At 36.2% G+C, this 53640-nt stretch overlaps 1 protein-coding gene and 1 pseudogene across 1 annotated transcript; both read right to left on the bottom strand.

Annotated features, from left to right (window-relative positions):
- Window positions 1–2499: 2499 nt before the first annotated feature.
- Window positions 2500–2964, bottom strand: LOC120181181. The gene has a single exon (XM_039186366.1). It carries the CDS (start codon window positions 2898–2900, stop codon window positions 2757–2759), a length of 144 nt encoding a protein of 47 aa, XP_039042297.1. The 5' UTR covers window positions 2901–2964; the 3' UTR covers window positions 2500–2756.
- A 16110-nt stretch (window positions 2965–19074) lies between these two features.
- Window positions 19075–35328, bottom strand: LOC120181161 (annotated as a pseudogene).
- Between the last annotated feature and the right edge of the window lie 18312 nt (window positions 35329–53640).

Genomic DNA, 53640 nt, shown 5'->3' with positions numbered 1-53640 from the left:
TGTTCTCATAATGAATCTTTATAATATCTAATTTAAATTAATCGATAAATAAATCAAATATCAATAATTAAATAGAAAAGAAAAACTTATTATAGAATATCAAATTTTTTACCATTCAATCCCCGTGCGATGTAATTAAAAAGAATTATTAGTTTAAAAATCCCTAAATATTCATTAATTAGGAAAATAACTGCCATCAACCATTATTTAGAAAATCATCCCTTAAATTGTCCACGTAGGACTATCTAACGTTCTATAAAATACGATTAAAGGACTTCACTTTCTGCTAAACATCAGATCCAATATTGAACATGGGAAAAATACTCACATTATACAAAACGCGAGGTTAACAAGAAATTAAATTTAGCGTCTATATCAAAACAAACTCGCTTTCTGCAAAAAGTGAGTTTCATTGATAGCCCAACACATCTAAAAAATGCACTTTAATAAAATTTGACAAACATAATACTCTAGGGGACTAAAGATATAATTTAATATATTTTAGCTCCATGATTTGAAAAGCATAATAGTGGTAATTTATATAGGCATAGTGGAGTATTTAGGCTATGTTTGTTAGCAATGTAAGATAAACGCTAACATGAATTCTTTTACCTTTTTCTCATGTATTTTTTAGTTTTTTAAATTTTTTACTTAGCCCCATATAAATGGTTGACCCTTGTTCCCATATGTAATGGGGTAAGGAGGAGGTAAGATAGTAGGCTGCCCTCAACACCAGGTTGAGAGTAACTTCCGTAGGAGACCTCCGAATTATGAAATGCCCTCCGTGGGACTCGATCCCACGACCTCAAGGTTAAGAACCTTGTGCTCTACCAACTGAGCCCCATATATGAACTAAAATTAAATATATACTTAACTTATTACACCCTAAATTTTCGGACTAATTTTAGTAATTTTAAATGGTCTTTTTCAACAGATCATATTGTTAGTTTTTGAAAATTTTGAAGTTGTTTTGGAAGCTGCTAAAGAATTGGAGGACTTTTACCATAATTTTTCCATCTCTCTCTTTGTTAGAAAAAAAATAAATAAATTTGTGCAGTTTGTGGGTTTTCAACCCGTGCCTCCATAACTTTCCCCAAAGCCTTAACCGGTTAGGTTGTATCGAAGGGGTTACAATTAATTGGTATCAGAGGTTTTGATTTTAAAACCTTGAACTGTAGATGAGCTCGAAACAAAAACCTAATTTTGAAATGTTTTATAAAAACAAGTTTTGAAGGTCATGTCACCAATTTTTTACAAGTTTTATGGTGTACGAGACTCCAAGTGTCGATTCTAATCCTAGGTTTCATTAGAGTTGTTCAAACGGTTAAAACGACCACCGACCGAATCGAATTAGCATTAACTGAATTAACTAAATTTTGTTTCTTTAACTGTTAACCAAACCGAACTTTTTTTTGAAAATATTAATTGAACCTAATAAAGTTTGGTTATTTCAGTCAGTTAACCGAATTAACCAATTTTTTTTTTTAATTTTTCTAATTAAATTAATTTGAATATATTAGAAGTATTTTTTTAAAATTTGGGTAAAAAATTAATTAGGTATTAATAATTTAATGAGTCTAGTGTGGTTTAAAAAATTGGATTTTAATTCTTAATAGAGTTGAGCTTAAAATATGTATTTAACATATTTAATATTTAATATTTAATAATTTTGGTTAATTAACCGATTTTGAACCGAATTAATCGTTAACCAAATATAAAAAAGAACATTAACCGTTCTCCAACCGAACTAATTCGGTGGCCGACCGAATTAACCGAACTAATTTAGTTTTGTCGCTTAATTCGGTTAAAACCGAAAAATGAACACCCGTAGGTTTCATCTTATGTAGTGAACCTGTAGACCCTTCGAGATGAACACTAGACAAGGTCGTCACCTGGCCGTGGGCGAGATTGAATGACTAGGTTTGTTGACCCGTTAGATTAGATGATACGAGTGTAGATCCCACCAAGTTTAATATTAGATTTCATGTTTTGCAGAAAATGAGATCCTTTAATCATATTTTACATAACGTGAGGTAATCTTACGTTAATAATTTGAGGGGTATCTTTCTAAATAATGGCTGATGCGTTATTTTCCTAACTAATGAATATATGGGGTATTTTAAACTAATAAAGCCTAATTAAGTGTAGGTTTATTTGGCAATAAAGTTACAGCAATAATCTTGCTTAGGTTCTCTCCTTAGGCTTTGATAAAAGAAAAAAAAGTAGTTTTCTTAGCCCCGTGGACATTTCCATTTGTAATCAACTTGTAATCTATGTTTCTAGTTGCATTCCAGTTTTGAAATACTGGGGAGCTTATGAATCTCTCCACTTCTACTTCACTTAATCCAAACCAAAAATGATGAAGTTAAATATCAGTTGCTTTGACCCCATCAAAACTGTGATTCAAAGAGAAATTGTTGAAATATACAAGCACTCATGGTGTTGATTAGGGTAAGCCTGTGAGCATATGAAGTAATTCATCACAGAAACCAGCAGATGTAAAAAAGAAAGGAAAAAAAACGCCCCTTCTGCTAAATAATAAAGTAATATTAAGGACTTCGATTCAAGCTATCTAATTATATCTAGGCCAAAAGGCCAATGCATACAAAAATTGTTCCCTTTTTTTTCACTCTTCGATAACATCCGCCGACCGCCGCCAGTATTTACACCCCCACCGAAACAAGACGCAGAAGAAGAAGGAAGAAAAAAAAGGCCCCACAGATCCTACATGGCTAGTAGGTAGAAGGAGTGGGGGTTCAATCATGCCAGCAAAGGAGCATGACAACGCATCTTCGTATAATATAAAGCTTAGCCCTTTGCTCTCGGAGAACACCTCCAACGCCTCTGCTTGATGATAGCCTTCTCTTAGAGGATCTCATGGTCGCACTGCTCATCTTCATCTTTGTTCCTTTTGATGATTAAATATGAAATGGAGATGGAAAATGAACAAGTGAAGTGGAGCAGATTTAGTGTGTGTGTGTGGGGGGGGGGGGGGTTCTTATAGGGAGGAAAGATGGGGCGGTGGGCGTGGTCCTGCCTTTAACATTGGTCTAGTAAAGTCCCAGCGATGGGCACGAAAGGACAACGTGCACTGCCCTCTAACCCACCCGACAATTCCTCTCCGACCCCACCGGTCCCCCCTCTCACTTTGGGAATCCATCCCATTCTCCATTTTATATTCTCAGTTATGTAGGTTTGTTAGAACATTAACGATGGACACAAAATTTTATGTAATAGATAAATTTAAATTTTTAAAATTTAAAAGAGATAAATTTAAATTTTTAAATTTAAAAGAGATAAATTTAAATTTATAAAATTTATATGATAAAAATAGATTTTTAATAAAAAAATACATAAAAAATTTAAATGATAAAGCATATCGTAAAATTTTATGCCGGATATAAATTTATAAAACTTAAACTCATTAAATGGTTTTAATTATTAAAGAAAGTATTGTTTTCAAGACAATTGTTCCCATCAATCAGCTTGATCTATCGACAATTTATATTAAAAACTTCAAATAAATAATTATTTAAAGAAATAGGGTCTTCTAGAAATTATTTAGAAGAATAACCCCAAAATCGTCCATTTAGGATATCCTCGCAACCTGCAAACATGTTAAATCCTCGTACCTTCTAACACGTGTGATACATATGACGTAAGCGAACTTTCCAGGTAAGCCAATAAAAGAATTAGATAAAATGATATAGCGCATTACGAAGCACGAGGTAGCCTGAGAACTAAAATATCGCGAGATTTATGATGAAACTCGCGACCTGCAGTATGCGAGTATCTTTCAAATTGAAATTAATAACAAATAAATATAATAAATAAATATAATAATAATTAATACTATTAATTATTAAATATAATAAATAATTAAAATATTTCTTATAATTCTTACACTGCATAGGCTAATTCATTTGAATATATTTTTATCAAATCATAACTAATAATATATAAATACGTTTAGGATTGTTTTGTAATTATTGTAGGATTGGGCTAGCAGTTCTCTTTAATTTTCAAACATTTGATCTTGTTTAAAAAATCTATTCTATTCAAAATATTAAATTTATAGAAAATTAATCTTATTAAATTGAATTAAATCGAAACTCATCAAATACATATTTTTTACCATCTCTAATTGTAATGATTATCATAGTTGTAATTATATAATATTATTGATTATCATTTGTTTACATTTTATTGATTAATTGTAATTTCTTTCAAAACAATAACTTTAAAAAAAACTTTTCATTAAGTTTTTCTCCAAGCACTTTTCATTAAGTTAAATAAAATTATTGATCAAATATAAATCTTTTTATTTAATTCCCTAAAATATGAACAACAAATAAACAAATTTCATATAACATGGTTTAATCTATTTTGTTAAGCTTGTATATTCATAAAATAATAATTTATCATTCAAAACAAATATGATTTTACGCAGCAATAAGGGAGTTCATTGTTGTTTCATAACTATATAAAACTGCATAAATACTATTTAATTTAAAAACCATTTAAAACATAATATTTATATTATTTATTCATAAATACGATTATAACTAAAAATAGCTAAAATTAAAATAGTCTTAGTTTACTATTACAGACCCATAAAAAATAAATCCGATAAAGTAAACCAACAAATATAATGTACATGTCATTAATAAGTAAATAATAGGATGTCTTACTGGTACAGTCGGTAGGTTAGATTTCCAAAAGATGCTCGAAAAGCTCCTCACCTCACGTCCTTTTCTTTATTCGAACATACACATGAAAATCATCATGCGCTAAGTAAAACTTAGTTAGGCAGTAATACAATTAAGGTAAAGTAAAACACGTCCTTCAGAAAATCCTAATCTCTAATATCATCATTTAAGCATGATTTCCATGTAATTTTTATACCAAATGATCGAGAATTTCAAGAGGATTAATTCTCTATTGTAGACACCCGTTTTTGTCCGGGTCTACAAAAACATTTTATCATATATTTATTTATTATTGTTATTATTATTATTGTTAATAATATTTTTATTTTTTAATTTTGTAGGCCACATGTTCAACCCTCATTTCCAACAAACTACCCACTACCCAAAAATGAGGGAACCTCTATTGCTTTCCCCTTCCATCCACTACTCCCACAACGTCCATAACCACAACTCCACTAACTAGGTAATACACTTGCTCCAGACCGTGCCAATAAAAAGGAGAAGGAAGTTCCACTTCAAAGGGGGTTCATACCAGGTTCATAGAAAGCAAAAAAGAATTGAAGAGAGGACAGAGGGAAACCGATGCTCCAAGGCTTTTGTTGTGTAAAACCCTCTCCAAACTCCATAACCAAATGCATATCGGATCACCCGTATCTTTCTCTACTGCATCACAAAAACCCTAGTGGCTACTTTCATACCCAGAAACTCAAGAAATCAACAAAACACAAGAGGAACCACGGTCGTTTTATAAGCTTTTATTCTGTTTTGTAAAAGCAAACATTAATCACGGTCGATAAACAGTGCCTGCTGGTTGTTGTCTCTAACGCTGCTTTTCTTTGCGAGCGATGCGGGTTTCTTGTTACACAAAGCGGATATATTAGTCTACAACGACGTGCACGTCGGGACGAATATCAACATCCATTGCGAATCAAAGAACGACGACCTCGGCGTCCGTGTCCTACCGTACCACTACCGCTTTGAGTTCAAATTCCACCCACATCTCTGAGGAGTCACCTTGTTTTTCTGCAAAATACAGTGGAATGGAGAATCACACTGGTTCGACATTTATGAGCAAAACAGGGATTCCAGGCTGTGTAATCGTTGCTTGTGGATTATAAAGCACAAAGGTCCCTGCATGCTTAATTATAAAACTCTCAAGTTGTTGATACCTTCTTGAAGCCACTGATAAGTTCATCACCAACCACAACAACTCCAACACCAAACTCTTCTTTGCCGACATCGAGTTCCGCGAATCCCAATCCTCTTTCCACCTCTTCGACATCAGCTCCCTCCTCCACATCCGCCTCGTCGGCCCCAATGCCAAATCTTTGAAGGATGACTCCGAACAGATAAACCAGGGCGATTTCTCTCGATTATCTGAGTCTATGGCCGAGTTCGCCGAGTCAAGAACTGAACTCACCATTTGGCTTTCCGGTACCTTTTTTTTATTTGTTTTTTCAGTGTTTCAGATCGGGGATGCAGCTCGGAGCGAAAGGATTCAACGTGGGTTTTCTATATTCAATCGTGGGATTGTTGCTTGCTTTCGTCACGCATTTGTTTGTTTATATTAAGAACACGAAAGCCAAGCGTGTGGTGATGCTTTTTGCGTTCAGATACAACAAGAAGCTGCCAAGTTTGGTGCATTATCAAAGATAAGAATACATGCATATATGGTGGGGTTCAAAGGTACCTCAAGTATGTGGTGATTGTTATTACTACTGTGAAGGCAAATATTGGTGGTAAAACCACGTTAAATATATTTTAAATGGGACCTATAAGCTAATTGACGTGTGTTTGTGTGTAAATTGGTGTGTTTTGGACTTTCTAAGGGTTAATCTATGCTTTAGTCATGCCATCTTTAAATATCATTCATTTTGGTCATTTTCTTTATTTATTTTTTATCTATTTTTTTTTATTATTTTCTTTTTTACTATCTTTTATTTTTCTTTGTTATCTATTTTATTATTATTATTATTATTATTATTATATTAATATTTTTTTCTTTTTTTTATATTTGTTTTTATTTTATAATATAATCTAACTTTAGGGATATTTTTCAACCAATCAAAGGTAAGTAATCTGAATCGAACGTTTTAAATTTAAATTTCAATTTTCGCAATTAAAGACAACCGACAAATTAATTGGTACCGAAAGGGCGGTTCAAGGGTGCTAATCCTTCCTTGACCGTAACCGACTCCCGAACCCGACACATTTATGGTAAAAATGCAGATCAGGAAAGATGGTATCCGGCCCACCTAAATTCGTTTTAAAGTGGTCGGTGGCGACTCCAATCCATTTCCCTAAGTCGAAGCCCAATCCCGGGGCCCAACCAAGAGACGGTTACGACAGCTTGGCGACTCCGCTGGGGACCGGTAAGTGAGTCAGGCCGAAATTAATTTTTCGGTTGTCTTTTTATGTGAAAAATTGTAAATTTAAATTTTAACTTATTTATTCGATTCCATTTATTTACCTTTGATTATCCTTCAAGTAAATAGTTGTACTAACGTTTGTTCAATGATTTCAGATTTTTTAAATTTTTTCATCTTTGGCTCTATACCCGAGCTCCAAACCCTTTTAAGTGGGGGTGAAAGCGATGCATTCGTGTGAATTTATTCACCGCATATGCCTAGCAAGTAGCCTTCGGGATTCATATATCTTATGTCTTCGTGTGAATTTATTCACCGTGCGGGCATAAGGGAATGTTTCCTCTCGAGTTTAACTTAGTCCACATAAGCTTGTAATGGGCTTAGGACTAAGGGTCTGGCAAGCCCAAGGGGACACCAGCAAGGAGAATTCGAGTACCTTTTTAGAACCTAAACCGGGAGAGTGCAGGGAATTAGAGCCCACCCCAAAACCTCATTCCAAACCTTAGGCTATTTTATTTCCTACTTTATTTTCTGCTCAAAAGCATGCGAACTAGACAAATATGCGGTTAGGATTTGTTTGAAATTAGCATGCGGGATAGAGATCATGTCCGGGTAAGAATTAAAGCATGTGGGGTAGATATCATGTGGGGCAGGACTTTTCATTTTCATTTTTTTTATTATCCTTATCTCACTAATTTTTTTTCTCCTTTCATTTTCTGTTCTTTTGCATTTTTTTTTGATCATTCGCATCATTAAAACGAGGTGTTGATCCACCAAAAATGTGTTTGTTAAAACGTAAATAATCTACATTAATGGACAAAGGGGTTATAATACAACGAGATAAAAAGCTCAGAAGTCCAACCGGGATTAAAGAATACTTAGAGGCAAATGTTGCAGGGGCAAGACGAGGAAATGGTTATTGACCCGGAGAATCCTTTCGAAAATTACGAGAATAAGATGGTGAAACCCTAGCTAAGCTAGAGACCATTATTGATGAATTCCAAAAACAAGTCGACAAACTTCGGATGGAATGATCCAAAGACACTTTCGTTTGGAACGAGCTCGGCATAGAGTGAAGGCCGGAGATGCAGTCATTCGAGACCTTTTTTTGGGGCAAGCAACTCGTCACCCGCACAAGTTTAGCCAAAGGAGCTGGAACGGTTCGACAGGATATTCAACCGGTTAAGAAGCGGAAGACGAATCAACTTGCCAGAGGCTGTGCGGGATCTATACCATCAAAAAGTTTTTTGTCTCTTCAGACGTAACATTTTTGTCCCCAATAAGGATTATTCAGAATAATAGGCACATTTTTCGGATCAATGCCTCGGACATTTCATGCTTCATGCATTTAAACATTTTGCATTTTGTTCATTTCTTTACATTCACATTAACTATCTTCACATGATTCATCAAAAAATGAGAACACTTCGACCTTATGACATATAAGGAGCTTTACCAACAGTTGTTCGACGCACATGTGGTGTCACCATATCCAGAGAAATCCATGAAGCCCCATACCCCAGGTAGTATGATGAGAACGCTCATTGCAGCGGAGTCCCAGGGCGCACTATCGAGAATTACTCCACAATCAAGAGAATCATACAGAAAATACGTAACAAGAATCGGATCGACTTCAACAACTTGGGGGCATCCAAGTGAGGAAGACCATTTCATCATTTGAGACATTTTGTTTGAATTTGTTTTTTTCAATTTTTTTCTCAAGTTTTTATAAGGACTTTTAAATAAATTTATGTTACTTTAAAGATGTTAAGCAATGGATCACATTTGCAAACTTGCAATTCTTTGAATATCATTTGAATTAAGAAACTCTGTGAATGGTTCAAAGTTACGGATCTTTGACAAAGTAACATGTTTTAAAACAAGGACCTTGACCTTACCCAGAATATACACTCAAACACCGTACCATGCTCTTACAATTAACCAATGTAACCTTTTCCTTTCATAAGGTGCGAACAACATGGGGCATCATTTGCATATGACCATTACTATGCTTTTTATTTAGGACGTTCAATGACGATGATGATCTTTACAAATGAAAGAGTCGAGTAGGTGAATCCAGTTTAGGTCAGTTGTTTGAAAATTGAACTCTAAAGATGAGATTCCTTGACTTTCAAAAACACCTAGACTATGACAGGTTCTTCTTGACAATCTTAAGAAATTAAATCCGTAAAAACTGAGCTATTCCGCTAAGGCAATTGGTTATAGAGGAAACTTGAAAGCCCTGGCCTTATGAGTAGATTACGTTCAAACCATGACATTGCTCGGACACTTGGCAATTCGGTGTTTGCTCCACTGCTCTTGTCAGGCCGAAGACTCTGTGATGAGATGAACCCTTCAGTTAACTTGATAAGAGTAATTATAATATTAAGTTGTCCCTCTAAAGCAATTGGTTAAACGCCCCGGCTTTATGGATTCAGCTAGTCAGATAACGACAAATTAAATCAAATTTATCTAAGCAAGAAATTTTCGGTAAAATGGACTAAGGGAGTTAAGGAACACCTGTTATAGTCAACTACACACGAGCACTCAAGAATTTCATTTTTAGACCGATGTTTTTGCACTGCCTTTGTTAGAGGAGCCTACAAAGCTTGAACAAATAGAAAATTTCAGAGGACTGAAATAAAAGGTCTAGTAAGTGATCATGCTAGTTGCGTCATTTTGTCTGCACCCAATTGAAGTGCCAAAGCATGTCAAGATATTTAAAAAAATGACATTTTTTTTCCAAAACCTTAGAAAGGAGGTCAAGCTAAAGCCAACCCATCCATTTGAACATTTGTCAAAGAGCTGTAACTCTGAAAACGTTAAAAGAGCTATTGATTCTTTTTATATTCTTTGAACTCACGTTTATAACTTGATTCAATTGCGAATAATATTTTACAGCATTTTTATCATTTTCTCTCCTGAAACAAGAAAAATGAGAAAAACATTTTCAAACAGAACAATCTCAGATATGAAATGTCTGTAAAGCCCAAGCTCGAGAAGCAAATGGGGCACGATCGATTCCATGGACCAGATTGGCAGACAAAGCACGAAGAGATAACATATAATTCATTCATGTTGCATGCATCTTAGACATACTTAGGTGCATCACATTCCTCATTTTAGCATACATGATTTTTGCAGCTTTTAGAGTCAAGGATACTTGATTCGTAAGCGTCTTTAAAGAACGATGGTGGTTGCTTAGCTCGGCAGCAAGAAGCTATACTTCGACCAACTCGACAGATTGAAAATTTTCTCTCAAACTCACAATTTGCTCGAGAGTAAATTTCAACTTCTCAACGAAGGATATTGGACTCCAGACAACGCAAGTTCAACTTCACGACGAAGGGACCGCTGGTTGTCAACAACAACTTTCCAATTTCAGAGCCAATTTCAACTTCAGAGCGAAGGATATTGGACTCCAGACAACGTAAGTTCAACTTCACGACAAAGGGACCGCTGGTTGTCAACAAACAACTTCTCAATTTCAGAGCCAATTTCAACTTCACAACGGAGGATATTGGACTCCAGACAACGCAAGTTCAACTTCACGACGAAGGGACCGCTGGTTGTCAATAAACATTTCCCAATTTCAGAGCCAATTTCAACTTCACAACGAAGGATATTGGACTCCAGACAACGCAAGTTCAACTTCACGACGAAGGGACCGCTGGTTGTCAACAACTTCCCAATTTCAGAGCCAATTTCAACTTCACAACGAAGGATATTGGACTCCAGACAACGCAAGTTCAACTTCACGACGAAGGGACCGCTGGTTGTCAATAAACATTTCCCAATTTCAGAGCCAATTTCAACTTCACAGCGAAGGATATTGGACTCCAGACAACGTAAGTTCAACTTCACGACGAAGGGACCGCTGGTTGTCAACAAACTTCCCAATTTCAGAGCCAATTTCAACTTCACAGCGAAGGATATTGGACTCCAGACAACGTAAGTTCAACTTCACGACGAAGGGACCGCTGGTTGTCAACAAACTTCCCAATTTCAGAGCCAATTTCAACTTCACAGCGAAGGATATTGGACTCCAGACAACGTATGTTCAACTTCACGATGAAGGGACCGCTGGTTGTCAATAAACAACTTCTCAAATTCAGAGCCAATTTCAACTTCACAACGAAGGATATTGGACTCCAGACAACGCAAGTTCAACTTCACGACGAAGGGACCGCTGGTTGTCAACAACAACTTTCCAATTTCAGAGCCAATTTCAACTTCAGAGCGAAAGATATTGGACTCCAGACAACGCAAGTTCAACTTCACGACGAAGGGACCGCTGGTTGTCAACAACAACTTCCCAATTTCAGAGCCAATTTCAACTTCACAACGAAGGATATTGGACTCTTGACAACGCATGTTTAACTTCACGACGAAGGGACCGCTGGTTGTCAACAAACAACTTCTCAATTTCAGAGCCAATTTCAACTTCACAACGAAGGATATTGGACTCCAGACAACGCAAGTTCAACTTCACGACGAAGGGACCGCTGGTTGTCAATAAACAATTTTCCAATTCTAGAGTCAATTTCAACTTCATGACGAAGGGAATCGTGCTCACCATTGTCTCCCTTGAGACAGTTTCTTTTTGAACCAAATTTTGTCTCTCTTGAGACAGTTTCACTTGAAACGAAGTTTTGTCTCTCTTGAGACAGTTTCTCTTAAAACACCAATCTTTAAATATTTTTCTCTTGAAACAAAATTTTGCCTCTCTGGAGACAGTTTCTCTTGAAACACAAAAATCCTTTGAAGTCGTTTCTCTTGAAACACAAAAAACCTTTGAAATCGTTTCTCTTGAAAAAAACCTTTGAAAATATTTCTCTTGAAACACAAAGACCTTCGAGTTCGACTACGCTCAGCTCCAAGGCACATCATTCATAGCATAACTCAAGGCTAGAAGGGATATCTGCCAACAAAAACCTTCGAGTTCGACCACGCTCAGCTCCAAGGCACATCATTTACAACATAACTCAAGGCTAGAAGGGTTATCTGTCAACTAAAGACCTGACGAGTTCGATTTCATTCAGCTCGATGACAATGATGAACTACTTTCTGGAAGAATTTTCAAGCCGAAATCTTTAAACCGAGAAGAAAACAAAGGCCCAATTCCAGGAAGCTCAATCACATTTGAGAACACCAGACAAAAACCAATTGTCTTTTTTCGTCTTTGCCCAATTCTTGTTAACACAAAAATGTGCAAAGAGGGGCAGCTGTAGACACCCGTTTTTGTCCGGGTCTACAAAAACATTTTATCATATATTTATTTATTATTGTTATTATTATTATTGTTAATAATATTTTTATTTTTTAATTTTGTAGGCCACATGTTCAACCCTCATTTCCAACAAACTACCCACTACCCAAAAATGAGGGAACCTCTATTGCTTTCCCCTTCCATCCACTACTCCCACAACGTCCATAACCACAACTCCACTAACTAGGTAATACACTTGCTCCAGACTGTGCCAATAAAAAGGAGAAGGAAGTTCCACTTCAAAGGGGGTTCATACCAGGTTCATGGAAAGCAAAAAAGAATTGAAGAGAGGACAGAGGGAAACCGATGCTCCAAGGCTTTTGTTGTGTAAAACCCTCTCCAAACTCCATAACCAAATGCATATCGGATCACCCGTATCTTTCTCTACTGCATCACAAAAACCCTAGTGGCTACTTTCATACCCAGAAACTCAAGAAATCAACAAAACACAAGAGGAACCACGGTCGTTTTATAAGCTTTTATTCTGTTTTGTAAAAGCAAACATTAATCACGGTCGATAAACAGTGCCTGCTGGTTGTTGTCTCTAACGCTGCTTTTCTTTGCGAGCGATGCGGGTTTCTTGTTACACAAAGCGGATATATTAGTCTACAACGACGTGCACGTCGGGACGAATATCAACATCCATTGCGAATCAAAGAACGACGACCTCGGCGTCCGTGTCCTACCGTACCACTACCGCTTTGAGTTCAAATTCCACCCACATCTCTGGGGAGTCACCTTGTTTTTCTGCAAAATACAGTGGAATGGAGAATCACACTGGTTCGACATTTATGAGCAAAACAGGGATTCCAGGCTGTGTAATCGTTGCTTGTGGATTATAAAGCACAAAGGTCCCTGCATGCTTAATTATAAAACTCTCAAGTTGTTGATACCTTCTTGAAGCCACTGATAAGTTCATCACCAACCACAACAACTCCAACACCAAACTCTTCTTTGCCGACATCGAGTTCCGCGAATCCCAATCCTCTTTCCACCTCTTCGACATCAGCTCCCTCCTCCACATCCGCCTCGTCGGCCCCAATGCCAAATCTTTGAAGGATGACTCCGAACAGATAAACCAGGGCGATTTCTCTCGATTATCTGAGTCTATGGCCGAGTTCGCCGAGTCAAGAACTGAACTCACCATTTGGCTTTCCGGTACCTTTTTTTTATTTGTTTTTTCAGTGTTTCAGATCGGGGATGCAGCTCGGAGCGAAAGGATTCAACGTGGGTTTTCTATATTCAATCGTGGGATTGTTGCTTGCTTTCGTCACGCATTTGTTTGTTTATATTAAGAACACGAAAGCCAAGCGTGTGGTGATGCTTTTTGCGTTCAGATACAACAAGAAGCTGCCAAGTTTGGTGCATTATCAAAGATAAGAATACATGCATATATGGTGGGGTTCAAAGGTACCTCAAGTATGTGGTGATTGTTATTACTACTGTGAAGGCAAATATTGGTGGTAAAACCACGTTAAATATATTTTAAATGGGACCTATAAGCTAATTGACGTGTGTTTGTGTGTAAATTGGTGTGTTTTGGACTTTCTAAGGGTTAATCTATGCTTTAGTCATGCCATCTTTAAATATCATTCATTTTGGTCATTTTCTTTTATATTTTGTAAATTTTGAAATAATAAAAAATTATATGTATAATATGTTAACTATAATAAATAATTAATAATATTATAATTATAATATATTTTGAAATTTATAAGGTAAAAGCAGATATTAAAGCAATCTCGCGCCTTGCAAACCGTGAGGTACTGGAAACAGAATAAATTCCTCGTGTTTTCAACGTAAATCACATCTTGCGAGATGCGAGATATGTAAAACCTCGTTTCACTGGGTATGAGAATGCCTATAAATATGACCCTAACCATCACCCATTGGTTTCTTATAATCTAAATTGTCCTATTATGGCGACGAGTTTATTAAGACATGATCGAAGTCACGTATTCGATTATTTGAGGCGAAATGGTGAGGTAAATTAATTAATATTATTTTGTATTTTTAGTATTCATTTATTTATTTGTTTAGTTTATTTGTTTTGGTATTTAAATAATTTTTTAAAATTTATTTTGTAGGGATATAAATGTGTATTAGAGTGTCATATAAATCGTGTGACAATGCCTGATGCAGATATTATTGACTATTTACATTTAGCAAGTTTTGGATATATCAATAGTATAACTGGTGACGGTGTGAAGTTGTATCCTCCACTTATAAATGCGTTAGTGGAAAGATGTAGACCGGAGACGCACACGTTTTATTTTCCGTGTGGGGAGACAACTATTACCCTACAAGATATTGCATTTTATATGGGACTGCCTATTGATGGAATAACTATTACTGGTGTTGCTGGCACCCCTAGAAACGTATGTGAGGCATTGCTCGGAATTGTTCCGTTTGATAATGCACGCGATAGTGAAAAAAAAATTGGATGATAATTTCACGCACATACCCTATGATGCGAAACATGTAGTGAATGAGGTAAATATAAATGTTTTTATTTATGAATATTTATTAATGTTGCAATTTATTTATTTATTATTTTGGAAATTAAGTAATTATATTATTTTATTAATTTTTTGTAGCGATTTGCTCATGCGCATATACTACAAGTTAGTGGGGGATTTTAATACCAGACAAATCCCGAAATAAGCTGCATTTTATGTGGTTGAATCATTTGCAAAATTTGAGTGATTCAAGAAATATAAGTTGGGGATCGACAATTTTGACATTTTTTTCCAGGTGCTTTGTAAAGTTGTAAATTCGACGAAAAATGTCATTGGAGGATGTTTATTGTTATTGCAGTCGTGGGCCTGGATCCGAATGCCATTTTTATGTCCGATTGTTAAAACATATGTCCCATATGAATTTTCGTTACTTAAGAGGTAAAAAAATTAATTTTTATCTATTTTTTATAATATTACTAATAAATAATAGTATTATATTGTATTAATGATAGGTAGAATGATGAAACCTCTCACACCCACCTACCAACCACATCAACGAGACTTCAAAATGTTGATAGAAAAGTTTAGACATCAAGTAATAAAATATTTTTTTTGACTTTAATTTAATTTATTTGAGGTTTTTAGCAACAAAGTTATGTAATTTTAATTTTATAGTTCTTGTAAACCCCTTATTGTGATGTTGATATTGTCGACTGTATACCGCATGAGATTCAGGTGACTAATGCGCTCATGTACGTCATGTCAGTCTCGCTGATCTTGTATGAGATAGTCGAGTGACATCCTACCGAGCGCGCCCTTCGACAATTTAACCGTGTCCAATAGGTTCCGCCACATTGGAAATGAATAGGATCTAGATGGAGCTGATGATAAACCTACAATACGGCCAGATTATGCACTACAACGAAAAAAATCAGGTCATCCACGATCAACCCAAATTTTCTGTGACGAGGATTTGTTTGAACATCAAGAAAGAACCAGACAACCGAAAATATGCTCTATATGTATAAATCCCAGACACACAAAGAACAAATGTCCCAATTGCTCATGCCCATGTATCAATTAAATGAGTTTTTTGTAATATTTCTTTTTTATGTAACAACAAATATTACTTAGTTTTCAATTTCTTTTTATTTTTTCACGCACCAAATCATGCATTCCAACATTTTCCAAATCGATTTTTACCCAATTAAAATATCTCGTTTGTGACCAAATTAGCCTCAACATAAATATAAGTTGCAATATTGTACTTCTAAGCATATGAATTCTGAAATCACTCATATTTACAAGCCAGAAATAACACTCGAATATGTCTATCAAACTATTTTTTTATTCCTTCACAAAACCATGATTTCTAACCATTTTTCAACGTCATTTTTACCCCGCTTAAAATGTCTCATATATGATGTTATTATACTAATCTTAAAGATAAATTGCAACACTACGTGTTTATAATTAAAAATTAAAAAATTCAAAATATATTTTTTTCGTTAGTACCTCGCGGTTTGCAAGGAACGAGATTGTTGTTTAAAAAAAATAATATCTACTTTTATCTTATAAATTTTAAAATATATTATAATTATAATATTATTTATTATATTTAATATATTATACATATAATTTTTCATTATTTCAAAATTTACAAAATATATTATAATTATTATTTATAAAATTTTTATTTTAATTACTATATTTAAATTATTTATTATATTTAATAATTGATATTATTAATTAATATTATTATATTTATTTATTATATTTATTTGTTATTAATTTCAATTTGAAAGATCCTAACACGTTGCAAGCTGCGAGGTCTCTCATAAATCTCACGATATTTTGGTTCTCAGGCTACCTCACTCTTCGCAATGCACGATGTTATTTTATCCAATTCTTTTATTGGTTTACCGGAAAAGTCCGCCCACATCGGACGTATCTCGCGTGTTGGAAGTTTCGAGGATTTAACATACTATTTGCAGGTCGCGAAGTGGTCCTATATGGACGATTGGTAGTTATTGTTCCAAATAATTCCTAGAAGACCCAATTTCTTTAAATAATTATTTATCTTTTTAATATAAAATTGACTGATCTATCCCTACTTGTCTCTCTCGTTTTCATTGCCATGTCATAGTCTATATCCATGGTGTTGTACGTATGAGCCAGCAGCACAATGGGTCGGCCATAATTTTGAACAAGCTAGCAAATTTGTCCTTGTTCATAATAATTTAGGGTATTGTGCTCTCCCCTCCCAATTTGTGGAGATTATCGATGGCTGATGAGGAGACCATATTACTCTCTCTTCCTCATCTCCTGTTGGGACCAACTACTCTTTTTTTTAAAAAGGTAGTTGAATCCTACATGATAATTCATATTAATTAACGTCCACTCACTTGTTTAATACATGCATTAATATTAAAGACTTGACGTTTGATAGTGAGCAAACCTTATCTTTTTTATTCTAATTTAAGATCATCTGTATAATGTAGGGACAAGATTAATGACATTATTAGTTGATTAACAGTACATTTAGAATTAATATCGTTTCCAATGATAAAAGATATAAAAATTAGAACATAATTTTTTAGGTAAATATATATAAATGGATTAGATTGTGTTTTGTATGTTAAGAGAAAGTAGATTCAGTGTATGCAAATATGTTGGCAGCAGACCAAATAAGAATAAGGATCCCACTGCACCGACATTAACGTAATTGTTTATAGATTTGTGAGGAGAAAAGTGGAATTCAATTCTTGAGGTTGAAATCCTGGTGAAGTGTTTGGCAGCTGGGAAAATCAATCAGAAACCAGAAGTTTGACGATCAAAATTCAACAAAAATCTCCTATAATTACCTGCAACCACACCCCACATGGAAAAGGAAAAACTCAAGACTCCAGGTTATATATGACCGACCATAGATTCGCCTGTGATACTAAAATATTAAGCAAGGTAAGAGCTCAAAACCCAATTGAGAGATTAAAAAAACCCTTTTTTTACTTGACATCTAAAAGCAAAGCTCTGATTAAATTTAGGGGACCACTTGCTTGGTCTCGTGTTCCTCCCATTTCAGTTCAAGACGTCAACTTTCATTAACCCTTGCTAGTTAACAAATCAGTTTAAGATTTTTAAGCTGTCATTATCGGTTTAAGAGCTCTCTCCCTTCTTTTTATGAGCCACGTTTTAAGATGCCATTTCTACTTCTGCAAGCTGTCTTTTAAATATTATAATAATCCCCGTTTTATGATCTATGAATATTATTTTTTCAAAATTCGTAGTTTTCTCTTTTAATAATATTATTTTTAAGCTTTTGATCTATCTGATCAAATTCTTTATATGAACTGTATTGCCTTTGTAGGCGTGCATGGCCAAATTTCATATACAATTCGTTGGTGTTTAAAGCAAAAGGGTTATTTTCTCTATGGTCAAACTCAAGAGGTTGTGTCCCAGAAGATGATCAAAATGGTTATTATAAATTAATATGGAGTGTTTAGACACCCAAAGCTTAGTTTGGGGGATTAAACTGAGATTAGGGACGGGGTTTACATAAACTAATGTGTCTAACAGGGTTCGGATCGATAAAGTGGTGGCATTGCTAACAGCAGTGACAGCATTAATTCACAATTATAAAATGGCTTTGGTTGCGTTGTACTGAACAAGGAGGTCAGAGTTGCACGTGAAGTTATCGTGATCTGCAAATGGCACCTCTACTAGCTTCAACGTTATCGATTTACTTATTTTCCCTCTCACCCCTTACTATATCATATCTTGTGTATATATTATCATATTACACTAATTAAAACGAAAATTCGGATCACGAAACTCTAATGTATAAGGTTTTGAATGATGAACGAGGAATCCATCAAATGGCTAATGGTTTCCAATGCCCCATCAGCTACAGCTGGAGTTGCCTATTTGCTTACACATGATAAGTTAATAAATTAAGACCGACTTTGCTTAATTAGGAAGAAGCTTGCATGAGAGTTCTTGTAATTTACTAATCATGTACGGATGGGGTTTCTTTTATCTGATCAACGTGCATATTAAGCAATCAAATCTTCAGAATATTATGCGTAGGGCACAGCTAGCTTCATAGCGGTTTCAGTTAATTCAGAACTATACATATATCCTTCCAACTAAATTTATCATTCACAAATGCCCTTACACGTGCATGCAAAAGATTCCTATAGTATTACAGCTAAATTCCTGATCATCAAACATATACAAACTGGGATATATTTGTGTGTGTAGATGTAAAAACTCTATTCCTCTTTGGGGATCCACTTGCTCCACCATAAGCTTTTGCTGCGTCTGCTAAGGTCGTCCATGCTCTCGTTCCATGTTCGAACAATCTTCCTCTGGAGTCTAAGAGTTGAAGCAAGAGCATTTCTCTGTGGACTTGCCACCTTCTTAGGCTGTATATCCTACACAACGAAGAGAACTCCGATGAAGGTTATCCAGTTAATGATGGTTACAAAAAAATGCACTTTTAATTGACTAAGTTTGATACGGACTCTGACATGCTAAAACTGTGCTTCTGTGAAACCACCCTCTTTCTATGTTTCAGATTTCGCCATTAAGTTGATTATCCACTTGGCAGCTTCCCCATATTCTTGTCGTGTAGCCCTGAAGACTTGCAGCTTCAGATTCTGTATGGATAACAAAGCCGTTGGATGATAAACTTGATCTATTATGGGAGTCTAAACCCAAACCCAAACTAAATTGATGTCATCGCTTACATCAATTAGATAAAGATGTCATTGCTTACATCAACTTGATAAAGATGTCATTGCTTACATCAACTTAGTTAGGTGAGAGTTAGATATTTGTAGACTTTAATGGTTTAAATTATTTTATTTGTGTGGTGTAGGATTGTTCTTGAGTAGTATAAATACCCCTTCCCATTTTAGTTTAAGCATCAAGAAAAATTAAGAGCTTCTAAGTGAGTGAAGAATCAAAGTCTTATAAGAGTGAGTTGTAGTTCTTGTTTTTAAGTGAGAGTGCTCTTGTAATATTTGTTTGAGTTTCAATAAAAGTTGTTTGTGTGAGTGTTTTATTTCCAACAAAGTGGTATTAGAGCGAGTTGGAAAGATCGAAGGTCTCGACGAGAGGAATCCGATGCCGTCATAATTTTCTCAATATGAGTTCTGACGCACCACCGGAAGACTGCTGCCAGAAAATTGAGTTGACTCACCGAGTTGAGCCGAGTCAGTCGAGTTGGAGCCCCTTGACCGAGTTGTACAAATCCCTCCCAAGGTTTTTCAGCGTTTCAGATTCATCCGTGCAATTGGATTTTGCAAATTCTCATTATATTGAGAGATATGGAAAATGGTATGGCACTATTCCAAGTTCCGACACTCAACAACAACAACTACGACAATTGGAGTATCAAAATGAAGACACTTCTTGGATCACAAGATGTGTGGGATATCATAGAGAAAGGCTATAACGAGCATATTGATGATGATGCTTTGCCTACTCTTACACCAGATCAAAAGACAACTTTGAAGGATTCAAGAAAGAGAGACAAGAAGACTCTCTACCTCATCTATCAAACACTAGATGATGATCGTTTTGAAAAGATTTCGAGTGCAAGCTCTAGCAAGGAAGCGTGGGAGAAGCTGCAAACGTCTTACAAAGGATCCGAGCAAGTGAAGAAGGTTTGTCTCCAAACATTAAGAGGTGAGTTCGAATCTTTACACATGAAAGCCTTCGAGTCTATTTTAGATTATTTATCAAGAGTAATAGTTGTTTCTAATCAATTGAAAAAAATTGTGAAAAGTTAGAAGATGTGATGATAATAGAGAAGATACTCCGTTTGTTGGATCCCAAATTTGAGCACATAGTCGTGACGATTGAAGAAACTAAAGACTTGGAAGAAATGACGATCGAGCAACTCCAAGGATCATTGCAAGCATACGAAGAGAAGCATAAGAAGAAGCATGAGTTTACTGAGAAACTCCTCAAGCTGCAACTCAAGGATATCCATGAAAGTCAACGCAATGATAGAAACCAACGTGGCCAAGGAAGAGGCGAAGGCCATGGACGATGTGGAAGTCGAGGTCGTGTACGAGGTTGGAATTACATTAACAACAATTCCAACAACAACTATGAGAAAGGAGAAAGCTCAACATAAGGCCGTGGAAGAATTAATCCGAACTCAAAGTATGACAAATCTCAAGTTCGATGTTATAATTGTCAGAAGTTTGGGCATTATGCTTCAGAATGTAGATCTCCCAACAACAAAATTAAGTAGAATGCCAACTATGTGGAGGAAAAGACAGATGACAAAGAAACTCTTCTTCTAGCACGAAAGGAAACGGATGGTGGCCAAGCAAATTCCTTGTATCTTGAAAGTGGTGCAAGTAATCACATGTGTGGAAGGAAATACACGATCGTGGAGCTAGACGAGTCAGTAAGCAGAAATGTTTCATTTGGAGATGATTCCACAATAACAGTGAAAGGGAGAGGTAACATTCTTATCCGTTTGAAAGATGGGAGACATCAATTTATTTCAAATGTCTACTATGTGCCCAATATGAAAAGTAACATCTTAAGTTTAGGGCAACTGGTAGAGAAAGATTATGATATTCATATGAATAATTATAATCTTTCTATAAAAGATGATAAGAATAACTTCATTGCTAAAGTACCGATGTCAAAGAATAGAATGTTCTTGATCAACATACAAAATGATGTTGCAAAGTGCCTGAATGCTTGCTACAAAGATGCATCATGGCTTTGGCATCTTGGATTTGGGCATCTCAATTTTGGAGCTCTAGAGCTGCTATCTAAGAAGGAGATGGTAAAGGGACTACCTCGCATCAACCATCCTGACTAGCTTTGTGAAGGGTGTCTAATCGGGAAACAATTCAGGAAAAACTTTCCAAAGGAGTTAGAGACAAGAGCTAATAAGCCACTTGAGCTCATCCATACTGATGTGTGTGGACCGATCAAGCCAAGATCTCTTGGTAACAATAACTATTTTCTTCTCTTCATTGATGATTTTTCAAGAAAAACCTGGGTATATTTCTTGAAACAGAAGTCAGAAGTTTTCGAAGTCTTCAAGAAGTTCAAAGTAGCAGTGGAGAGAGAAAGTGATAGAAAGATCAAAGCCACGAGATCCGACCGAGGAGGAGAATTTACTTCCAAGGAGTTTCAAGAGTTTTTTGAAGCATATGGAATTCGTCGACCAATGACAGTTCCTAGATCCCCTCAGCAAAATGGTGTAGCAGAAAGAAAGAACAGAACAATCCTCAACTTGGCACGAAACATACTCAAAAGCAAGAAACTACCCAAGGAATTTTGAGCAGAAGCAATAGCGTGTGCAGTCTACTTGACAAACCGATCTCAAACAAGAAGTGTATGGGGAAAGACACCACAAGAGGCATGGAGTGGAAGAAAGCATGACATTTCCCACTTGAGAACCTTTGGAAGTATAGCTCATGTTCACGTACCAGACAAAAGAAGAACGAAGCTTGATGATAAAAGCGAGAGTTTTATCTTTATCGGCTATGACGCAAATTCGAAAGGCTACAAGCTGTACAATCCAGACAATAAGAAGATTGTGATCAGTCGAGATGTGGTTTTTAACGAAGAAGGAGAATGAGATTTTAACTCTCATACATATGACTTAAATTTCTTTCCTCGGTTTGAAGAAGATGAGCAGACAATGAGGGAACAACTAGGTGAACCTCAACAAGAGCTTGAAACTCCACCCACTTCACCAACATCTTCGTCATCGTCAAGTGGAAGTCAAAGTGAAAGAGTTGTGCAACGTACAAGAAGCCTTAGAGATCTCTATGATGTAACTGAACGACAAGATAATCTTACATTATTTTGTCTGTTTGCCGATTGTGAACCAGTGAGCTTTCAAGAAGCGGTACAAGAAAAGAAATGGAGAGATGTGATGGACGAAGAAATCAAGGCCATCGAGAAGAATGACACGTGGGAACTTACCTCACTTTCCAAGAGACATAAGGCGATAGGTGTCAAATGGGTGTACAAAACAAAGCAAAACGCCAAAGGAGAGATTGAAAGGCACAAGGCGAGGCTAGTTGTTAAAGGCTATAGTAAAAAGGTTGGAATTGACTATGAAGAGGTATTTGTTCCTGTTGCTCGATTGGAGACTATCAGACTAATCATTTCTTTGGCAGCTCAAAACAAGTGGAAGATACAACAAATGGATGTAAAGTCTGTCTTTCTAAATGGAGTCCTTGAAGAGGAAGTCTACATTCAACAACCATCAGGCTACGAAGTCAAAGGGCACGAAAACAAGGTGTTGAAGTTGAATAAGGCTCTTTACGGGCTAAAACAAGCACCAAGGGCATGGAATAGCCGAATCGACAAGTACTTCCAAGAGAATGGATTCAACAAGTGTCCCTACGAGCACGTTCTATATATCAAGATCAAATATAGAGATATTTTGATCGTGTGCCTCTATGTGGATGATTTGATCTTAACCGGAAGCAACCCAAGCATGTTTAATGAATTCAAGGATGTGATGATGAAAGAATTTGAGATGACAGATATGGGGCTCATGGTGTACTACCTTGGCATTGAAGTTAAGCAACAAAAGGACGAAATTTTCATTTCACAGGAAAACTATGCAAAGGAGATCATGGAGAAGTTCAAAATGGAGAACTGTAAGCCAATAAGCACACCGACAAAATACGGGATCAAGATGTCCAAACATGAAGAAGGCGAAAGTATAGATCCAACATTCTTCAAAAGTTTGGTGGGAAGTTTACACTATCTAGCTTGCATGAGGCCTGATATTCTTCACGCAGTTGGATTGGTTATTCATTATATATAATCTCCAACAACCACCCATTTTAAAGCCGCAAAGAGAATTATTCGCTATCTGAAAGGTACAATTGACTTTGGCTTGTTCTATTCAGTTTCTAATGATTACAAGCTTGTTGGATATAGCGATAGTGATTGGGGTGGAGACATAGATAATCGAATGAGCACTACTGGATTCGTATTTTTCATGGGAGATATTGTTTTCACATGAATGTCAAAGAAATAACCGATTGTCACATTGTCCGCTTGTGAAGCGGAATATGTTGCTGCTACCTCATGCGTTTGTCATGCAATTTGGCTTAGAAATCTATTGAAGGAGATAGGTTTGATACAAGAAGAGCCTACCAAGGTTTGTGTCGACAACAAGTTAGCCATTGCCTTAGCAAAGAATCCAATATTCCATGATCGAAGCAAGCACATCGATATTCGCTACCACTATATAAGGGAGTGTGTTGCAAGAAACGATGTGGAAGTTGAATACGTGAAGTCACAAGATCAAGTTGCCGATATTTTTACCAAGCCACTGACGAGCGAAGACTTAATAAGATTAAGGAACTTACTAGGAATCACAAGATCAAGTTTAAGGGGGTGTTGGATCATAAACTTGATCCATTATGGGAGCCTAAACCCAAACCCAAACTAAATTGATGTCATTGCTTACATCAATTAGATGAAGATGTCATTGCTTACATCAATTTAGTTAGGTGAGAGTTAGGTGGTTGTAGACTTTAATGGTTTAAATTATTTTATTTGTGTGGTGTAGGATTGTTCTTGAGTAGTATAAATACCCCTCCCCATTTTAGTTTAAACATCAAGAAAAATTAAGAGCTTCTAAGCGAGTGAAGAAGCAAAGTCTTATAAGAGTGAGTTGTAGTTATTGTTTTTGAGTGAGAGTGCTCTTGTAATATTTGTTTGAGTTTCAATAAAAGTTGTTTGTGTGAGTGTTTTATTTCTAACAAAAGCTAGTAGTCATTCTCTGTCGAAGTAAGGGTGAGCCAATGCTGCTTTTGCACTAATTCTTTGCCTTTCTTTGTAGGGAACCATCGATGTCAGAAGTTCCCAACCTACCCCATTATCTAAATCCAACAACTCAAAGCAGTGGCGGATCTAGAAATTTAAAAATGGAGGTCCAAAATTTTAATTTTCTTTTCTTAAAAATAATGGGGTATGTAAAAATTATAATTTTTTTCTTTTTTCCTTAACATATTAAGCTAAATTTAACTAATTTTCTAAAATAATGGGGATGCACTTGGCCCTATGGGAGCTTAGTACATCCGCCACTGACTCAAAGCCCTTTCGGAGGTCGGGGCTCGCATGAGGCTCGACGGTTTTCCTCCATGCAACCAAGTCATAATCACACACACGGATATATCAAAATAAAATATATATTTTCTGTTTCTATTAAAACTAATAAAAAACCCTCAAATGTGCTTCAAGACCCCATAGTAACAACAAAGAATGTGCTAAACTATTTGCAGGAGTTGAAAATACGGTGGTTAAGAAATTGCAGCCTTCCTGAACAAATTTAGGAAGAAGAAAAGTCTCTTATTTCTTTGAATAGGAGTACACCCTTTTTAACATAGCAGAAAAAAATAAAAAAGGAAATAATCTCTAATATTTACAAGGAAATAATCTCTAATAATAAGCTTATCCCTAAACATCAGTAATTAGATCATGACTAATATTTACAAGGAAATTCCTATAACTAAGGTAGAGAATCTCCTTAATTTAAGGATTTCCAACACTCCTCCTCAAGCTGGAGTGTAGTGTCAATCGAACCTAGTTTGTCCATAATTTCTTCGAACCTTTTTCTGCTCAAGCTCTTGGTTAACACATCTGCTACTTGTTGTCGACTAGGTTGATATGAAACACAAACTTTCCCTTTGTTAATTTTCTCTGTAATGAAGTGACGATCGATTTCCACATGCTTGGTTCGGTCATGGTGTACAGGGTTATGAGCTATATTAACTGTTGTCTGGTTGTCACAATTAAGTATTATAGGTGTTGTATATAGGGCTGTAAATGAGACGAGACAAATCGCGAGTTACTCGAGATCGACTCGATCAAGGCTCGATAAATACTCGGATCGAATGGACTCGACTCGAGTTCTTAACGAGCCGAAACGAGCTACTCGATATTCGACTCGAAAAGCTCGTGAGCAGCTCGAAAAAATGTTATATTATAATTTTAGATTTTTTAAAATTACAATTTTAAAAATATATTAAAATTCTATAATACAACTACCCTCAAATATTAATTTTTTTTAATTAACCAGCCCAAGTCCAATTGGTACATTGTATATTACTAAAAGAAAAATAAATGTACATTTAATTAAGCACATGTTAGATTACATTTACATGTGTTTGGTTGATTTTTTTTCTTTTTTTTTTAATTTTTTACTGCACAAGTACTTGACAACGTATAAAAATAAAATAAAAAATAAGAAAAAACAATAAAACAATAGAAAAATTGAAAATGGTTAATTTTTTTGAATAAATATTCTTATATTTATTTTTTAATTAATAAAAAAATTATTTATCTAATGACAAATATTTAATATATTTCCAATGACAAATATTTAATATCAAGATACTATATTGTACTTACCTCATAAATCGGTACCAAGTCGATTAATTAATGTATTTGTAATTAACCTTAAATCCTAAATCCTAAATCCTAAATCCTAAACCCTAGACCGTAAATTATAAACCCTAAACTCAAAACCTTAAACCTTAAACCTTAAATTCTAAACCCTAAGCCCTAAATCCAATTATATAATAGGGGTTAAATTATTCACATGAAGGTAACATACAAATTATGCAAAATGATGTTATGTGACTCCTAAATAAATCATTCGCATACTTATACATAAACATATCAACATACAAAATAAATATAAATTGACTATCGACACGAATTTTAAGATGTTAAACCAAAAAATAAAGAATGTATGCAGGATTTAGAATTGAATTACAAGCAAATGGCTATAAATAAGGAGCAAAGGATATATTTCAGCCAAAATTGATGATTATTAAAACTAATAAAACAGGGTGTTCTTACAATGACAAAATCACAAATTAGCATACTCAAGTTGAAAAAAAAGTGTGTTTTGCTGAATCCAACCAGTTTTACCTAAAAACATAAAAAGACCTTACAATTTGAGAAATCAAGATTTAATAAGCTCATAATATGAAATTCTGTGATAAACCCTTACACACAGAGTAAACTTCGTGTATAGAGAGTGCAATTAGAATAAGCAACCATTATAGAAAGAGTTTTCATTTCTGGTCATCATACATTTAAAACAACGTTATCCACCCATAACTGATAGAAGAACATACATGCACATAACTAAAATTTCATGGAGCAGAGACGAACCCCAAGATCTTGTAAGGTTTGCTCAAACCGCTTGACAGCCCGAAGGCCAGCATATGAGCTTGCAGCTTGGACCATTTGCTCTAGTGCATAAGTTCTCAATATACCCTAAGCTAAAAATTATATCAAATTCAAAGAACTCTACACGAGCAAAAAGAACCAGTAACATTTTAGAAAATCAAAACAAACCTTCTTCCATACAAAAAATTCCAAGAAGTAATCTCCTTAGGTACTAATCAGACCATAAAAATATTGGAAGTAAAAAGAAATGAAATATCGAAAGTGAGAACATATAGTATAAGTCAAATTAAAAGTTTTACTGATAACAGAAGCTATTTCTCATTCTGAAATTTTTTTTAGTCTTTGATGGAGAAAGAGAAGAGAAAACAGAAGACTACATGCTGCACATACCATATGCAAGGAACCAAGAGTAGAGGAATTATCAACAATTACTGAGGTTGAAGGTGCAGAAGGAACTTGAACATTGGATAGAGATATAGTATCTCCAGGATCGATAGCCCTCTCAGCACTTTCATGATCTGAGGTAATGGGTAAATCAGGTTCTTCAGCAGCCACAATAGCAACTTGTTCAGATGATACATACCCATGCAGCCATACGTGACTCAGCTATTATTTTTGCTTCTGCAAGAACCTGCATAATAAAACTATAGACCAGTGAAGAACTCTAGATGTTCTTCCAACAAGCCTATACGCAAATAACATAAGGGAAAATCTCATAATAAACAGCAGTAAAATGTTCCAAATAAAAAAAATATGCACCTCAGCGTCTTTCTGCTCCTGGTGTTTTTGATATCCCACATCGGTGGTTATTGGGGGAATAAGGGGTAAAGTGAGTGTATAAAAGGGGATGGGTTTCAGTAAATAAATATTAACATGTTTTCGTTTGAATTGAGCTCAAAATCGAGTTTCAATCGAGCTCAAAATCAAGCTTCAATCGAGCTTGAGTCTCGAGCTCAAAATCGAGCTCGAGTCTTGAGCTCAAAATCGAGCTCCAATCGAGCTCCTGAATGTTTTTTGAGTTCGAGCCTTTTCGAGTTGAGTCGAGTTTCAATATTATATTTCGAGTTCGAGTCGAGCTTGAAAATTTTAGGCTTGCGAGTTTTCGAGTCGAGTTGAGCTTACATTTAAAGTTTTCGACTTCGAGTCGAGCTTGGCAATACTCGAGCTCGACTCGGCTCGTTTATACCCCTAGTTGTATAGGATAATTTTAGTTCTCCCATTAGCCGTTGTAGCCACATTCCTTCACATATACCTTGGGACAGAGCTCGATACTCAGCTTCAGCACTGCTGCGTGCCACAATCAACTGCTTTTTACTCCTCCATGTCACGAGATTACCCCAAACATAGCTACAATAACCACTTGTGGAGCGCATGTCATTAATAGCACCTGCCCAGTCTGCATCAGTGTAGAGTTCTATGCTTCGATTTACATTTTTCTTGAAATGCAACCCCTTACCCGGAGTTCCTTTTAAATATCTCAATATCCTGTAGGCATCTTCCAAATGTTTCTCTCTAGGAGCATGCATAAATTGACTAATAACACTTACTCCAAACGCCATGTCTGGACGAGTATGAGAAAGATAGATAAGTTTTCCCACTAACCTTTGATATCTCCCCCTGTCTACCTCTTCTCCATCCTTATCAGTTCCTAATTTAAGGTTGGGTTCCATGGGAGTCTCAGCTAGTTTGCAACCTAACAGTCCGACTTCAGAAAGTAGATCAAGAACATACTTCATTTGAGAGATTGAAATACCTGCCTTTGACCTTGCTATCTCCATTCCAAGAAAATATCTAAGATTCCCCAAGTCTTTAAGTTGAAACTCAAGACTTAAGAATTCTTTTAGTCTTTCAATTTCAATAGAGTCATCTCCTGTCAATATTATGTAATCAACGTATACAATAAGAATACAACACTTCCCATTAGCCGAGTGTTTGTAAAATAAGGTGTGATCAGCTTGACCTTGAATATATTGTCTACTCGTCATGGCTTTGGCAAAACGATTAAACCAAGCCCTGGGGAATTGCTTTAGTCCATACAAAGACTTCTTTAACTTGCATACTAGGCCCTTGCTTCCATTTGGTTGACTTAAGAGCCTCTTCTATGTTCTTTGGAGTTTCTACAGAGTCAATATTAGAAATAAAGGCATTGTAGGATTTAGACAAGTTCCCATATGAGACTTCTTCCTTAGGACAGTCCTCGGGTAAAGATGTCATTGACACTGTTGTTTCAGTTTCTGGCAGCTGATGTTTCCGAGAATATACACGAAGCTGCTGAGTTTTTTCTTGTTGTTTTTCATAAGAAAAGGGTTGTTTTTCTTCATTTGTATGATTAATCGCCCTTGTTTCTTGTTGCTGCACAGTGGAGTCGAGTAAAACAAATCAAGAATAACAATGGTTGTAGGACTTTCAGCAATGGATGTAGGATTTTCAGTAGTGGTGGTAGGATTGATAGAGTCTTGAGGTATAATGAGAAGGTTGTTCAATGTCTCATCTTCACTAAATATCTCCCCCTGAAGATGAGAGGCTGAAAAATATGGCTCATTTTCGAAGAAAGTAACATCAAGGGACACAAACATCTGGTATAGGGTTGGAGAATAACACTTGTACCCCTTTTGTGTAGGTGAGTATCCAAGAAAGACACAAGTGTGAGCTCTAGGATCAAGTTTAGATCGGTTAGGTTGATGATTGTGGACAAAAGCTTTGCAACCGAAAGTTTTGGTTGGGAGATTAGGAACACGAAACAAGGGAAATATTTTTTGAAGAGTATGTAAAGGTGTTTGAAAGTTTAATACCTTTGATAGGAGTCGGTTTATAAGATAACAAGCAGTGAGAACAACTTCTCCCCATAAATACTTCGGTACACCCATAGTAAACATAAGAGCACGAGCCACGGCTAAAATGAGTCTGTTTTTCCTCTCGAAAATCCTGTTTTGTCGAGTGGTGTTAGAACAAGAACTCTGATGTATGATTCCTTGCTCAGAAAGATAAGGGCTTAGGATAGAATTGAAGTACTCTCTCCCATTATCAGTTCTAAGGGTATAAATTTTGGATTTGAACTGAGTTTGAATCATTGAATGAAAACTTTGGAAGATTCTAGAGACTTCAGTGTTTTCTTTGAGAAGATAGATCCAACAAACTCTAGTGTGGTCATCAATGAATGTTATGAATCACCTAGCCCCTGTGACATTTTTTACTCGACTGGCTCCCCATAGATCACTGTGGATTAAAGAGAAAGGTTGAGATTGAACATAAGGTTTCAAAGGATAAGGGACACGAGTATGTTTAGACAGTTGGCAAACTTCACAATTCAAGGAACTTATTTTCTTATTTAGAAATAGTAGAGGAAACAGTTTTTTCAAGTACGTAAAATTAGGGTGTTCTAGTCTAAGGTGTCATAGCATGATAGATTCTTCTTTCGACGTAGATAATGTCATCCCTTCTTGTGAACTATTTTTATTCCAAATATATAAGCCATCATCAACTTTAGCAGTGCCAATCATCTTCCCCGATTCCTGTTCCTGAACCACACAACCGAAAGCAGAAAATTCAACAAGTACTTTCTCATCCTTGGTAAGCTTGCTAATTGAGAGTAAATTACAAGAAAGATTTGGAACATATAAAACTTTAACAATGGAAAAATTTTCAGTGAGTCTGATCGTTCCAATTCCAGCCACCGGGGAGTAAGATCCATCAGCTATGCGAATCCGAGAATGATCATGACAATGTAAATATGTGTGAAACAAACTTATATTACCTGTCATATGGTTGGATGCACCCGAATCTAGTATCCAGATTGGTTCATATGTAGTATTTAAGGCAGTACCTTGAATAACTAGTGATCCAATGGTTGTAGGAGTCCCGAGGAGTTTATGAAGAGCCTCAAGTTGAGTTTTGGTGAGCCGAACATCCTGGGCATCTTCTTCAGTAGTAGATATCATTGCTGCCTTGTTTTCTTTCTGATTTTTTTCAGGATAACCATGGAGTTTAAAGCATTTCTCCTTGGTAGTCCAACTCGGTTACAGTTGCTACACCATGGCCTATTTGAACTGGAATTAGATAGGGTTTCATTGATTTCACCCATGAGAGAAGAAAAAAAGAAAAAAAATGTTTAGAAAGAGAGATGAGAGACAAATGAGTAGGATTGAATGAATCTTATGGCTCTGATACCATTAACAAATTTAAGAAGAAAAGTCTCTTATTTCTTCGAATAGGAATACACCCTTTTTAACATAGCAGAAAAAATAAAAAAAGAAATAATCTCTAATATTTACAAGGAAATAATCTCTAATAATTAGTCTATCCCTAAAAATAAAAAATTAGATCATGACTAATATTTACAATGAAATTCCTAGAACTAAGGTAGAGAATCTCCTTAATTTAAGGATTTTCAACACTTCCAAATAGGAATTGGCCAATCCATGAGTATACCACAAAGTTACAAAGGTTGTAACTGTAAACCAACCCCCTAAAGCGAAATAGGCACAAGAAAACTACAATAGGCCGGACCAACCTACAAAAACGATACAGTCCCTACATAACCAGTCATCCATAATATCAAATAAATCATTTTCATCTTTGGTAAATTTACTAAGGGCTATAGTCATAGTAATCCTCCTATTCAACTACTCTTTACCCCTAGATATCCAGTCAACTGCTGCGCCTCAACGTATTTCGGGGAGAACCAGCTAGCTCTGGGTTCGAGTGGTATTTCACCCATAACCACAACTCATCCACTGTCTGTTGAATTGAATCAATGCACTATTTGTCCTTAACGATGGAAACGCCTGTTAGAAGAAAGCAGTTTGGATGATATTAACCTCTATATCGGCTTTCAGCATCCGTTTAGCATTAACATTAAAAGGTCTTCAAGAAAAAAATAGAATAGTAAAGATGACTTGAGCATTATCCTACACTCACCATTTGAAGGAAAATGAGACCAGCACTATAGATATCAAATCGATCGGGCAGATTCATCTGTTAGCAAATAACAACAAAATTCTGTGTCGATGAAAGCAAAAGTTAATAACAAACTTGGGAGAATCTACCAGGGTACAAACCTGCCATAGAACAGGGGAAAGTGCAGTTGCCACTGGTGCAGAGGGTGCATAAGGAGTTTGTGTACTCATGATATATTGCTCTGGCGCAACATATCTAAGAAATTTGTTGCAGTTCACTCATTTCAAATGCAAAAACATAAAAAAAAACCCTTTTCCCCACCACCCTAATTACACCTACTCTGCCCTTAATTTCTGCTTCTTTGTTTGATCAACCATTGCTTTAGAACCAAGTAATATGGATAATTATTACTGAGAAAGTGTTACCGAGAGAAATGTCATCAGGAAGATCGTCTCCTCACTCTGTTTTCTTTTTTGAGTTTGGATTTTCGAGAAAGTCTTTCTTTCGGCGTAGATCTGATCGCCGTTATTTACCGTTTTTGCCGTCGGCCGTCGTCAGTTCATCGTATGACCTTCGGGCTCATCTTTCACTTGCGATATTTTCCTTTTCTTTCCTGGCGTTCAGTCTTGCTGCCATTCCCCGTGAGTCTGCCTTTGACTGGTTCGACTTATCAGAACAAGCCAAGGTTCTGCTAAGCGATTCCCCCGACCAGTATCTGATTTTCACGATCCCGTTTAAGTCTGAGGGTATGGTAGAAGGAAGTTTACGTTGTTCCTCCTTTTCGAAGGCTCAGGACCTTCCTGTCCGACTCTCTTTATCTCTACCATTCTCTTCTTCGCCGGCCAGTCAAACATTCTTCATCGCCGGGCGCGCGACAGGGATTTTACGTTAAGTCACTGAGTTTTCCTCTAATGTTGGGTGAAGGAATCCTCCCGTGTAACCAGAAGAGACCTCCGGTCATAGCTCCTCCGTCCTCTGCAGCCTCGCCTTCTTCGCCTACTCATCATTCTCATCATGACAAGGTTCGTACCATCTTCATTTCGGGTCTGCCTACAGATGTCAAAGAGAGAGAGCTGCAAAACTTGCTGAGATGGCTTCCAGATTTTGAAGCCTTGCAAGTGAGCTTCAAGGGAAAAGAGTCCAAGGGTTTCGCTCTATTCTCTACTGCAAAATTTGCTGTTGCTGCCAAAGATACCCTTCAGGAGATGGTTTTTGATGCCAAGTTGAAGTCTCTTTTGCACATTGAGATGGCAAAGAAAAATCTGGTTGTTAAAAAAGGAATGGGTACTGATTCTGTTGCAGTGGACATTTATAGTTGTCATCCTGTTCCTCCGGTTTTGGCTGTGCCAAATCCAGCTCCTGGAGCGTCTCCAAGTATTCATGTGCATGATAAATCTGGGTGTTATGTTGAAAAGTCTACCGCAGTTGATGTCCAAGATGGATCCGGGGAGTCCACCACAAAGGGTTGCATCAATCACAAGTCTGGATGCTTCACGTTATTTATTGATAATTTACAAGAGAAGATCCATTGGAAGAGGTTTGGATCTTTATTTTGCTCTCATGGTCGGGTACTTGATGCTTTTATTCCAAATAAAAGGAATTTAAAAGGAGTTCGTTTTGGTTTTATTCGCTTCGCATCATTCGAAGAAGCAAGGAGAACGATCTCTAAAATGAATGGCTCTCGTATCGACGACAGCAAAATTGGTGTTTCTTTCGCTAAATTCAAACCTCGTCATTCATATTGGAGAAAGTCATCGACAAGTATTCTTCGCAAGTCTGGGATGGAAGATGTTTCGAGTAAGAATCATTATAAAGTTGAAGGTGTTATAGATGAAGAAAAACTCCAGGTGTTGAGCAATTGTCTAGTGGGGTGGTGCAAGGACTTTGTTAAAATTGGTCATCTCGCTAGACAAATGCAATCGAAGGGTCTCACTGGCTTCACATTAATGAGAGCTGCTGGTAATGCAATTTTAATGATTTTCGAAGACAATGCTTCATTGAGAAGTGTAAAGAACGACAAATCAAAGATTCTCGCAGAGTGGTTCTCCATAGTCGAAGCTTGGTCAGAGAGTTTGGTAATGGAGTATCGTCGAGTATGGCTAGTTTGCGAGGGTGTTCCTTTTCACGCATGGAATTGGAATACTTTCAAGAACATTGCTGATAAGTGGGGTCTTTTATTGGCTATCGACGAAAGTTGTCAATCTCCATCATCCTTTGATCGGGCTAAAATTCAAGTCCTAACAAAGGCTGATGCGAGAATTGATTCGATGGTTGAATTGAAGGTTGGTGACAATTTCTTCAAGGTCATGGTGCATGAGATAAAACCTTCATTCAAACCAAACTCTTGGGCTCCTGAAGAATACAAGTCTCATTAGATCTCGTCTCTTTATTTGTGGTTTTATTTTAGTCTATATGGTTGTAGGTGTTGCTTTCATTTTGTATTATGTTCTGTCGCGTTGTTTTATTACTACTGTTGGTGGTGTAATTAGTAGTAAGGTGATTTGACTGTGGCTTTGGATGAGGTTTTATGAGGTTAAGGTTTTTGTTGTAATGGTGTATATCACCATGAGAGGATATTCCGTGGTGTCTTTTGTATCGGGTATTATATTAATAAAATCCGAGGCACTCTTTTATTCCTTCCAATGTTCGTTAACATACTTTTAGTATGTGAACGAATACGAAGGGAGTTTTTAATGAGACTTTCAACTTCTATAAAAAAAAATCAGGAGCTTGGTAAGTTAATAAATTGGCCATCAAACACGCAGCCTTACCTTTGATAGGCTTCTTATTAGCCAATGAAGCTTTATAGACGACGCCAAAAGCACCCTCGCCCAGCTTCTTTCCCAGAACAAAATCATCCTGCGTAGCCATAAAATAAATCCCCCATTGAAAAATTTGAACCCAACATTCGATATGAAATTCACTCATAACTCACCTTCTTGAAAGTCGGTCTAAACAGCCTCTCAAGAAAAGCAAGAACAAACATGTCGAAAAACCCAGGAGCCACACCGGGAGTCGCCCAGAGATAAGACAGCACCCAAAGCCAACATAGCACCAGGCACGGTTAGGGTCAACCCGTCGGGCTTAGGCAAAGTGCTTCTGTAAATAATGTCACCGCACTCCTGACAGTGCATGGCAAACCCACCCCGACTCCCACAAAGAGCTCACGAACCGCATCGATCAGTTCAGCTTTCAAAGACAAAACTCCAGTCGTTCTAGGAATCGAGAGGTTGGGTTTCGAGGAGAGCTTGATTCTGAACTTCTTGCCGAGAAAAGGAGATGGGGATGGGAGTTTTATAAGCTTCTGGGAGCTGCAAGGGTTGTTGATAAGGCCGATGGCAGCTCCACCGTATGCAAGGGTGGCCATGCCTCTAGAGAAATGGTAGGCAAAGCTGGGATGCTTGCTGAAAGAGTAGAAACAGACACCGAAGCTAGCAGGAATCGGCTTCAAATTTGGACCACTAGTTCACTTTGTATTTTAGTCTATGATATTTCTTTTTCCATTTTAGGGCTTGTTCTTACTTACAGGGACAGTTATTTCAGGTAATTTTTGTGGCAAGGAGAGCCACCACATATTATTCGCAATGTTATTAAATTTAATTATTAATATTTAATTTATTAATCGATTAATTTAAATTAGATATTTTAAATCATTTTTCAATTCAATTTATTCTATTTGATTAAATGAGACATTTACATTTTTATTAACAAAACATTTACATTCGATTACTAATTTTTCAGTAAAAATATTTGTTTTAAAAAAATTTCTTGATTAAATGGATAGTTAATTTACCTAAAGTAAATAATATTAAATTGAAAAAAATATAAATATTAATAGTTAAATTTATTGTTATGATATTATTTTATTACTAAGGATATTATCCACTGCTGATGGGCTGCGACAAGGGATTTTCTAACCCATCGGGCCCTATCACTTATGAACCGAAGTCATGGGCCAAAATAAAAGTTCAGATGTTTTATAATATATATATATATATATATATATATATCCAAATCACAATGGACCTCAATTACCAGAAGCACAAGGTTTTTTTTGGCCCAATAGGATAACCAATGTAATTAATTAGTCCAATAAGACATATAGAAGTTTATTTAGGGATCTACGACATTTGTTACAGGGATTTCGAACTCATCACGTCGATGTAACGAGTTTCAATAAAAATATTTTTTATTTAAACTTTTTACCTTGATGTGATAAAATTTAATAAAAAATTATATTTTATTAGAACTTGTCACCTCGACATGACGAATTTTAAGTAACTGTAGAAAATATCGTAAATCCCAAAATAAATATCTCTTTGTCTTATTTTCTCAAATAATTTATCCGTTTGTCCTATTAGGCAAAAAAAAAAAACCAAAGCACATGTACCTAGACATATGTGCCTCATTCTCTACTTCATCCAAGGCAAATTTAAGGATGGATAGACGTACATGGTGCAAATGAGATATCACAAAAAATAAATTATGTATAATTTAGAGATCATAATCCTAATAAATAATCTAACATATTATCTTTAATTTTTAATACGCTCGTCATCAATTAGAAACCAGTTATTTGTGTATCTACGCGTACGTGACTCCTACTTTATTTATTTACTGAAATGCAATAATCGAATCACTTTAATACGAATAAATTCATTTATGGTATATGTCATGTCCATATAATTGAACAATACTATCCAGATTATTTCACGGATGGGAAGACATAGTTTTGATTTTGATAGTTGTCCACTAACCACCATGGGGGGACCATGGATGCAATCATAGAGTTAACACCATGGGAAGCTAATCAATTGCTCCATAACAGACTTCTCCCCAAGCATTTGGCTTCTTTTCAACAATTAATCGAACCAAAAGGGGTCTTGGAGAAAGTCCCCCTCTCTGTTAAAATGCAATGTATCTCTCTCTCTCTCTCTCTCTCTCTCTCTCTCTCTCTCTTTGTGATTGATTAACAGATGGATAAGATAAGCGATGTACCCATATCCCATTCTGTGACATGTTAAATGATGGCACTAATGTGTACCAATAGGTCCCAGGTTTTGACATGGCTGCTTCATCAACTTTGAGCTGATTTCTCATGCCCTTTCGCCATTGGAAAGACGTGTTAATTACTGGGTACAACTCAGTTTAATGAGGTCCAGGGTTTAAAGAAATCCAATGGCAGATAAGAGAGGATATGTGATTTTGATTCTCAGCCGAAAATGTCAAAAAACAAAAAAAAAAACAAAACAAAAGAAAGCAATGACTTTGAATTTCGTTTGAATATTATTACCATTATTATTGTTGTTATATGTAATGGTCCTATCTATGAGCCAACATGGTCGTCGTTTATTGACTTAGCCCCCTCAAAGTTTACTTTAGTATTGTGAAATTATTTTTCTTTTATTTATTTCGATTTAATGTTTCGTTTACAAAATAATAATTGAGGTGGACTTTTCTCAAAGTATTTATAGAGTTTATGTCCTTTTGCAATAACCCTAATGCTCTCAAACCAAGGAAACCCTAGCACGCCGTTTGGGCAATTTATACCGGAAAACCATGGCGGAGGCCACTGGAAGAGGCCCCGGTCATCCCTGTTTCACTTGCGAGGGATGTGCGGCCTCCCCCTCGCCTTTAGACGTGGATCGATCTCTGAAAAAGGGTTGTAATGAGGAGGAAATTGGTAGGTCTGATGGTGTTTCATACATGGATGCAGATGGCACCCAGGTTGAAGAAGTGACAAACCATGAACTGTCTCATGATGCCAATCAAACCGTGGAGCTCCCGTCACAAACCAGCAGAATGGCGTGAAGAAGGTTTCCTATACTGGTATGGTGGTCGGGGGTCAGAAAATCAAAGAAGGTGCAGGCATGGCTTTTAACGATGATGATGTGATTGTGCTTCAAGAAGATGTCATCTTGGATAGGAATGGTGTGATTCCTTCGATCCAATTATCGAATTGGGTTCATGACCAAATTGACAAAATTATGCGTAATGCAATCATTGTTCGGCTTTTGGGGCGGTCGATTGGGTATAAAACGTTGTATACTCGCATCTTGGCTTTATGAAAACCAGTAGGGAAAATTCAATTTATTGATCTTGACAATAATTACCCTCTAGTTCGCTTCTGGGATGAATAGGATTATACGAAAGTGTTGTCCGCGAATTGTGACTACTAAATATTGTCGTGAAAATATGTGCAAGTATACACAATCGAACAAGTAATACAATAATAAGTGAGTATCATTTCCACAAGGATTGGAGGAAATTTATAAGTTCAATCAATGCAATTTACTATTTCACCTAAGTATAGTTAGTAATGTTATTTACAAATGAGAAAGTTGTGACAAGATGAAATGGATGTTGGTGGGAATGGAAGGATGATGTAATGAAATATGGTAGCAAATGGAAATGTCTTGGCAAAATCAAATTGAGTTTACTGCAATCAAATGGAAATGCAAAGGCAAAACAAAATGTAAATACTGGACTTGAATAAAATGACTTGACAATCCTCACACAACAAGATACTATGAGAATGAATGATAAGAGTCACATAGGAAACTTAAGTTTACTTCTTAGGATGGTCTTACTTCTATGCCTTATATGCCCGACAGAGTTTACTAATGGTGCCCTACGCTATCTCTAGTCAAGGGACTCGACAGGTTCAAGATGTCATGGCAAAACCTATTGGTGTTAGCAAGTGCAGGGATCCTATTGGTTCAGATAACAGGATATGTCACGGTAATACCTTTTAGTGGCAGCACTAACATCTAATCTCTCGATCGAGCACTACTCCCTTTAGTCGATTGAAATCCTATCATTTTGTCTAAGGTTGGATTAGGCGTAGTTACTACCTAGAACCCTTTACTTATGTGAATCCTCTCTAGTTTCTCTCGAACACTAAGGACATGTTACTTAGTCATTCTCTCGATCACTAAGCAATCACCTAAGGAATGACTACTCTCATAGCTCCTACAACCTTAAGGCATTAAACATCATAAACAAAACAAATAACAACATACAAAAACAATCATTCCATTAAAGTAAAACTTAAATAACCATAAGGAACTCCACCAAATAAGACTAGTTCATGTTGGCGTTCGAATATGCCAAGCAACAAGGCATGAAATTAATTTGTTTCATATAACCTAAATAAGAAAAAATCAAAGGGGATGAGGAAAAGCCTTCGGCGTGCACTACCGGAGCTCCCCTCGGCCACCACGAATTACCCCAGCTTACTAGCTCCTTTTGGACGCCTAGCTCGCCACTCCCTCTAGCTTGTTAATGGAGGAATGCCACAACAAAGACGATTGATGGAAAAAAGAGAGACATTTTTCTCTCTGAAAATAAGCTTAAGTCAGGGTGTGTAAAAGTCTCTTTCTCTTGGTAGCTTCATCTCTTATTTATAAGGGGAGAATAAACCTAGGAATTAGTGTTAAAATTCTTAGGATACCTCGATCAGGCTCCTTTCACGTTAGGGGTAAGGCAGATGCATCATTGGTCCCCTCTAGGGCAGTTGGGCATGGTCTCAATAGAATCAGACGACCCATGTGGCAGATGTCTCCTCTCGGGTGACTGGTGGTTGAGGGCATGTAAAGACAATGACAGATGGCTCATAAAAATATCATATTTCATCTTTTCTGCTTTTAAAATGACGTCCGATTTGGCATTTGCATTCTGCTCAACAGTCTCATCATGTCACGGCAATTCCTTTTTTGCTTTTCCTTGCTCCCAATTCCTGCACATTATCAAACAAAACACCTTCCACATAACGCAACACCGTTTACAAAATAAAATGTCGCGACAAAATATATTTCCACCACATGCAACTATATGCTCTTAAATGCATTTATATGATCATATATGAGCTCTTAGACAGTCAATAACTTAAGTGAAAAGGCTCTAAATATGACCTTTTCGCGGAGTTATCAAGTGTTAACTGAAGGACCATGGATAATTTATGGGTGCTACCTAACGATTCAACCTTGGAGTAGAACTTTCTCTACAGCTGAAAAACATTAGTCTCATGTGATAGTTTGGATTCGACTTCCCAGATTACCGTACCGGTATTACACTAAGGTTCTCTTTCGGTATATAGCATCTTTCATTGGAAGAGTTGTTCGGATATATTATAATATTGACATTGGTGGAATGGGGAAATTCGCCCGACTAACAGTGATGATACTATGGATGTCAACGTATGCAGTGAACCGATGTTTGAAATATTGGAAGAGAATATGTTTGGGCCATGGATGGTGGTTGTGAATAAGAGGCAAAGAAACATGGCAATAAATAGAAAATGAGGTAACTGCCCGCGTTTTATGAGTACTAAATATGGACGCGAAGTATGTGCAAGTATACACAATGGAACAAGCAATACAGTAGTGAATGACTATCATGTCTACAAGGATTTGAGGAAATTTATAAGTTTAATCGCAACAAAGAACTACTTTATCTAAGTATAGTTAGTGTGATGGTATATACCAAGGAGAATGTTGAGGCAAAAGGAAATATACGTTGGTGGGGACAGAATGATTGTTTGATGTGGAGATGTTGTGGCAAAATAGATTGTGTTTAGTGCAATCAAATAAAAATTAAAAGGAAAAACAAAATGAAAACATTGTACTTGAATAAAATGACTTGATAATACTCACACAACAAACTACTATGGAAATGAATGATAGGATTCACTTAGGAAACTTAAGCCTATTTTCTCATTATGGTCTTACTTCTATGTCTTACTTGCCTGACATAGTTTGTTATCTATAGTCAAGAGACTCGACAGATTGAGGATGCAATGGAAATACCTCTCGGCGTTAGCATGTGTAGGGATCCTATTGGTTTAGCTCAATAGAATATGTCACGGTAATACCACTCAGCGTCAGCAAGGTTGGATTATGTCTAATTACTATTTAGAACCCCTTACTTATGTGGATCCTCCCTATTTTCTCTCGAATAGTAAAGATATGCTACTTAGTCATTCTCTCGAACACTAAGCATTCTCCTAAGGAATGTCTACTCTTATAGCTCCTACAACCTTAAGGCATTAAGCATCATAAACAAAACAAATAACGTCAAAAATAACCATTCATTAAAATAAAACTTAAGTATCCATAATGAACTCCCACTAAATAAAGCTAGTTCATGGTGGGGTTAGAATATTCCATGAAATAAAACATGAAAATTATGTGTTCCATACAACCCAACTAAGATAAATGAAAGAAAACAACAAAGGGATAGAAGAAAAGCCTTCGACGCGTACTGCAGGAGCTCCCCTTGGCCACCACGAACTGCCTTAGCTTGTTAGATCTTCTCAGATGTCTAGTTTGCCACTCCCTCTAACTTGCTAATGGAGGAATGCCACGACAAAAACGAATGACGAAAAAAGGAGGAACATTTTTCTTTCAACCACCTCTTCACTCTTTTCTCTAAAATCAAGTCTCTTTAATATGGTGGCTTCAACTCTTATTTATAGTGGGGAATAAACCTAGGGATTTTTGTTAAAATTCCTAGGATGCCCTGAGCTGGTTTCCTTCATGGGAAGGGTACTGTAGAGATGGCAATGGTCCCCTCCTGGGCATCAAGTAGTGGTCCATCCTGGAAGACTTGCAGGTGGGCGTACGTGTCGACAGGATCAGCTGACCCAGATGGAAGATGTTTCCTCCTAGGTGTCTGACAGCTGAAGGCACGTGAAAACAGGAACAACTAGCTCTTGAAAATATTTTCTTTTTTCTTTTTTGTTTCTGAAATGTCGTACGAGTTGGCATCTGCATTCTGCTCAAAATTCCCAGCATGGCACAACAATTTTCCTCGCTTATCCTAGCTCCCAAATCCTACACATCATCAGACAAAACACCTTCCCCATAACACAACATCGATTACAATTAAAATGCTACAACAAAATATATTTCCATCACGTGCAATTATATTCTCCTAAATGCACCTATATGATCCTATATGAGCTCTTAGACAGTCAATAACTTAAGTGAAAAGAACCTAAATATGGTCTTTTTATGGAGTTATCACACCCTCAAACTTAAGTTATTGTTTGTCCTCAAGCAATGGATAGTAGTAAGCAAAATAAAAATACCATGACAAATTCAGGTTAAAGATAATCATATGGGATAGAATTTCAACCCTCAGAACTGTTGACTTCTACATGCTAGACTAATTTGAGAAATCAAGTACTATCCTTTAGGGCAAGATCCTTTGTTTGTGTGCGTGATTGTATCAAGTCCATGCTTAACAAATCTAGAAAATTTTTAAGCAAGCTCTCTTATTTTGCCATGATATTTACAGGTTTACTCCCACACTATTTTCTTCTTCTTCTTCTTTTACACTGCTACGAGGGGAGTCAGACCATCACACCTACCATCCCACACTCTAAGTGATAGGGAGCATACCTTCCACCCCCGAGATAGTTATGTAGAGTTATCCTGTGACTTCTTTCATTCACTCATATGTCATGGCTGCCATTTATTTAAATCCAGTATCTAGGCAATGCCATGGAATATCAGAGTGTCCTTTTACAGTTATACCGAAGCATTTATTCGTAATTTCATTTTTTTCATCATTTTTCATCATTTTTCATTTTTTTCATTTTCATGAACTTGCGGGGTTTTCATCATTCAAGGACATTGTCAAAATTTTATACCAAGACATGCAAGAGTTCTCTTATAAAAAAATTATAAGTTCCTTAAGCATGGAAAACATACAATCGGTTATCGAAAAGTTACAAATGTCATGGTCATTCTATTAATATTTTCATGCAATGACTTGGGAACCCTACCTCCCCCAAACTTGAGAGAAGCATTATCCTCAATGCTAAAAAACTAAATTAAACTAGACTACATACTATGCTATGTTATGCAATACAAGGTACTTTGACTATTTATAGTGGTAGTGTTATGGTTGCCGTGCGACTATGCGACGTGGGCTCTTGCACAATGATATGGTGTTGGAGTGTTCAAAATCTATTGGTGGTGCAGTAGGGGGTCCTAAGGCCTTCTGGGATCAGGGTGAATTGAGGTTCCTCACATTAAGACACATTTTTCAAACAACGTCGACTCATGTGCAAAGAGAATTGCTACGACATTTCCGATTATACTGTATAGTGTGGTTTCGTGGGCTACGGTGGTGCTGTTAGGGATAGTAGTTGGGGATCAATCTCTTGTCGCTCGATTGCGGGCACTATGTGGATTGGGTTAACATATTTTGGCTCATCCTCATTATCTGGCTATTGAGCATTCGTTGATGTCATAACATTCATAGATGTTCGTAAAAGTGCATCAGGGAAGACTGGAAGATCAAAAGCGACATGAAAAATGAGCTCCATGAAGGTTGTTGTCACATCCTTATCCCGTCGCTTGATATAGGCAAAGAAAGTCATCAGATTGCTGGTCAGATTCGCCACTAAGTCATGGGTCTGCTTGGCTAGAAGTGTTGCAATTTGTTGTGGCATTTGTGTAGATGGATGGAATCATCAATAATGTATCGTTTGTGCCAACACCAATTGAGTCTTCTTTCTAAATGAGTGCAACTACCGTAGGGACTTTACCATTGTCCACATGTTTGAGAGTTTATTCTTTTCGAAACATCTTAAATTGTTATGGCAGTTTTTTTGCGTTCGATCAGAGCACCATTGTAAACCAAAATGCCCCACACATATAACAGTTATACCATCAAAATATTTTTCCCTGGCATTTCGTGTCTTTCACTTCTGAATTGTAGGACCTTAGCAGTAGTCATCTCTCATTCAAAGTGCTCTATGCATGAAGCTGAATGGTAGTGGAATGAGATATTTTTTCGCTATTTACTATGGTAACTTTTAATCATTTGGGCAGCAAATTCTTTGAAGAGGTAGGGGTCATCCTAATGATAGTAGCCACCATCGTGTATGACCTTGTTCTTTAACTGGCTAATATAGTAAGGAAGCAAAATAACACTAACAAGAAAATCAACAATGTCAGCATACCTTAAAATTACCGTGGAAAATAATAATTTCTCATTAGGGAATTTTTCCTTAATCTCCATTTCATTCTTTAATTTTTTTTCCAGAATTTTTAACCTAGACAGATGGGCAGTTTCTTGAGGTTTAGGATGAGTAAATTCAATGAAATCCAAAGGTTCAAATTTTGTACCCGGTCTAACAGTAAGATACACTATCTCATCTGTAACATCCCAAAATACGAGTTAGTGATTAAATTGTAAAACTTCAGAATTTGGTGATTAAAGTAGAATAATTTGTTAATTTAATGATTTATGTGGAAGGATTGTTAGTAATTATTAAAGGAACTAAAGGGAAAAATGGTCATTTAACCATTAAATGAATTAAAATGTGATATGTTGGGGATATATACGTGGGTAAAAGGATAAGAAGAAAAAAGAAATATCCAGAGAATTCTTCTTCTTCCTTCATACGAGATAGCCATAACAAAGGTAAGGGTTTTCTGATTTGTTGGTTATTTTTTGAATTAAATGTTAGGTTTTGATCATTAGAAGATAACTAAGCTTAAGGAAAGCTTAAGTTGTCTTATAATCAAAAGATGAAGAAGTTATAAGAGATTAAAGAAAATGGGTTTTTTTATGAAATTATGGAAAAGAGTTGATAAGTTGAATTTGAAGTTAAATTTGACTTGTCATCATGATAATTAAGGAATATGAAGTATTAGAATTGTATTTAGAACATATTGAAATTTGAGCATGATTCTTGAATTATATATGAATGATAGGATTTTGAGGTTAAAGATGATTTTAATGGATATAAGTTGTTGGTTTAAGTAATGATAGTTTGATTTAATGATATGATAGGGGTTTAAAATAGAAGAATTGATGATTTTTGGGCTTAAAATACAATTTATGGGAAGAGGGAACCGATACCCTATGAAGGGGTATCGATACCCCCTCTTGAACGAAAAATTCCAATATGTTCAGGGGGTAGCGATTCCCCCTGGGGGGGTATCTATTCCCCCTTAAATGAAAAATAGAATTCGGTTCTTTAATTTGGTTTAAGTTGTTAACATCAAGTTTAAGGTTTAGGCTTCTGATAGTTGTTTTGAAATGTTATATTTATGTAGATATTGAGTCTAAACAAGTTCCAGAATAATCAAAAGATTAGGATCGAATCAAAGCAAACAAAGCTAAGGTGAGTGTAATTTTAATTGTACTTATATTATTGAACGAACATTGGCTTGCGATGAGCTAGTGATGGAGTTACTATGGTAAGAAGTGACTCCTAAAATGTTATTTGATTTGTGATTCTTATATGTGCATGAGTACATGAAATGGGTATAGGTTATTAATATATGTTATATGATATACATAGACATAAGAGCATAAAACATAAGATATATGATATGATAGACATGATTATATGCATATGTGATATATGCTATGAGACATGACCAATGTGAAATGAGATAAGCTATGTGATATGATATGAAATACATGGTTACACATATATGTGGTATGTAACATAAAAGAAAGAACAAGTGATGAGAAATGTATTCATCGTAAATGCCCATAGTATCTGATACGAGAGCTATATGTATAGTTGGCATGCCAAGAGTCGAGGGTATTGTAGTCCTTCGGGACGTAGTTCTTTGGGACGTAATGGTCCTACGGGACATATATAGCAGTCCTTCGGGACGAATATTGAACAAATGTTCGGTGCCCATGAGGGAATTTATACGAGCTGTGGTGATAGTATTAGTGCACAACCTCAATGTACTCACATACCTTTGTTCTTAACAACAATATACATGGGCAATTGAAATATAAATTAAAGTGAAAGTGATGCAAAAAGGTAAGTTTCATGTGTGCATGACTTGGTTATATATGTCATATGAAATATATACATGCATATTGAAATATCATGATCAAATGGTAAGAATGCATATTAATGAATCTACTGTTACATGTTTATTTATTGCCTCACTAAGTCTATGAATTAGCGTGTAAGTGATTTACACGTAGGTACCAAGAAATGAGAAGAGCAAGAATAGAAGTAGCAAGGACAATATTATTACTAGAAAATCAGATCAGAAGTAATAGACAAAGTAGGTATTTTGTTATGTATAGAGTGTTGGCATGTAATAAGTCGTTAATTATGAGCACTCTGATCGAGCTTGTATTTTGTGGTCTCTTTTATGTAAATTAACATATTTTGTTTTAAACAAAGTTTTAAATTCTCGGGGTTTTTCTTTGAGAGTCAAAGTTTGAAAAGTCAAAGTGATACCTCAGACTCGTATTCAAGTTGGGTACGGGTTGGGGTGTTACAGTTAATGGTATCAGAGCCAGGTTTAATCGATTCTCGGCATAAACCGGAGTCTAGAGTGTTTTATAAGGTATACATGTCAAAAAATAGTGAAAACTTCTGATCTGATGGAATAGTAAGTATAATGTTATGCTAATAGAACTATATGATTGTATTTTTAAAGATGTCCGGACAAGGTAGTTCTAGAAATGAAGCGGGAGATGATATACCCGCTGAAAGCAGTAATTCACCTACTCTGGCCAGGCAGAGTGAAGAACAGACACCCTCTGGAGTGCCTGTGAATGATCAAGATATATTCTTTAGAACTTTAGACGCGGTATTGACGCATTTCCAACCTCCTGTTACTTCAACTCCGAAAATGAATGTTGCGAAAGAGTTGAAGGGATTAGGAGCTTCGGAGTTTAGAGGGGAAGCCGATGAGGGTCATGTTACTGTGGACCTTTGGCTTAATGATGTGAAAGTTATGATTACGGAACTTCATTGTTCTGATGCTGAGAAGCTGGATGGAGTAATTTCCTTGTTGAGAGAACAAGCAAGGATATGGTGGACCAATGTTACATTGAGGATGACTAGTGATCAAGTAAATTGGTCATTGTTTTTAGAAGAATTCAAACATAAGTACATCGGAGATCAATTTATTCGTCAGATGAAGTAAGAGTTCATGAATCTGAAGTAATAGAATCACACTGTATATGAGTACGAGTGTGAATTTAATAAATTGAGCCGTTTTATTGCCGAGCTTGTTCCTACTGAGAGGGATGCTTGTGAGTGGTTCGTAGAGGGATTACGTCCTCGGTTGAAGGAAATGCTCATTGTATTAAATTTATCATCATTTCAAGAGGTAGTCAACCGTGCCAAAGCATTGGAAAGAGCTCAAAATGAGAGGTTTGAAAATTCATGAGAGCAGATAGTCAAAAGAATGGGTGCTTCTTTGAGTTCTGTACCATTAAAAAGGGGCAGAGATGTTGGTTCTCGATCCCAAGTTAGATCAGAATAAGTGGTATCCTCCGCTAGAGGATCAAATCCGATGAGAAGTCGACAAACTCAATCAGTGAGATCTAGAGCTGGAAGATTTAATCAAAGTCAAGACAGACAATGCCCACATTGTGGAAAGAATCATCCCAGGATATGCAAAATGATTTCTGGAGCTTGCTTTAGATGTGGGGAGACCGGACATTTTATTCGGGATTGTCCTAGGGTAGTCGATGAATCTACACAACCAGAGAGGTCTATTTCTACAGGCCAAAGGGGAAGAGGTAGAGGCAGAGGAAGAAGTCAGTCAGAGTCATCTGCTCAACAATAGATACGTTTCACTGCTCGAGTGTATAATCTCAGGACCAATGAAGATCGAGATGATCCGGAGATTATAACAGGTACCTTTCTGCTATTTGATAAACATGTTATGGTATTGATTGATACGGAGTCTACATATTCATACATTACTAGTAAGTTAGTGAGAGAATTGAACATTCAATTAGAAGCTACTAACAAAGAGGTGATAGTGACGAATCTGTTAGGGCACAGTGCTCGGGTAAATATGGTGAGTCGAGGGTGTCCCATACGAATTCAGGGAATTAAATTCCCTGCTAATTTGATGGAATTACCTTTCGAAGATTTCGAAGTGATACTGGGAATGGATTGGTTATATCATTATTATCCTAATGTCGACTGTAGACTGAAAAGAGTAACGTTGAGAAGTCCGGAAGAGTTAGAAGTCGTGGTGTTTAGTGAAGGGTGGAATCCTTTGGCAAGTGTAATCTCAGTGATAACGGCAAAGAAGTTACTGTTACAAGGATATCAAGGGTTCATTGCTAGTGTGTTGGATGTAAGAGCCAAAGACAAAGAGATTGAAGAAATTCCTATCGTGAGAGAGTTCTCTGATGTATTTCCTGCAGAATTGTCAGGTTTACCTCCGGACAGAGATGTAGAATTTCAGATTGAGATAATGCCGGGAACAGCGCCCATTGCAATGGCACCATACAGAATGGCTCCAAAAGACTTCCAAGAATTAAGATTCAATTACAGGAATTACTGGACAAAGGTTTTATTATACCAAATGTATCACCTTGGGGTGCTCCAGTTTTTTTTGTTAAGATGAAAGATGGATCAATGCGACTCTGTATCGACTATAGGCAGCTCAATAAAGTGACTATCAAGAATAAATATCCACTTCCTCGAATCGATGACTTATTTGATCAATTAAAGGGAGTTTCAGTGTTCTCAAAAATTGATCTACGTTCGGGTTATCATCAATTAAAGATTCAAGAGAAAGATGTTCCAAAGATGGTGTTTAGAACAAGATATGGTCACTATGAGTTTATCGTAATGTCGTTTGGAGTTACGAATGCACCAGCTACTTTCATGGATCTTATGAACAAAATATTCTAACCCTATTTGGATCAGTTCATGGTGGTTTTCATTGATGATATTTTAATATATTCAAAGTCAGAGGAAGAGCATAGTTCTCATTTGAGGATTATCTTGCAGAATTTACGAGACAAGAAGCTTTATGCTAAATTCTCTAAATGTGAATTATGGTTGAATGAAATGACATTTCTTGGACATGTAATTTCTGCAGAAGGAATTCGAGTGGATCCTCAAAAGATTAAAGCTATTCTGGAGTGGGAAGTTCCAAAGAATGTGTCAGAAGTTCGAAGTTTTCTGGGTTAGCTGGTTATTATCGAAGGTTCGTTAAAAACTTTTCAATAATAGCATTACCCCTAACTAAACTGTTGAGAAAGGAAGTAAATTTTACTTGGACTCAAGAATGCCAAGAGAGTTTTGAAAAGTTAAAGAAGATTTTGACAGAAGCTCCAGTGTTAGTCCAACATGAGTCTGGCAAGGACTTTGTAGTGTATAGTGATGCATCTCATAATGGCTTGGGATATGTATTAATGCAAGAAAGGAAGGTGGTGGCCTATGCTTCGAGACAATTAAAACCACATGAGAAGAATTATCCGACACACGATCTGGAGATGGCTGCAGTAGTGTTCGCTTTAAAGATCTAGCGTCATTACTTGTATGGTGAAAAATGCTACTTGTATACGGATCAAAAAAGTTTAAAGTACTTGATGACTCAAAAAGAGTTAAATTTAAGACAGAGAAGATGATTGGAATTTCTCAAGGATTATGATGTTGTGATTGATTTCCATCCCGGAAAGGCAAATATGGCAGCGGATGCCTTAAGCCGAAAGATGCAGTCTTACGAGCTATGGATGCTAAACTATCATTAGGCGGAGATGGTGCAATTTGTACGGAATTGACTATCAAACCATCATGGTTAGATCGAATTAAAGAATTGCAAACTAAAGATGAAAAGTATTCAAAGAAGTTGCAGCAAATAAAGAATGGAGAGTGTACATATTATGAAATGAAAACTGATGGGAACCTATATTATCAAGGGAGGCTAGTGATTCCAGATGTTAATGAATTAAAGAATGATTTATTAATGGAAGCTCATTGTAGTCCATTAACGATGCATCCAAGAGGAAACAAATGTATATGGACCTCAAGAGTCGATATTAGTGGCTGGGAATGAAGAAAGACATTACAGAATTCGTATCTAAGTATTTGACTTGTCAGTAAGTTAAGGCTGAGCATCAGGTTCCGTCGGGACTATTACAATCAATTTCAATCCCTCAATGGAAATGGGAGAATGTAACGATGGATTTTATGATGGGGTTGCCTTTAACTCCAAACAAAAGAGATTCAATATGGGTGATTGTAGACAGGTTAACTTAGTCAGCTCATTTCATTCCGATATGAGCTAATTTCTCTATGGATAAATATGTTGAGTTGTATATTAGAGAGATTATACGGTTACATGGTGTACATGTTTCCATAGTTTCTGATCGGGATCCTAGATTCACATCACGATTTTGGAAGTTTTTACATGGAGCATTGGGCACACAACTGAACTTTAGCACAGCGTTTCATCCTCAGACAGATGGTCAGTCTGAATGAACTATTCAAATTCTAGAGGATATGTTAAGAGCTTGTGTTATCGAATTTAAAGGATTGTGGGAAAAATATTTGCCACTTGCTGAATTTGTGTACAACAATAGTTATCAGTCAAGCATCAAAATGGCTCCCTATGAAGTTTTATATGGGAGAAGATGTCGTACACCCTTGAATTGGTATGAACTTAAGGATCGAGAATTTATTGGTCCTGAGTTGATTCAGAAAAATGGAAGAGAAAGTTCAAGTAATTCAGAATAATCTGAAAGCTTCATCTGATATATAGAAAGCATATGCTGATTTAAAAAGGAAAGAAATTGAGTTTCAAATCGGAGATAAAGTGTTCTTGAAAGTGTCTCCGTGGAAGAAAGTATTGAGATTTGGACATAAAGGAAAATTGAGTCCTCGGTTTATTGGACCATATGAAATCGTTAAGAGAGTGGGATCAGTGGCATATCAATTAGCTTTGCCACTTGATATGGAGAAAATTCACAATGTTTTCCATGTTTCAATGCTTCGTAAGTATCGATCTGATCCCTCCCATATTATATCACCAGAAGAAATAGAAGTGCAATCGGATTTGACATATAAGGAAGAACCGGTCTGAATTTTAGCCCATGAAGTTAAACAATTAAGGAACAAGACTATTCCATTAGTCAAAGTGTTGTGGAAAAATCACAAGGTGAAAGAAGTGACGTGGGAACATGAAGATTCAATATCCTCATCTCTTTGTACAATGAAAATTCAAGGACGAATTTTCTTAAGGGGGAGAGATTTGTAACATCCCAAAATATGGGTTAGTGATTAAATTGTAAAACTTCAAAATTTGGTGATTAAAGTAGAATAATTGGATAATTCAATGATTTATATGGAAGGATTGTTAGTAATTATTAAAGGAACTAAAGGGCAAAATGGTCATTTAACCATTAAATGAATTAAAATGTGATATGTTGGGGATATATACGTGGGTAAAAAGATAAGAAGAAAGAAGAAATATCCAGAGAATTCTTCTTCTTCCTTCATACGAGATAGCCATAGCAAAGGTAAGGGCTTTCTGATTTTGTTGGTTATTTGTTGAATTAAAGGTTAGGTTTTGATCATTAGAAGATAACTAAGCTTAAGGAAAGCTTAAGTTGACTTATAATCAAAAGATGAAGAAGTTATAAGAGATTAAAGAAAATGGGTTATGGAAAAGAGTTGATAAGTTGAATTTGAAGTTAAATTTGACTTGTTATCATGATAATTAAGGAATATGAAGTATTAGAATTGTATTTAGAACATATTGAAATTTGAGTATGATTCTTGAATTATATATGAATGATAGAATTTTGAGGTTAAAGATGATTTTAATGGATATAAGTTGTTGGTTTAAGTAATGATAGTTTGATTTAATGATATGATAGGGGTTTAAAATAGAAGAATTGAATGAAGAATTGATGATTTTCGGGCTTAAAATACAATTTCTGGGCAGAGGGAACCGATACCCTATGAAGGGGTATCAATACCCCCTCTTGAACGAAATATTCCAGTATGTTCAGGGGGTATCGATTCCCCCTGGGGGGTATCGATTCCCCCTAAATGAAAAATAGAATTTGGTTCTTTAATTTGGTTTAAGTTGTTAACATCAAGTTTAAGGTTTAGGCTTCTGATAGTTGTTTTGAAATGTTATATTTATGTAGATATTGAGTCTAAACAAGTTCCGAAATAATCAAAAGATTAGGATCGAATCAAAGCAAACAAGGCTAAGGTGAGTGCAATTTTAATTGTACTTATATTATTGAACGAACATTGGCTTGCGATGAGCTAGTGATGGAGTTACTATGGTAAGAAGTGACTCCTAAAATGTTATTTGATTTGTGATTCTTATATGTGCATGAATACATGAAATGGGTATAGGTTATTATATATGTTATATGATATGCATAGACATAAGAGCATAAAACATAAGATATATGATATATGATATACATGATTATATTCATATGTGATATATTCTATGAGACATGACCAATGTGAAATGAGATAAGCTATGTGATATGATATGAAATACATGGTTACACATACATGTGGTATGTGACAGAAAAGAAAGAACAAGTGATGAGAAATGTATTCATCGTAAATGCCCATAGTATATGATACGAGAGCTATAGGTATAGTTGGCATGCCAAGAGTCGAGGGTATTGTAGTCCTTCGGGACGTAGTGGTCCTACGGGACATATATAGAAGTCCTTTGGGATGAATATTGAACAAATTTTTGGTGCCCATGAGGGAATTTATACGAGATGTGGTGACAGATTAGTGCACAAACTCAATGTACTCACATACCTTTGTTCTCAACAACAATATACATAGGCAATTGAAATATAAATTTATACTTGGTTATATATATGTCATATGAAATATATACATGCATATTGAAATATCATGATCAAATGGTAAGAATGCATATTCATGAATCTATTGTTACATGTTTATTTATTGCCTCACTAAGTCTATGACTTAGCGTGTAAGTGATTTACACGTAGGTACCAAGAAACGAGAAGAGCAAGAATAGAAGTAGCAAGGACAATATTATTACAAGAAGATCAGATCAGAAGTAATCGACAAAGTAGGTATTTTGTTATGTATAGAGTGTTGGCATGTAATAAGTCATTAATTATGAGCACTCTGATCGAGTTTGTATTTTGTGGTTTCTTTTATGTAAATTAACATATTTTGTTTTAAACAAAGTTTTAAATTACCGGGGTTTTTCTTTAAGAGTCAAAGTTTGAAAAGTCAAAGTGACCCATCGGACTCGTATTCGAGTTGGGTACGGGTTGGGGTGTTACATCATCTCCTTTGGAATATCCTCGAGCTCCTCTACATCTTCTTCATCGAGCTTCAAATGATTATCAGTGCATAAAAATTTGTTGCGACAAAATTCTACAGCTTTCCTTTGGTAATCAACTCCTTATGATAAGGGCTTTTCTTTTGTCATGGAAAATTTTTTCTTTTCTTCATTGGTTGCACTCTTCGAACCCTCATCCTTTTTTTCCATCGAATGTGATTCTTCTTGCATATTCGGATCTTCGTACCACAATACTCCATGTCTTGAGCCTTAGTGACTTCAATATCACTAGGTAGACTGCCCTGTGGGAAGGAATATAATGTCATGGCAATTTGGCCAACTTGACCCTCGAAGACCCTAAAAGATGAGTCATGGCTTTAAAGCAAACCTCCTTTATTTTTTATGGAGGTAGCATGGTCCTCGTGATTGCTACAAAATTTTGAATTGTGGCCTCCAAAGAGCTTGTGTTGGATGAAGATGATACTCCTTGGTTAGAATTATGACATGACATATTCGTTGTAAACCTTGGGAGTCATTGAAATTTTGTTGCCTAGCGGGCTGACTAGCGTTACTTGTTTCTTGATTTCCCCAAGATAAGTTTGGATGCTTATATCATCCAAGATTATAGGGTTTAGAATAGGGGTTGTTATTACCTGGACTGTAGTTCCCTAC

The sequence above is a fragment of the Hibiscus syriacus genome, unplaced genomic scaffold, assembly GCF_006381635.1.
Source record: "Hibiscus syriacus cultivar Baekdansim isolate YM2019G1 unplaced genomic scaffold, ASM638163v2 tig00112517_pilon, whole genome shotgun sequence".
Lineage (NCBI taxonomy): Eukaryota > Viridiplantae > Streptophyta > Magnoliopsida > Malvales > Malvaceae > Hibiscus > Hibiscus syriacus.
Note: the sequence above shows the minus strand (reverse complement) of the source record. Positions and strands in the feature narration are given on the sequence as shown.

Coding starts and splice junctions, on each gene's coding strand:
- LOC120181181 (XM_039186366.1), bottom strand. CDS start 2,900: ATGAAGATGAGCAGTGCGACCATGAGATCCTCTAAGAGAAGGCTATCA.